The sequence below is a fragment of the Trichogramma pretiosum genome, unplaced genomic scaffold, assembly GCF_000599845.2.
Source record: "Trichogramma pretiosum strain Unisexual culture from Peru unplaced genomic scaffold, Tpre_2.0 scaffold172, whole genome shotgun sequence".
NCBI lineage: Eukaryota > Metazoa > Arthropoda > Insecta > Hymenoptera > Trichogrammatidae > Trichogramma > Trichogramma pretiosum.
Genome location: NW_019640868.1, coordinates 15,851 through 87,939, shown reverse-complemented (window position 1 = coordinate 87,939; position 72,089 = coordinate 15,851). Strand labels below are relative to the sequence as shown.

Genomic DNA, 72,089 nt, shown 5'->3' with positions numbered 1-72,089 from the left:
TATGCAGCAGAATAACATGGCTCTTATGACAAGAAGAAAACAAAATCTTGTTTAGCATCTCATTAGTCATAAATACTCGAGTTTTCCCAAGCAAGACATATACGGTTTTGTAGATCTAAGTCTCTACTTTCTAGTGATATATCTATTAATATGGAAAGCTAGTGAAAATCGAAAGAAAATTGTCGATGAAAAAAAAAACGGGCGTCGGGCGAAGCACTCCGTCGTCGCGAGGTGGGCCGTCATGTTTGTTTACATGTCGGTAAAGTCGTGCGAAATTTGAATTCGCGAGATGATTGAAAGAATAAACTGCGGCGTGCTAATTATTTTTTTATATTTCTATTTATCACACTTAGTTTTTAAGTAATTACAAATTGCATCTATCGTAGTCGATAAAGACGTAATTTTAGCTTTCTTGTTGACGCTTACACGTGCGGACATACACAGGAGCTCAGTCGATAAGCAGGGTGTTTACTTGCACGAGTTGGCTAGCCTACGCGACGGAACCTCCTTAAGATTGATTACAGACAAGGTTACAGGCAGTGGCAACATTCGATCCAACTTGGAGAGAATCAGCGAAGCAGATAGGAGAACACCATATCAATACAAGTAGCCACGTCAATTTTTGATTAGCATAGCAGCAACGTGTCGATTGAACACAGGCTCTTGCAGATAAAGCAGAGCTCATCAGTACGTCACACGTTGTATAGCGCATAAAGACATGTACAGCACTACGTATACAGTGATGCCGAGTGATGCACTTAACACATTGCATAACGCACAACATATATGAGTAAATCTCATGAAATTTCAATATTTTGCCATTAAAAAAAAAATGTTGAAGCTGAAGCTGATGAGCCATATTTTATACCATATTGATGGACATTATTTGCTCCTAAATTTGGTTAAAATTTTAATTTTTTGACATTGTGACACTACAGAATTTCGTGTCAGAGCCGAGCAGTGATTCTGATGAGCGAACCACGCCAGAGCCGNCTTTAATTTGCCGGTTTCAAAAGTTAAATTGCTTCAAAATTGACTGCTGTAGAGCCGTTTGAATATTGTTGGAAATCCACAAAATTAGCTATTTACTTGAATTAAGCTCGAGATGTGGCTATCGTCGAAAACCTCGGGGTCAATTTTTTTTCAAAAAGTACTTTTTCAGACGAAAAAAATGAGCCCAACTACGTCTCTGAAAAGTCAAAACTCCGCTTTGTAGAATTTTTCGAAAATCGACAAAAAACAGCGAAAAAAACCACGTTTTTCGACACTCATTTGTCGCTTGGCACCTCCAAAAATTTTTTTCCGGGCTGAAACTTTAGGAAAAGTCTTTTTTTATGTTGTTTAATAACATATCTTTTTTTCAGATTTTTTTGAAATACCGCCGCGCACACTTTTTTAAAAAAGTAGGAGAATGACCCATATATATATTGTGCCTAAACGAAGGTATGTGCATAGATTTATAATGTGTGTAGTGGCATTGCTAAATATTTCGTGTGAATAAGGAATTTATTTGTGTAAAGTTGACGGTTGTCGATCAATAGGTATGAGAAGGTATTAATTATATTTCATGAAAACTATATACCTCTGAGAGTTTTTGAACTCTAAATGTTCATTAAAAACTCTATTTAGAATTTCATTTGGCTGCAGAGATCTATTCAGCATCATTCTAGCTTATTTTCAACATCTGCCACTTCTATGTGAATTAGAGGGTGAAATCTGTATTTATATAAAAGAAGAAAAATACAGGCGCACATACTATAAATATTGTATTTATCTGTATATATTATTATTTATAAGAAAAGATAGGATGAAAGAGAACGAGTGAGAAAATTATTGCTGCGACATATGTCCTGCGTGTACACGTACGAAAATCACTATTTTGTGTTGAAAAATTAATTCAAAGTGTTAAAATTTCAAGATTAAGAATCCATCGAGTGAAAATTGATGAACATAAACGTATCAAAAAACGTTGCTTTGCTCCTGCGTACAATGACTCTTCGCTCAGATACTAGGAGTATGCCTTATAAGCCACCGAGAGTTGCCGCGCGCCACATTATGCGGGCGTAAAATCACGCTTATTTAAGACGTTTGGACTCATAACTTTTCACCCGATTGTTTTTGTACCTTAATATTTAATTATTCATTAAAACCTGTTAATGATGGCTCCTGCTATCCGATAGAAATCACCAATATTCGGTAGTACGTGTACTTGCGTATGGTGATCCAAATATTTAAATTTTGTTTTTGTGCTATCCCAACTTAAAGTAACATTTTACTTTTGCTGAGCAGAACTAAAATATTACTTTAGGCTGGTGGATTCACAAAAAATTGTATTTGCACCTATGTAGCTAAATAAGAAATACTCAGAGCTCATGATTATCAACCTTGGCTTCGCCTCGGATGATAAATTACACGTGCTCTGAGACTTTCCAGTTTTTAACTCCCTAGGTGCAAAATATACTATTTTATGTGCCCATTTCTTGCCTCAACAATCCACCTAGTCTTGGTAACGATCTATGCTGCATTCGAATCTTCAGTTTAGAGTTGTCGTTCTCCAGGTTGTAACAAAGGAGGCTGTTGTAGTGTGAACTGAGCCTAAAGGCCCAGAGGGCGTTTAGGGGCTACGGCGCGCGGTCACTGTCGCGACACGCCAGATGATCACGGGCCTCCGTGCCAACATAATGTTACGTCATATTAACTAATTATCAATAAAGTACCTATTCACATACAAGTCTTAAATTATTAATAACAAGGACAAACATAACATGGCGCTGCGGCTGTGGTGAACAATATAGTGAATAAAATAAGTGAATGGGTGCGTGGATAAGTGCTCTGCTTGAAACGAAGAGAGAAATAAAAATGGCGCCCACACAAAGCCTGACGGGGTTAAAACCACCAGAGTCGTTGGCTGACCTAACAATGGAGAGCTATACAAGATGGAAACAACGCTTTGAAATATACAGAACTGCATCAGGTGCTGACAAGCAGGAAGACAAAGTACAATTGGCTCTACTCCTACACTGCATGGGTGAGCAGTGCCTGGATATCTATAATACTTTTTCCCTGACAGAAGAGGAGAAAAAATATTCAGAAGTGATTAAGAAATTTGATGATTATTTTGTACCGGCAAAAAATGAAAGTGTTTACTCGCATCTGTTTTTCACACGAAATCAGCATAGTGACGAGAGTTTTGATGCATACGTGACAGAGTTAAGAAAACTGAGTAAAGATTGCAATTTTGGAACTTTACAAGAAAGACTTATTCGAGATAAAATAATCGCAGGCATTTCCGATAAAGTATTGAAGAGTCGTTTGCTGCGTGAAAGTGATCTAGACTTGACGAAAACAATAAAAATATGTAAAACGGCTGAGTTGGCGGAAGCCCAAGTGAAAAAATTTGAAGAAAACGCAGAAGTAGCTTATATGCGAAAAGAGCACAATTCTCAGAAAAAATCAACAAAGAAGCAGTCCAACTACGATAAACAAAAAAATCTCAATCCACGACAACAGGGGGTGGCATTGACCAACCTCAGCAACGCCAGCTCGACGACCTCGGATTCGACAAAATTCAAGAGTGGAAGAACAAATCCGTGTAAGAAATGCGGTTATGTACATGAATGGAATAGATGTCCTGCGTATGGGAAAGCATGTAATAATTGCAGCAAGATGAATCACTTCAGCAAAATGTGCAACGCTCAAAGGATTCAAGTAGTTGATGTGGACGACGAAGAATATGAAACCGGTTCAGAAGGTTATGTAATAGAAAGTATACACGTCGACAGCATCAATACAGAAAAAGATTGGATGCAACAGGTTGAAGTAATTGATTATAAAAATAAGAAATTGATGTTTAAACTCGATACAGGAGCACAATGTAATGTGCTGCCTGTAGACATGTGTATAAAATTGGGTATTAAGACAATTGAAAAAACAAATCTAATATTAAAGAACTACGCTCATGAAAGAATAAAAACCATTGGGAAAGTAAACTTAAAGTGTAAAATTGAAGGGCATATCCAAAATTTAAGGTTTGAAATTTATGATGGAAGAAGCACTCCTATTATAGGATTGCCGACTATTCGAAAATGTAATTTACTAATAAAACCAGAAAATAATGTTGACTTGAAGGTAGAATTAAATGAAGTATGTGAAGTTAAAATACTTGAGAAAATACCCAAATTTTTACACATGTATACAGAGCTATTTACAGGGGTGGACAAAATAAAAGATTTCAAATACAGAATAAAACTGAAAAATAATGTTTGCGGAAAAGTTGAGCCTAGTAGACATGTTCCTTTTAAGTTACAACAAAAATTAAAAATGGAATTAAATAAAATGGAAAAAATGGGCATAATAAAAAAAATAGAGAAGCCCACAGAATTTGTAAGCTCTCTTGTAATGGTAAATAAGCCAGGCGGTAAAATTCGTATTTGTTTAGATCCACAGTACTTAAATAGTTGTATTTTAAGGGAACAACAATTTCCTACAATTGAAGAAATCGCTTCAAAACTCAATGGTGCTAAATACTTCACGACTCTTGATGCCAACAAGGCATTTTGGCAAATAGAACTTTGTGATGAGTCTCAGGAGTACACTACTTTTAACACTCCTTATGGTAGATACTGTTATCAAAGGTTACCTTATGGTTTAAATTCAAGTCCTGAAGTATTTCACCGTGTATATAGTAAAATTTTTGAAAATATTGAGAATGTTGTAATCTATATAGATGACATACTAATATGGGCAGAAACTGTTGAGCAATCGAATGAAATTTTGAAAAAAGTGCTTGAACAAGCCAAAAAGTATAATGTAAGATTTAATAAAGACAAGTGCAAGTTTAATGTGACAGAAGTGAAATACATGGGTCATATTATTAATCAGAGTGGTTTAAATGTAGATCCAGACAAAGTAAAACTAATCTATGAAATGCAAGAGCCTAAAACACAAAAAGAACTATTGAGATTTCTTGGTACTATTAATTATGTAGGAAAGTTCATACCAAACCTGTCACAAATTACTGCCAATCTGAGGCAATTGACCAGAAGTAGAGTTCCATTTCTGTGGAATGAAAATCATAACAAAGAGTATGCGCAACTAAAAGAAATGTTATGTAAGCCTCCTGTTTTGGCATTTTTTGATAAGTCTAAAGAAATAGTATTAAGTGTTGATGCCTCCAGTGAAGGAACAGGGTGTGTGTTATTACAAAATGATAGACCAGTTGCTTATTGATCAAAAGCTCTAAATGACACTGAAAAAACATATAGTCAGATTGAGAAAGAATGTCTCGCTATCCTTGTATGGATGTACCAAATTTTACCAATATCTGTATGGCCAATCTTTCATAGTAGAAACTGATCATAAGCCATTAGTGGCAATATTTAATAAACCTCTAAATAAATGTCCACCTCGACTACATAGAATTAGAATAAGTTTACAACCATATAATTTTACAATTGTTTATAAACCAGGCAAACAAATTGTAATAGCTGATCATCTGAGTAGAACGTATTCAAAGGAAAAGACTGAGTTGGAAACTGAAAAAATTGAAACATTTGTTTGCATGGTAACTAAAAACGCAGACTTTACTGATGAAAGATTAAAAGAGATTGAAATACAGATAAACAATGATCAGGAATTACAAATTGTTAAAAAGTACATTCAGGAGGGTTGGCCAGAAAATAAAAATAATGTCAATGAACTAGCAAAGCCTTATTGGTCATTTAAAGAAGAATTAAGCACATCTAATGGTTTAATTCTAAAAAACTTCTGTATAGTGATACCTAAAAATTGTAGAAAGCATGTACTGCAGCAAATTCATTACCCACATCTGGGAATAGAAAAAACCAAAGCATTTGCTAGACAAGTGATTTTCTGGCCAGATCTCAATAAACACATTGAAGATATGGTATCAAACTGTGACACCTGTTTAAGTTATAGGAATAAGAATTCAAAAGAACCGATGTTGTTAAAAAAAATACCAGATGGTCCTTGGGAGATGGTGTCGACTGATATTTTTAAATTTAAAGAAAATTTCTATTTATTGGTAGTAGATACATACAGTAAATTTGTTGAAGTTGAAAAGCTTGATAATTTAGGAAGCCAACACATTGTCGAGACATTAAAAAAGATTTTTTCGCGGTTGGGAATTCCTAAAGAAGTGTACTCGGACTCAGGGTCACAATTCACTAGTGAGCTTTATAGAAAATTTAGCAAAGAATGGAATTTCAAATGCACAATTACATCTCCCAAGCACCATCAGGCAAATGGTCTCGCTGAACGATATATAGAAACTGTAAAAAAGATGTTTTATAAAATTGTACAAGAAAAGAGAGATATGCACTTGGCTCTGTTGCAATATAGAAATACTCCAATTAATGATATGGGTGTAACACCAACAGAACTACTCTTTGGGCGAAAAACACGAAACTTTATTCCATTTTGTAAAAACAAGCCAATTAGTCGAAGAGAATTCAAAGAAAATCTAATTAATAATCAATTAAAACAAAAAGAATATTTTAATAGAGGTGCTAAAATGTTGAGTCCGTTGAAAGAAGGAGATTATGTAAAAATTCACGATGAAAATAGAGTGTTACCTCATAGAAATGGTGTGATTGTTAGAGAAGGTTTAGAACCACGCTCGTATCAAGTTAAAACGGAGGAAGGGAGAATATTGTGCAGAAATAGAAAAATGTTATCAAAAGGTACAAACTTTAATACAGCAGATAAATATGGAGATGAAATTTCAAATACAGAATTATCAAATACTCTCCCTCCTTCCGAACCACAAGAATCGGAGCTTTTGGCTAGTGCGGGTAAGGAGGTCACACCCAATCAAAGTCAAAATCATGACACTCAGGCGAATGAGCCAATGATGCAGACTAGATCGGGTAGAACTGTAAAGATGCCATCCAAATATAAAGATTTTGTCTTAAATTAATTATAATGTTAAAGTCAACCTGTGTAACTATTTTAACTTAAATTAGTATAAGATAAAGAAAGGGAGATGTTGTAGTGTGAACTGAGCCTAAAGGCCCAGAGGGCGTTTAGGGGCTACGGCGCGCGGTCACTGTCGCGACACGCCAGATGATCACGGGCCTCCGTGCGAACATGATGTTACGTCATATTAACTACTTATCAATAAAGTACCTATTCACATACAAGTCTTAAATTATTAATAACAAGGATAAACATAACAGAGGCATATAACAAACGAATCCTGAATTTTCCAAAAATGGCAAAGTATCTCTATATCCTCAATCAAGAACGAAAATATCTCTCGCTTGAAACCATTGCCTTAAGTTTTCGTTATTTACCCACTCGTTAGCTAACATTGCTGCGTCGTTGTTTTGGGCATCAGAAAAATAAGGCCCATGTATATTAAGAATATAACCGTCAGGAGCTACAACAAGTGCTGGCTTGATCAGATGACCTCCCTTATGACGGTGAAATGTTTGGCGTAAGGCTCGGAAATTGCTACTTTTATGACAATAATTATATGTACCATCAACATATGCTATAGAAACTGGAACATTAGGTTGCCGATTATACAATTCATTAGCAAATTCATGTTACATGGCTTTGTACATACTGTCTTCTTGTGATGGCATTAATCCCAATATTCTCGGGTATGAATCTCATCATCAGTGATTGACGAACTGCGGCGATTGTTAAGCTTACATCTCTACGGCTATTTTGTTAAAATAATAAACATAAAAATTCATCTGAAAGGCCTTAGCGCATTTTACATAAAAAGATTAGCAGATCTTTTCTTCCAATCCTTCGACCTGGGATTTCATCACAGTAGGTAAACAATGTATTGAATTGTTCTTTGGTCAATGACGTCAACGTGTACATTTCATCATCTGAGAAATCTTACACATCGTTTAAACGTTCATTGGCCAAAGAATGATTCCTCATTGCTTCGAGAATCATCTTCATCTGGTCTCATGGGATTACGATGTGCCTTCTTGAACACCATAGACCAATAACACAGGCACACAAAAAAAAAAATGCTCAGTCCCAGAGACCGTATCCAGTAGACTTTATGTTTTTGGGGTCGCTGAATCCGAATCCGTCGTCGGTTTTTTGCCATCAGATCGATTTAAGGTCATTTGAAGGTCATTCAAAGGTCAAATCATGTAAAATAGGTTTTAAAATCTGAAACTATTCCTACCTAGGTTTTTGAGGATGCTGAATTCAAATCTGAAGTCAGATGACCTCTACGACCTTACCTTCAAGGTCATTTGAAGGTCAAACTTAGAAAATGCGATATAAAAATCCGAAAAATATATTTTTTTATGTTTTGAGAGTCGCTGAATTCAAATTCAAGGTCATTTTGACTTAATGTTGACATCTAAAGGTCATTTAAAGGTCATTTGAAGGTCAAATCATAAAAAACAGGTTAAAAAATTGGAAAAAACTCCTTATGGGTTTTTGAGGATGCTGAATTCAAATCTAAAGTCAGATGACCTCTCAGACCTCACCTTCGAGGTCATTTGAAGGTCAAACATAATAAATTCGATATAAAAGTCCGAAAAACATATTTTTTATGTTTCAAGGGTCGGTGAATTTGAATCAAAGTTCATTTCCGCAAATTTTCCACAACATTTTTGAAGCTATGCCATGCAGCTTTCTGAACATCAGTCATCTTAGTTGGAAAATTGTCTTCTTTCAGCATTTTTCTTATTTCTGGTCCATCGAATATTCCTTCTTTTAATTTGGCATCAGATTTATAGGAAAATTTAGATTCTAAATATTTGTAATATTCATCGCTCTCGCTCAAAGCTTTTACAAATTGTTCCATAATGCCCAATTGAATATGTAAAGGAGGTAGTAAAACTTTTTTAGGGTCTACTAATGGACTGTTAATAACATTATGATGTCCAGCTTCTAAAGAATTTCTCTCAGTCCACTTGTGGTCGGTGTAATGGTTTTTACGATCTCTGCTGTCCCACAAGCACTTGAAACATGGGTACTTTGTAAATCCAGATTGCTGTCCCATCAGCATACCAAAAACTTTCAAGCCCTTATTGCAATAATGTTGAAGGTCTAATGACAGAAATTAAATGTAATATTTATAAAACCGACGAATGGAGACTTTTTATTGATTCTTCGAAAAGGAGCTTAAAAGCTGTATTGTTGCATAATACTAATAAGTTTGCGTCTATTCCTATTGCTCACAGTACAACTATGAAAGAAACATATGGAAGTATGAAGATACTATTAGAGAGCATCAACTACCAAGAAAATAAATGGCTAATATGTGGGGACTTGAAAGTTTTAGGTATGCTGATGGGACAGCAATCTGGATTTACAAAGTACCCATGTTTCAAGTGCTTGTGGGATAGCAGAGATCGTAAAAACCATTACACCGACCATAAGTGGACTGAGAGAAATTCTTTAGAAGCTGGACATCATAATGTTATTAACAGTCCATTAGTAGACCCTAAAAAAGTTTTACTACCTCCTTTACATATTAAATTGGGCATTATGAAACAATTTGTAAAAGCTTTGAGCGAGAGCGATGAATGTTACAAATATTTAGAATCTAAATTTTCCTATAAATCTGATGCCAAATTAAAAGAAGGAATATTCGATGGACCAGAAATAAGAAAAATGCTGAAAGATGACAATTTTCCAACTAAGATGACTGAGGTTCAGAAAGCTGCATGGCATAGCTTCAAAAATGTTGTGGAAAATTTTCTAGGTAATCGCAGAAGCGATGATTACAAAGTTTTAATATCAACAATGATAAACAATTTCGGTGAAATGAAATGTAATATGTCTTACAAACTGCATTTCTTGCATAACCATTCAGATGAGTTCCCGAAAAACTGCGGTGATTTTAGCGACGAACAAGGAGAACGATTCCATCAAGATATTAAACATATGGAGCAGCGATATCAAGGTAGATGGGATGTTGCAATGATGGCTGATTACTGCTGGATGTTGAAGAGAGAGAGCCAACGTAGAGGAACTAAACGCAAACGGCAACCTTTACGCCGATCGTTTGAAGAAAAAAAGGTGCGTTATAAAAGAAAAAGGTAAACAGGCATGCAAAATTAACAATATTTTATCAAGTTTTGCCCTCTTTTCATTAATTCAATCTTGAAATAAGCTTAAAATTAGTCAGTATAGTGGAAATGAACTTTGATTCAAATTCACCGACCCTTGAAACATAAAAAATATGTTTTTCGGACTTTTATATCGAATTTATTATGTTTGACCTTCAAATGACCTCGAAGGTGAGGTCTGAGAGGTCATCTGACTTTAGATTTGAATTCAGCATCCTCAAAAACCCATATAGGATTTTTTTCCAATTTTTTAACCTGTTTTTTATGATTTGACCTTCAAATGACCTCTAAATGACCTTTAGATGTCAACATTGAGTCAAAATGACCTTGAATTTGAATTCAGCGACTCTCAAAACATAAAAAAATATATTTTTCGGATTTTTATATCGCATTTTCTAAGTTTGACCTTCAAATGACCTTGAAGGTAAGGTCGTAGAGGTCATCTGACTTCAGATTTGAATTCAGCATCCTCAAAAACCTAGGTAGGAATAGTTTCAGATTTCAAAACCTATTTTACATGATTTGACCTTTGAATGACCTTCAAATGACCTTAAATCGATCTGATGGCGAAAAACCGACGACGGATTCGGATTCAGCGACCCCAAAAACATAAAGTCTACTGTATACGGTCTCTGGGACTGAGCATTTTTTTTTTTGTGTGCCTGTGTAATGGTCTGAGAATAAATCCACGATCATATAGATGTGCATTGCATGGTCTCAAAGTTTTGGGCATGTATATCACCGTTGCTTATGAGTAAAAAACAGTGAAAAACGCTATGAAAAAAACCTTTTTATAAATTGCCATGAAAAAAAAAACACCTTGTCGGATGCAGTGAAGAAAAACACATCTCATTGAAACTTTGAGAAGAAAAACACACCTCATTTAACCGCCGTGAAGAAAAACACATCTCATCGAATCACAATTTAACGAATCACGTCGAAAATATCTTAGTTTTTCATAGAGGTTTGTTTTTCTTCACGGCGTTTGAACAAGGTATGTTTTTCTTGACGGCATCTGACGTGATGTGTTTTTTTTCACAGTATTTTGTTACGGTGAGTTTTTACTCATAAGCAGCGGCGATATATTGCAACGCACAAATATGTCGGTTTTGCAATCGAGCGCCAATCGTGTTCATCATGACGATTGTTGCAAATTAAACACGAGTCGTTCCGCGTCAGTCGCAGTACTTTTAATTTATAACTAGAAGGATGCTGAAACTGTTCAATTTCTCTTAGTGTACTCTGGTAGCAACTAAAGCATACGCGAGTATTTTCTTCGACACTTAAGGGAGCTCGGTCAAATTCTTCTCGCCACTCCATCGCGATTTCCCGGATTTGTTCTCTATCTGCTCTATGAATGCGCATCGTATTTCGTGCATCGAAGCGACCAATACAAATACAGCATGATTTTTAATTACGCCGGTTTCTCCTGTTTCTATCCGCCGTATTATTTAATTAATAAGTCTCTGCGAAATTAATAATTACTTTATTCATGATATACGAACATTTACCGGAATTTGCATTTGCAATTAATAAATCAATTAATGTTTCAACAGGATTCTCGCCAGCATACCTTAATTTCGGCAGAAACTTGCGAACAATCGTAACTATAAGAAATGAACTCAAAAATTCATCAACCTCGTACGAATCATTGACACAAGAAGCGTGGGCGAACAGAGTTGAAAGACTACCGGCAATATACGAAATCGTAAATAGAAATGTAGAACACGCAAAAAAAATCAAGCCAAACATTATAGTAGAAAACATAAAGAAATCAAATTTAATATCGATGACCAAGTACTACGAAGAAATTACACTCTATCGTCAAAAGCCAATAATTATGCATCGAAACTTGGACGGAGGTACAGAGGACCGTATAGAGGGATAAAAGTAATATTGCCAGTAATGTATGAAATATGACACCTAAAATTTAAAAAAACAGCGAAAGTACATGTTTCCTACATTTCCCCGAATATATATAAAGTACGTTGTACTCTCGTCGTACTTTCTTTTCTACGGACTTGGGTCACGTGGGTATAATTGATTCTTTGAAGAGAGGGAATATGAAGAGAGTATGTCATGAATGAATGTGAGATTGAGAGTCGAGTGTTCATTGAGCTGTTAATGTAAACAGAAGGGTAGCGTGAAGAATTGACATTAAATGTCGTTTCTTTTGTTATAGGTAATATAACTGAAAATTATTGTAAATAGTATTTTAATTTTATTCTAAATAAAACTTTTGTTATAGAGAATACACATGTGTCAGTTTGCTAACCAACAAATATTAATACCACCATTATATATATATTTCCCCGAATAAAAAAAAAAAAAGGCAAGCAGATATAAGAGCGCGTATACTAAGTGCAGCCGAAAATAATTTGAATAGACCACCATCCGCAATTATTCGAGGTATATTTTTTTGACAACATACAGCTCTCTCTCTCTCTCTCTTTTTTTCTTTCTCTTCTTCTCTTTTCTTATCGCGTTATAGATCAATTGGCCGGCGCGTCTGGAACAACGCTCAATCATTTACCACTACGCGAGAATCTGAAAAAAGTTATTCGTCGTGAGCGTAGGAAAAATGCCCCGATCAACCCGAAATCTTTAGATGCACTGGTTGAAATTACAGAAGCTTTTCGAAAAACCACGAGCGGCGACAAATTTTTGATCTTTGACTCGAAGGATGCAGAAGAAATATCTGAAGGACGAGTGCTGGTCTTTTCAACGAAGAGGAATTTGGAGATCTTAAGCCGAAGTGAAATGTGGTTTCTTGACGGAACTTTCAAAGCAAAAAAAATTTTAGAAGCTATTCAATAATTTTTTGAAATTTGACTTTTAAACATTTTGATGTCTATGCAGGTTGCATCCATCATTTTCACGCAAGTTTTTACCGTACTCGGCACCTTCAAAACTCGTGAAGGAAAAGCAGATTCAGAAAATGTTTGCTTGCCCCTGGCGTACGCTGTACTTTCATCGAAAGAAGAACAGCAGTATAGGGCTACGTTGAAGGCATTGAAAGATGCAGCTGCAGAGTACAGCATTCAACCCTTCCATGCTCAAGCAATTATGACCGACTTTGAATTAGGAATAATTAATGCTGCCCAGGAAGTATATACGGATGCTGAAATACATTTATGCTTCTTTCACTTGAAGCAGAGTCTGCACAAACAGATTCGAAAACTAAAATTGCAGAAAGAATATAATAACCCTGATGATTCATCTGTACGAGATTATGCAACAATGATAGCGGCTTTATGTTACGTTCCAGCGCAGGATGTCGTTCGCGCATTAAAAGCCCTGAAACCTGAAGTTCCCGCTGCACTTAAACCGTTCGTGCAATACTTCGACTGGACGTATGTCAATGGGAAAAAAGCTTGCGGTCGACAACGCGCTTCACCGCCACGATATCCCGTAGAGCAGTGGAATCAGTACGATTCCGTTATAAGGAACGAGTCAACTACGAATAACGCTAGTGAGGGGTGGCACAATCGTTTTTTTTTTATTAATTGGTAAGAGCCATCCAGATCTCTACTCCCTCATACGCGAATTCCACAAGGAGCAAGGAGATACCGAGATTGGGTTGATCGAATTGAGCAACCAGCAAAGGATAAAATCAGCCCCAAAGAAGAAGTGGGTTGATGCACAACATCGTTTAAGAGCTTTGGTCGAAACTTACGACACATATGGTTTACCACGTGTGCTCGAAAAATTTGGAAATATTTTTTTTGAATTCCTTGACAAATTTCATTAAATTTTGACCATTTCAAAATTCCCATTGAAGCCTCCTAGCTCTATCTAGAGCAGGATAAAGATTAATGCAAACTTCTGAAGACGTTTCTGAAGACACATTAAGAAATGATAAAACTATTTTGATGCTCTAGATTGAGCTAGGAGGCTTCAATCGGAATTTTGAAATGGTCAAAATTTAATGAAATTTGTCAAGGAATTCAAAAAAAATATTTCCAAATTTTTTCATCAGAACCATCAGGTTCTAGGAACCTTTCTTTGCTAAAAATGGCATTTTTCGGCCCTAGAAGCTATCGCCTTCAATTAAAAAATCTGAAAAAATTTGAGGTCATGTATTATGATGAAAAAAACGAGACAAAAATTTTTCCAGATTTTTCGACGCTCTGTACCGTCCTAAAAAAATTATTTTCGATAAAAAAAACGGTTTTTGGCTTCAAAAGGTGCGTTAGGTAATTTGAAAAAATCTGAAAAAAACTGAGGTTATGTTTTTCAAGGAGAAAAAAAACTGAAAAAATTTCCGAGATCTACATCGGCTCATATCGCCGTATCTCGATTTTTAGAATTTTCAATTATTTTATTTGAAGGCCTGAAGCACTCGAATAATCTGAAAAAATTCAAGGTTGTTTGGATTGTTGAAAAGTATTTTTATGAGTTTTTCCAGATTTTTTAATAGCTTCATGACCTTAGAAAAAATATAGATTGAAAATGGACGTTTATATCGGAAATGGGGGGTAGGAAGGGAAAGGGGGTCTGAAAATTTTTTTTTTGGACTTTTTTACCATGTACTATAACAGACCAAAAGCGCGTCAAGATCGGTGACATGCGTACGCACGGTTTTGTAAAAAAATTATTATTTGACCCATACTTATAATAAATTATTTCATATGTGATGCGACCTAGAATAATACATCACACCCCCGATGCGCTGTATGAAGGGGAAAATTTGTGACGGGAGATAAAATTCTCACCGCACAACGATGATCGTTCGATACACATAGGCTCAACCACGCGCGACATACACACTCACAAACACATAGGTTACCAACATTTCATCCTTTACACAACTCATCACGACAATTCATCCCAGACAACTCATCTTGAAGACGATTCTTCCTATGACATTTCATTCTGATGACAAATCCTCCCGAAAAAAAAATCTCACACACACACACATACACACGGAAATATTATAAATCAGATAAATAATCTACTCGGGAGTGAGCTGAGATCACACTATATCACGTATAGTCACTCACACAAACGCCGAAATCAAAGGAATCGAGAGAAAACTTGAATAAAATTTTTAATGATGATGAATAGTCACCCAGGATGAACTGTCACTGATGAGTTGTCGTGGATGAGCTGTCACAGGATGAGTTGTCAAAGGATGAGTAGTCCGGATCCCCAAACACATACACACAACCTCGTTGGCTCAGTGGGTATAGTTCTTGCCTGTTGATACAAGGTGTGCCGTAGGGCGTGGGTTCGATCCCCACTGGGCGAATTTTCGAGGTTCGTTTTTTCGCCTGGTGTGGTCGAGCCCGTGCCCGAGGTGGTGAGGGTACCACTCAAAAAGAAGACCCGGGCTATGTCATCAGCCTCCGAAGCGGTAAAAAAACCCCGATCACTGTACGAGCTGGAAGCGAAAAGGATAAACATAAGTAGGAGCCCGAGGCGAGGACCCACAAGGCTGGCAATAGATGAAGCACAACACTCCCATGATGAAGTCAGAAACGAGAACTACACTCACGAGTCGACAACAGAAAAGGAGTATCAAAAACTCACGGAGACTCACAGGATAGCGCCAGAAGCGAGAACCACACTCACAAGATGTAGCCGACAGAGAAAAGGGGGCGCTTGCCATCGGCAGCAGAAGCGAGAACCACACTCACAAGATGTAGCTGACAGAGAAAAGGGGGCGCTTGCCATCGGCAGCAGAAGCGAGAACCACACTCACAAGATGTAGCCGACAGAGAAAAGGGGGCGCTTGCCATCGGCAGCAGAAGCGAGAACCACACTCACAAGATAGCACTAACAGCGAGTTCTAAAAATACTCAGAAGGAGATGACAGCAATGTGTGACCACGCAGTGGACTGCTCTGAAAAAGGGGATACGACAATCGACAGATGGCATCGCGCAGGATCGGAGGTTCACTAACAAGGAGGCCACATGAGATGCGGGTCACCAAATGTCCTGAAAATTTTTTTCTGGTCTCCTGGTATCTAATAATGAAGCCCACTATGCTTAGGTTGATCCAATGAGCCTCATTGCCCACTATAAAAATCATTTTCTAATTTATTGAGAAATCTTTGTGACAGGACATCTTAAACGAAAAATTGCAAAATGTACAAGTCTTAAAATTAGTCAAAGAATACATTTGAATTTTTTTAGAATTTTCGAAACCTACTATCACTTATTTTCAAAGGTCTCTGAAATTCTTAAGAAAAAAGTAAAAACGCGTTAAATTTGGGCCTATATAGTAACATAGACATATAATAACATAAAAGTAGCAGAAAATGCTCAACTAACTCCGGCCTCGCCGAAGCAATGCGGCGGTTACCGGTGAGTGTCCAAATGGGGTGGAGTAGAAAAAAAAACATACACACACGAAGCAAGAAGACGACACGACAAGTCAGCAACAGCAATGGCAACAATGGCAACACAGGCACAGGACTCGCATGGCAAGGAATGCGAACGACAAGTTGGTTGTACTAACGAATCTTGTCCGAAAGACGAAAAGCTGAAGCTTATCGATGTCGCTCCGCTACGCTTGCACGTGCGATCATCTATGAGGCCCGAGTACTTGAAAGTGCGACTGACAAAGACACTCTCTGTTTCACGCTGGATTCGTAAACCTCGGTCCGGCACATAGACCGGGGAATAGAGATTTTTTGGTAATCAAGAAAATTCCTGCAATATACCCCAGTGGATGTATAAAGTATTGAAAATGTTGCATTGTAGTGAAAATGTACCAACCAATTATTGTTCATAACAAAATGGCGGCCGTAAAACTGGAAAAATAACCAAAAAAAGTGTTTTTTCGGTTTTCAACGAAACGTGGCGGACGAATCGATGTGAGTGCAATGAGCAAGTTTGTGATTCCCTGTGGTCCGCTGTCCCTCGTCTTGGTGGCTGACGAACAAGTGACTCGAATTATTAAATCAAATTCAATAAAAAAAATCAGAAATATTATTTCAATTCTACTTAACTAAATTTACAATACAGTGCAAACTCGACTTCGCGACCTTGTGACACTACGGATCAACGACTAAGAACAGCTGATGTCTTACCATTACAATCAGCTGTTGTACCCCTACCAGGACAGCTAATCAGCTGTTGTATCCCTGCCTTGACAGCCAGTCAGCTGATTGTATCCCTTCTATAACAAATCAGCTGATGGTCGTTTGGGGTAGGAAGATTTTGGCGCGAGATCGGCGCTATAAAAGGGCCAGTCTGGACGATGGCAAGACAGAAGCCTTCGGTCGGCGACTCACGGAGCAACTTATAAATTTCTTACCTGCGTTCGCGCGTATAGCGGTTCACTTGTGCTAGTGTTGCGCAGCCAAATTTGTAAATATTGTATATAGTTTCACTGTAAATAAATTATTATTGTTGAGTTACACAAACTCTACGTGTTGTAAATCACACGACTTTTTCCTCATTTCAGGACGTGAAGTAGAGTTTGATTTGTAAAGTAAATTTAGTTTCAAATATTAAAATAATATTTTCTTATTTTTCGCTTGATTTGATTACAAAGTTCGAGTCACTTGTTCGTACACCAACAAAGAAGAGAGACAGCGGACCACGGAAACTCACAACCTGAAAAGAGGAAATGGTCGTGTAATTTATAACACGAAGAGTTATGTTAAACTCAACAATAAGAATTTATTTAACAATATATATATCTGTACACTATTTACAATTACTGTTATGCAACACTATAACAAGTGAGTCGCTATACGCGCGAAGGCGGGTAATTAATGCCTGCTATGTTCACCAGCTTCGGCGATGATCGCTCGGTATAAATTGCTGATACCTCGCCGAGAGCTGCTTTCTGCGTTATAAGTTGCAGAGCATAGAGCTTTATAAGTTGTTCCGTGAGTCGCCAGCCGAAGGCTACTGTCTGATACGTGCTGACATAGTGCAGCACCTACCACAGGCTAGTTGGCACTATGTAAATACTCCACAGAATCTGGCTGATCTCGCCTCAAGAGGATGTACAGCTTCTGCTCTGCTGTACGATTGACTCTGGTGGCAAGGCCCAGAAATGCTTTCTCTGAAAGCGCAGCCTTGGATTAGCGACGATGCTGATTAATGACCAGGATGCACCGGAGGAGGACAGCTGTGACGCAAAGTGTCGCCACTCCTCAGAATTGCAAATTCTTCGCTCGTTTCGTTGTACACTCGCATGCAGAGAGTATTGGTTTATTATCTTTGCTTCGTGAAGAAATTAACGAGCAGACGAGGAATAGCGGTAAAGTTGCCTTTTGAGCCCAGCTATGACGACGAAATAAATGTTCAAGAACTGGATCAAGCTGAGCTGCAACTTTTCTGGATGGCACAAAGCGCTGCTCTGTCTTCAGAATTGCGATGTATTGAGTCAAACTTACCCTTGAGCAAGAGGCATCATTTAGCCAAGCTTTGTCCTATTTCAGTGGATGGACTTCTCAGGGTGGGTAGTCGACTCTCCAGCTCTTTGATCACAGAAGATCAAAAGCACCCTATCATTTTACCGACTCAGTAGGCTTGTTACGCTTCTGATTTATAAGCTGCATAGAAGACTGTTTCACGGTGGAGTCTCGCTGGTTGTCGCTCATTTGCGACAGCGCTTTTGGATATCGAAGATCAAGATCACAGTCAGCGCTCGATTACGTATGTGACACAATTCAACAGTCCCAGAGTAATGCTTGATTTGAATTCAGAAAATATAAAATATCTGCAAGTGAAAATGTGCACAATGTAAAAACCAGAAAATTTAATACTACAGAAGCTTTAGCTGTTGATATAATGAAATAAAAAACAGAATACGGTAAAAAAGATGAGTATATAGCTAGAAATTTTTACATGCAGTTAAAAAAAAACGTCAATTTGAAGTAAAACAAACAAGCCTTCTCATTTCTCATTCTCAATCATGGCTATGCGGTAGTTTAGATAGTGTTGCAGTTAAAGATGTTTGCATAGAGAAATTAGTTGAATTCAAGTGTCCAAAATCATGTAAAAATAAAAGTATAGTAGACTTTAAGAAAAAAAAGCCAATGCTGACTACTTAGAATTCAAAGGTGAATAGATACAATTAATCGAAACTAAAAAGTACTATACACAGTGCTAAATACAGATGTGCTTTACCGGATTAACTTAAGTAGACTTATTTTGTTATACTCTATTTCCTGGTTGTTCTATAAATGTTTTGGTATTGAGAAATGAATGAAGTATCTTATGCTTGTGAAGGGGTAGGTGTATTGAAAAATCAAAGACTTCACTTACGTTTAACTTAAACACTGTATTTCTTTATTTAAAGTAATTATCAAAATGTTTCTAACTGTTACTTGTCTAACTATACTAACTAATTAATTGATGATAACATTTTATAAACGAAAGAAAGAATTGATACGCTGAGCGCAAGCAAACGTAAAAGAAAGGAGTATCGATCTATCAGTTGTGCACACGGCAACGAACGAACAGAGAATGTGTTGCTCGTGTCGCAACACGTCGGCCGGCGACACGCGGACCGAGCGTCAGTAGCAGCGGAGGGAAGGGGCAACAGGCATGGGTGATGCCACGCTACACCTAACACTCCCTCCCGTAATATCATCCCTTTTGTTAGTTGGAACCTGAAACAAACAAGAAAAATTATTCTAGCTTAAAATTCAAGATCTCCTCAGCTAACTTGTTATGCAGCTTGAGAGATAGCGGTTTTGTAAAAATATCAGCTAACTGATCTTTCGAGCATATAAAACTTATTTTAACTAATTCTTTGGAAACGCACTCTCTAACATAATGGTATCTAATCTCCACTACATGTCTAAGTTTGTTACTACATCCTACCAGAGCGCTGGCCTCGGCAGCTTTATTATCGCAATGCAACACCATCGGGGTAAATTTACGTTCTAACATAAGTTCTATTGATTGATGCAGTCCTATTAATTCTTAAAATGCAAGACTCATCGCTACATACTCAGCCTCACAGGTAGACAATGATACGAAGGGCAATTTCTTGGTTTTCCACGATATTGCGTCGCCAAACAGTTTAACGACATATCCACTTGTAGTCAGAGAGTCCTTGCAATCAGCAAAGCTCGCATCTGAGTAGCCTTCTAGCGAATCGAGCTTTCCCGTGAACATCAGTCCAACATTTTTCGTATGCTTTAAGTATCTGCATACTCGTTGAGCTACCTTCCATTCAGCATCTGTAGGATTTGTTTGATGTCGACTCAAGACATTCACTGCATACGAGATATCAGGACGAACAGTTCCAACTAGATAGAGTAATGAGCCGACAAGAGCACGATATGAACAATTTTCACTGTTCACTTCTCGCAACTCTTTGTTTCCTTCCTCTCGAGCTTTTCTCTCTCGGTTAGCAACTTGATTTTTAATCATTGGTGTTTGCTGGGTATGCATTTCACTATAACCGAACCTATGTAGCAGTTTGACAATATACTCTTCTTGCGTAAGCGATAACGTACGATTTTTACGATCTCTAGCAATTTCTATACCAAGGAAGGTTCGAGGTGTCCCTAAAACGGTCATTTTGAACTCTAACATTAAGGAGGTTTTAGTTGCATGCATTTTCTCACTGTCATTGCTCGCTATGAGCATATCGTCGACATAAAGCAGCAATAACAGAAATTTTTTATTATACTTGTGTGAATTTTTCATTCCATCTTTTCGGACTAACTTTCAAGCCATAAAGTGCTCGCTCCAGCTTACAAATTTTATTTTTTCTAACTTCATCAGAGCAGTTTAAACCCTCGGGAATTTCCATGAAAACCTCACTTTCTAGCGTGCCATTTAAAAATGCTGTTTTCACATCCAGCTGGAAGACTTCCAAGTCCAATTTATTAATAATTGCGAATGTAGCTCGAATGATTTGCATACGAGACACCGGTGCATATGTTTCATCAAGCTCATAATCATTTCGATCTTTGAAACCTCTGCATACGAGTCAAGCTTTGTATTTTATTTCACCATTCACTCCAAGTTTACATTTAAGCACCCACCTGAAGTCAATAATGTTGGGTCGTTTTCCTTTCGAGCTTACTAGTGTGACCTTAGGTCCAATTTAACGAATTGACACGCCTTGTGAGCCTAGGTTTTACCCCAATAGCTCAGAGTTCAATTGTCAAGTGAGAGATTAAGTTTAGTGCGAGATCACTATTTACGGAAGTACTGAAGGACCTCTGTAAATCGTGATGGGTGACAGTTAGTAATTGTAGAAGTGCTGAGGACCTCTACAATACCTTAAAGATCCTATTACAAAAGTGCTGAGGACCTTTGTAATAGGTTGAAAAATAGTTCGTTGTAATGGTACTGAAGGACCTTTACAACGTATTCAGTTTACAGAGGTGCTGAGGACCTTTGCAATGAATGAAAATGAATATTGAAGAAGTGCTGAGGACCTCTGCAATATTCTTAGGTATTGTTACAATGGTGCTGAGGACCTTTGCAACTAGTAGAAGATTATTTCGTTGCAACGGTGCTGAAGGACCTTTGCAATGAAATAGAAACGAAAGATTTTATCGTAATGGTACTGAAGGACCTTTACGATAAATAAAAGTTAGAAAAAATAGATGTTACAAAAGTGCTGAAGACCTTTGTAACGAAAGTAAACTATAAATTTTATCGTAGAAGTACTGAAGGACCTTTACGATAGAATGTTATAGTTTTGGGTTGGATAGCTGGGTCTTAAATAAAAAGAGAGAACTTACTCTTGGACACTATAAAATACCCGAGCTAAACGAGTCCGTCGGCTGTGTTAATTCCAGAGAACTTAGGCAGTTTATGCAATTGGTACTGAAGACCTATTGAAACATGAAACTCTTGCTTTGTTCGATGCTGGGACTGAACTGAACTCTGCCTCTTGGAAGGCCCGTATTTATACGCTTTTGGCAGAGGGCCAAAAGTGGGGACGAAGCCGTCGTGTCGGACCGTTAGCTGAGTGTTTGTAGTAGTGTTGGTTTATTGACAAAAAACTATTACAATTGATAAATTATTAACTTAAGAATAATGTACAATTTTGCGCTGCGAAATTACAAGTGTTTTGATATAAAATTAATGTGGTGAAGTTAACATATAATAGTGTAAAAAAAACGTGAAACTATACAATAAATAAACGAAGTGCTGTTTACAATAATGTTTTTTGATAGAAGTGTTCTAAATGTATTTTGATGTGAAAAAGCTAAATGACATAAAGTGATTCAATTAATATTTTAGGCTGTGACATAGTTATAACTGTTCTTAGAAATAGTGACACATGTATGATGATTCGGCAGTTTCAAGGTTACGCTGAGTCATCATAATTAATACCTTTAATTGTTTATTATAATTACGGTTTAAAGTCTATTTTTTACTTGAATAAATATGAAAACCTTTGCATGCACCATCGCTATATGTCGTAAATGTGTATAATTATTGTTTAATATGTGGATAAAAGTTCGCCATGTGGTAGCACATGGCGGTACATGTATTTAGTTTATTGTTGTTAATATGAATAGCGTCGTGCAATTAATTTGGGGCCAGAGTCTTACTGCTCGGAGATGTAAATGGGACTTCCCATACTAGGTGGACAGGTTGGGGATTAGCGGATTAGTGGTTTGGTGACAGTTTCATATTTCACGAGGTGATTATTATTATTGTGTATTATAATTATTGGTTTTCACTTATATTAATTTTTAGCGCAACTAAACAAGTACATTTTAAATAGTTCACAATAATTTATTTATTTAAATAAATATTACTGGTAATAGAGTAAAATATATGGTAATGATAATATGGTAAAGTAGAACATATGGTAAAGTAGGTCAAGGTTATCGACGCGGGCAGAATTGGTACGATTGGGCCCGTCTTACGCATTGGCGCTTGAAAGAAGGAGAAATGACGTAGCTAGCTGTGTAGGACGTCACACTAGTCGATCCACTATTGTCCAAACTTGATTTTCATTCATTGCATCAAGATCCGACTCAATCGCTTCTAGCCAATGTGCACGTTCTTTGGACGACATATCTTCTCTAAAAGACGCTGGTTCTTTTAGAATTTTCGTGACGAGTGCTCGATATCACTTTCCGATCAATTTCCTTTGAATTCTGTTGGATCAATATCTTTCTCTAGCAAATCATTATGCATCGTCGAGAGGATATCGGGAGGATAACCTGCAAGTTGCTTCTCTCCCTCCGTTTCCATCAGCTCATAATTTATTTTGTCGAACTTTACAAACCAGCTATCTTTATTATTGTCTAACATAGGGTTTCTCCAATCAAGCACTTCCTTGTTATCGTATTTATCACCATACACTAGCTTTTCATTGAATCTAACATCTCGACTTTCATAGCATTTTCCTTCCTCTGGTCTGTACAGTATGTACGCAGTAGGAGTGTATCCAACAAGAATTACTCGCTTACCTATCGGGGAAAACTTAGTACCTTGATGCCTTTGGACTTTCATGTAAGCCAAGCAGCCAAATCTTTTGATCTGGTTGAGATTTAGCTTACAGTCAGGACTGAATTTTTGTAGAGGAGCAATCATTTCATTCGAGCTGTGGGGGGCCATGCCAGGTGCCTCATATTTGCCGGAAGGCATGAATCAAACATAAACGATCTAACTTTCCGTTGAATAGTTTGATTGAAACGTTCGGCAGTACCGTTATGCTCTGGTGTGTCAGGACTAGCTAATTGGAGTTCAGCTCCATATTTTTCTAAGACTGAACGAGTTTTATTTCCCGTAAATTCAGTACCTTGGTCACACCTGAGGTAGCACAATTTCTCGCCGCATCCTAACAAGTTTCTAGCACTGATTATAAATGAATCGAGGCACCCACTCGAATCAGATTTGTTTTTCATAGGGTTTGCAATGGCTAGCCTAGAAAAGTCATCTATGTAGACTGAAATGAAACGATATCTTTTCGGGTGACTGGCAGGACTTATAGGGCCCATGACATCAGCATGTACGATTTCAAGTGGCCTTGAAGCTCGTTTTCTAACAGATTTGAACGGCAATTTGTTCAACTTCGACACCGTATATACCTCACATTCTAGCTGTGCACTATCAAACTTTATCTTTGAAAGATCTTGGAGATCGGGAAATTGTTTTTGAAATTCTTCAAGATATTTCAAAGATGCATGTCCTAGTCTAACATGCCACAAAAGAGCTTTGTTTTCGGACGGAACATTAAGTTTTCTAGCATCACTAATCGTCTCATTCCCTGAGCTGTGGATATCTCGTAAAACAGTGATTTTTCGGTCATTCAAAGTATGTTCGAAGTCGGTCATCGTCAAGCACGGCTCGACGCTGATCGAACTCCGACCAACCTCGGTGGACTCGCATATGTTTGGATCTGATCCACTGGGAAGGGATTCCTTTTCCACATTTTCAATCATTTCAACATCTCGAGCTATCGTGTGATTTTGCAAAGTCTCTGAAGAGTTTGAACTAACAGTAGTTTTCGCGGACTCAGTGTTGTATTCGCGTTTTATCGTGGACAGATAAGTGCGGATCTTATTCTTTCTAGCTAGTCTATTTTGGGATTTGTGGTCAGTTTCGAGCTCAACTATCCAATAGGGTCTTTCATAAATACCGGACATAAATATTTTATTCGATAGCGGGTCAAAAATGTCAATGCGCTCATTGTCTAAAAATATCGTCATTCCCTGATCCACAAATCGTCGGAGCGATAACAAATTTTCCGACAATGAGCTGGCGCATATGACGTCATCTAACATGTAGCTTTTCTCGCATTGTGACGCGGCTACGGTTGCCACTCCCTCCGATCTAAATGAAGTGGCTTCATCCTTATTGGCGCAGGTGATCTTAAAGTCAGCATCGGTATCAAGCGACTTGAAGATCAGTCTAGAATTTGTCATGTGTTCGGTAGCTCCCGAGTCAGCAATGAATCTAGGCAAACTACCACTACTACTACTACGACTACTACCATCTATCTTTGTTGACAAACAAGTAGGTTTATTAATTAAAATTGACGTACTTTGATCTTGGGACGATGACGAATTTGATTTCGAGCTACCGTTTGATTTTTGGGGCTTTTCATTCTTGTCACCTTTTGCCTTTTCAAATCTAGCTCTCTTGTTCTGTTAGGGTTTGTCGTCGTTTCTAGCTTTTCTCTTGTTATTATTTTTGGTAAATTCACCACCTCTATTATCAGATTTTGAGTCATTACCTTTTCTCTTGAAAGCGTTGATTTGTGCATCAGTGTAGGGGCAGTTTGGGGATACATGTCCTCCGTATTTCTACAGCGATAACACATGGGGCCTTCGCGGGTACAATCCTTTGACAGATGACCCTTGTTGCCACAGGTAAAGCAAGCTACGGCGAATGGCGCAGACGTGCTAGCTCGTAAGTCAACTCTCTTTTACCCGTCTTGCCTGCAATTCGCGTTATCGTGATTAAAACAAACATTGATACAGTACAGTGCATGCAATGCTCTTGCAAAAAAAATTAGATTTTCACACGAAAATTGGCACGCTCTCCGTTTGTCCAAAGGATTTTCCTTCTCACAGAGTTGAAAACGGCAATTTTTTCGTGTTAGAAAACGAGCAAATCAAGCACTTGTACCCTTTTTCACAAACACGCGTAATGTCAGCCGTGTGTCCTGGTTGTTGTAATCATCGTGTCGTGCTGTGATCGTCCAAAGGCTTTCCACCTTCTCACGATACAGGCCAACATGACCTTTGAGAGCTGCAATTAGGCATGCAGGTTTGCACTCCTTGTCTCCTGTCAATCATTAAAAAAAAGCGAAAGCATTCGCGCATTTTGTTCTGGACATTCTCGCGATATTCATCGCGGCATATTTTCCGCGAACTCGAGTCAACGGGCATCGACACGCGCGTTTGATATAATTCGAACTTGTACACACGTGCTGCTCAGCAACGTGCTCAAATTCTCGGTATCCTGCGCGAATTCCATGAATCGCGTGTACAAGCCCGCGCAGCCAACATCACCCGTCAGTGCTCGCTAACAGTCGTTGTGGTGCCATCGGTCGGTTCGTGAACGCATCACTTCGGCCTGGTCCCGACGTCTTCCCAGCGCGACACTTGTCTCTCGCTACGCACACAAGACGCTGTCGTCTGCACACGCAATCTATATGACACACATCATGGCCGTCGGCAATAGCGCGAACGGGCAAGACAACGCCACGTCGAACGAAAATACGCAACAATCTTCCGCTGCACAGCAGCAAAACGAAGCTGCGGCTTTCGCGACACATTTTCAGCTGCAACGATCGCCGATTGCAACTCGCACACGTATGCGTAGACAGCTTAACGACGAGCTCGAATCGCAAAAAACGGCCGATACAGAGTCGCATGACGCCACTGGGCCACACCATACAGACAAAAATTCGGATCAGTTCCTTGTTTCAAGTACGCTTTCGAACTCGACCCCCAACATGCACGACTAAACCAAAGTGGACAGCACAAACAACCTCTTTCTCAGTCTGTCCAGCCAACTCGAAGGTGCCGAGCTCGAACTGCATCAATTGCGCGAACAGTTGCGTAATATACAGGCTGAATTACAGGAAGCTCGCAGTGTTTCTGCTGCACAGCAGCAAATATTAATCCCTCCACCGACCACTAATGAAAACTGTGGCTTAGATAAAAAGGTGCCTGATTCCAATCGCGCATTAATACAACAGTCTATCATCGATGCAGGTTTTTCTCCACTCGGAGAGAGCGATGACAGGAGACCCCGTAATGCTACTGCTGCTTTTTCATGCAGTACTGCTTCTGCTCCAACTCTTCGTGAGCATGTGCAGTCACAAACTTCCACTGCAAGCAAACAAATTTTAAATTTCCCACCTGTCTCGTAAAGTTCTTCTGCGAACTTCTACCCGACATAGTGCACTTTGGCACCTCGTCAATCAAACCCTCAATGTATTCCTACATGGTCACAGTCAAGAGTGCAGTATACAACAGCACCAATGCAGCAGTTTGCACAGCCACGCGTGCAGTATCAACAACACCGGTGCAGCAGTTCATGCAGTCATGTATGCAACCTACACCAATCGCATCACAGCCCACTGTACAGCCTCAGTCGTAGTTCACATCGTCGGCAATGCAACCGATCTCTCAAGCAACTTTCGCTCAACAGATGCAATCGACTGCAGTCACTCCTCCCACACAAAGCAGTCCTGCCACTCAGACTGATGCTCAAAGAAAATTAGATAAATTTCCAGATTTTTACAAACACAGTCCTCAGCTATGGATCAACTTACTTGAACCTCAATTCACAGCGGCCAATATCACTAATGAACAAGACAAGTACTATCATCTCATTACCAAATTGGGTCACGACGTGACCACTGAGTTAAAACATTCGCTGATAACGCTCCCCAGAAATAATGAGTGCAACTCATTAAAGGCTATTCTTTTATGCAAATACGTAGAGAACGACATCATGAAAATAAAACGACTCAGCGAAAATCTCAACGGGATGCAAGATAATACCCCCTCAGAATATCTTAATCTTTTGGCATCGGCTTCGGATCAATGGATATCACGTGAATCAATCTTGGCATCATGGAAGAAAAATTTACCTCCTACTATCTCAAGCGGTTTAAGTTCAGTACTTACACTAGAAAATGAAGCTGAGAATGTTTCCAAAGCAGATGAGCTTTTCGACTCATACAATCTCAAAGCACAACAGCAGCCGCGTTTCAATTTCTGCATCGCACCTCTACAAACACCTGCAACAATTGCGGACGGCACTTTTGATTTTGATAAGATCACGCAAGCGTTGTCCAAGCTCGAGAATAAGATGAATGCCGTTGAGAAAAAGTTGACCAAACCTCGTTACAACAACAACAATAATAACAATAGAAGTGACAAGACTGAGACAAAGCAGTCGTACAAGAAAAATTCACAAGACACAGCCGACAACGATGACTTGTGCTATTATCACTCTCGGTTTGGTTACGACGCAGAAAAATGTGCAGATCCTTGTCGCCAAAGTGGTGAAAAACGAGTCAAGAGAAGCAATAAAAAAAACTAAGGCAGTCCGCTACTGCTTTGGAGACTGCAGCAAGTGGACTTTCCGTAAGTCTTCACGTATACGATCATCGTAGTAAATATTTTTTTCTGGCTGACTCTGGTGCAGAAATCTCAGTCTTACCTGTCTCGTTTTTTCCTCAAGCTCAACTTGCCAAAGCTAAGCTCGAAGCAGCGAATAAGTCAATAATGAACACATACGGCTAACATACTTTACAATCACAGTTCAATTGCAAAAGTCCATTAACATGGAATTTCGTTGTCACTGATGTACCAAACCCAATCTTGGCTGCTGACTTTATTCATTATTTTGACTTACTTATCGATCTCGGCCAAGCCGCATTGCGGACTCGCCAAAATACCGTCTTCGCAGCCGGAAAAAGCTTACTATCTCCGATTTATAACATATCACTGTTATCTCAATCTCACACCTTTTATGACATTTTGTCACAATTTCCTATCACTTACGACTCTCAATTCAGAAAAGCTATCAGCGAAAGCTCAGTTTGTCACTACCTTCATACAGAGGGACATCCTGTGTCTGAGAAAGCACGACGACTTTCTCCTGAAAAACTTAAAAATGCTAAAGCTTATTTCGCTGATATACAATCAAAAGGATTGATAACACCTTCCAACAGTCCTTGGGCATCGCTTATTTACATGGTTCAAAAGAAGACGGAACGTGACGCATATGTGGTGATTATCGAAGATTAAACACCGTCACAATCTCCGATAAATACCCGGTTAAAAGACTGCAAGACTTCACCGCGATCCTCGCTGACACCAAAATTTTTTCTACTCTCGACATGCAAAAAGCTTACATGCAGATCCCTCTAGCCTCTGAACACAGAGCTAAGTCGGCAGTTATCACACCTTTCGGACTGTTCGAGTTCAACGTTATGACATTCGGAATGAGAAACGAGGCTCAAACCTTTCAATGATACGCTGACTCCGCTTTAGGTGATTTACCTTACGTATTTGTATACCTTGATGATATTCTAATCGCTTCTTCATCGCTCGATGAACACAGACGGCACCTGAGAGTAGTGTTAGAAAGACTGAGACACGTTGGTTTACAATTGAATCTAGATAAGTGTCATTTTGGTCAACATAATGTAGAGTTTCTCGGCTTTCTAATTAATAAATCAGGCTACAAGCCATTACCTGCAAAAATCGACAAAATAAACAATTTTCCTCGTCCTCAGACAGTGGACGAACTACGTCATTTTCTCGGCATGATCAATTTCTATCACGAATGCATACCACATTTCGCTCATTTACAAATCCCCTTACACAAACACACTATGGGTAATAAGAAAAAAGATAAATCACCTATTGTATGGGACGATGAAAGTCTTTCTGCTTTCGAAGCTTGCAAGCAACGTTTAGCTGACGCAGCTTTACTTGCCTTCCCGGTAGATACTGCACCTATCCGCATTTGCTCCGATACCTCGAGCACAGCCATGGGGGGCGTGCTTGAACAGCAAAACTCCTCAGGGCAATGGTTTCCTTTAGCTTTCTTTTCACGAAAATTCAATAATGCACAAAGAAATTACTCAACATACGATCGTGAATTAACTGCAGCGGTAGAATCTATCAAGCATTTTCAATATTATGTCGAGTCTAGGAAATTTATCCTCGGCACCGATCATAAACCTCTTTTGCAAGCTCTGTCCCAAAAGCACGTGAAAGCCATCCCTCGTCGCGCTAGACAACTCGAATATCTTTCTCTTTTCGATATTAAAATGGTTTATTTACCAGGCATACACAACAACGTTGCTGATGCACTCTCTTGCATAGAATCTCTGTATGAAATTTTTGTAATTGACCAAGATACCTATGCAATGTTAAATTGCATAAATGCATTCAAGCTCCCTACAGCCATTGATATGGGAGAGTTTTGCGATAAACAAGCCGAAGGTGAGGAGCTGTCAGAAATTTTAAAGGACCCTTTACATCCTTTGAAACTCGTCAAATTCTCCTGGCCTATAAATAAACAGTTTTTTTACGCAAACGTACAAGACAATAAAATCAGACCATATTTGCCTAAGTCTCTTCGAATGGTAATTTTCAACTACTATCATGGTTTATCACATCCGAGTGGCAGAGTCACTGATCGTTTAATTCGTCGCAGTATGGCCAAACATGACTCGTGACATTACCAATTGGTGCAAATGTTGCTTGGATTGTCAGCAATCTAAAATTTCAAGGTACAACAAACTGAGTCCTGCTCAATTTACCGCACCTGACGCTCGTTTCCAACATATACACGTCGATCTCGTGGGCCCTCTTCCACCAAGAGACGGTTACAGGTTTATATTATCCATCATTGACAGATTTTTCCGTTGTCCTGAAGCCATTCCTCTGCGTGACAGTACTGCGCACACTGTCGCACAGGCGATATTCGACCACTGGATATCTCGCTTCGGCGTCCCATCGATTTTAACTTCCGATCAAGGCAGGCAATTGGAATATGACGTGTTTAAAGAATTTATGTTGCGTTGGCACAGAGATCTCAAAGCCGCCTTGATGTGCAGGACACATACCCAAGATTGGGTAACTTCACTCTCCACTGTCCTTCTCGGACTTCGCACTAGAATTATTTTACCTGAAGACATAAGTCCAGCAGAAATGCTTTATGGCACAGCTCTGTGCATACCCGGCGACTTTATCGGTTAAATTAATCGCGACGACAACGAACTTAAATCGTTCAAAACTACCTTTGTGCGACACATGCAGAACTTGAAGCCAACCGAGGCAACTGCAAAATCTAAAGTAAAACAGTTTTACTTCAAAGACTTAGAATCTTGCACTCATGTCTTCAAAGCAATTAAAGCTGTGAAACCACCTCTTACTAGACCTTTCACAGGTCCTCATAAAGTCCACCATAAACATGACTCTCGTAGACACTTCAATATCATCATAGGTAATAAAGTGAAAACAGTTTCGATGGAGCACTTAAAACCAGCACATCTCGCTTTTGGTGCAAACAAAACACATTTACCTCCTCCTCCTCCAGAGCCAAAAGTCGATAAGACTATTTCAAACGAGCTTAATCAAGCGAACGAGCAAAACTCCGTCATCAGCGAGTCGCTCACCACAGAGCAACCTGTTCTCTCACCTCCGCTTAGCACGGATCAACAAGATCCTCCTCTCTCAATCGATCAACACGATCACTCCTTTCGCACTACCGATCAATACGATCAATCATGTAGCAACGCTGCAAATCAACTCGATCCTCCGGCAACTGTTGCCGCAGATCTTCCCAGTGTACACAGGGAGGTTCGCAATCAGACCGCGAGAGACGACGGACGTGTGGCCGAGTGAGAAGTCGCGAGAGAGGCAGGGTTGGCCTTGGACGTTGTCCGTGAAAAGCTGTGTGGCAGCGGTTGAGTGAGATCGTGGAGAAGCTGTGTACGCAGCAGAAGTTCGTGTGTCGTGTCCAAGGAGAAGCTGTGTTCAAGCTTGGAGTTAAGTGCGGCGAGAGAAGTCGCGACGTGACGAGGCGATTCGCGACGCTCGGAAGGATCTGCTGTACAGCGACCTTCTCATAAATCGTCCGAGGCATCTCCGAGGCGAGGCAAGCACCCTTGGACCAGACAGACCACGAGGACGGAGCAGCAGGGGAACAGCGGAAGACGACATCGAGAACAAAGGCCGAGGCAACGGAGCGACGAAGAAGGTTGTAAATTGGATTAGACTTGGTCGGCCGCACGGATGTGTGAGGGTGTTTGTATGATTGCGTAGTGTGAATGTAGGAGAAAAAATCAGAAGTGTTTCACCGTAGAATCGTTGTGTAGTAAGAGTCGTGGAAATCGGAGTAATTGTAGCGAGTACCTTGGACATTCGAGACGTGGTTCGAGTCCATGTGTCGCGTTTCAGGCCGGCGCGTGGCCATTTTTGCGAAGCGGTACTTCCGCCTCGGACGCTCCTGTGAGAGCAAGCGAGATAGCGCGTTTCGTCTTGGTCGTGTGTGACCAAATCGCGCGTCTGCTAGCGCGAGCAGAGCGAAGGCGTCGACCGTATTTTGAAGAAACGAGCCGATTGCGCGCATTGCAAGTACGTGGCACTTGACTGGGACTCGCGTCGGACTAGCGTTGTAATCCGCGCGTTTTTCCCTTGGACTCGCATATGACCAACTATGTCCGAGGCATGATACGATGGTAGCGAGGAAATGAGATACGAGATAGCGAGACGAAGCGCGAATGAAGTCATGGTTGTATTGATGAGAGTTGAGAGTTGAATTAAATAAAGAAACGAGTCTTTGTGTGCAAAAGTACATTTTGCCTAGTTTTTTCGCGAACCCTTCTCACTTATTTTCAGCTTGGACTGCCGACGCTCGCGGCGCACTTGGTGGCGGCTCGACCCCTTCTGAGGTAAGACTCAAAGATAGGTCACAATGTTAAATGAATATTACTAATTTAAGCATTGTAAATAATCCAAAATTTAGGGGAGAGTGCCTCCAGAACGAGCACCTGCAGCAAGTAACAATAACGAACTGCGCTAATCTCCGACTCTGTTTATTGAGCAAAGCTCTCATCAATAATTATACGATAAATAATCTAAAAATAATTAACATGTTTGCGACTGATTTTCATGAAGGTTCGGTGCAGCTCTTTGAGCAACTGTTCAGCGATCGAAACGCGCTCGAGCGGATCACTGTAAAGTTTGAGAAGCCAAATGTTAGATTACTTAATCCTGATTTCAATCCACAAATACACATGGCACCTAAAATTAAGTACTTAGATCTAAGCAACGCTGTGTTTGTTGATTCCATTATCGATCAAATCATACCGCGCATACCAAATGTTACGATTCTAAAACTAGAGAACATACAGCTCAACGATAATGTGGATTTCTCGCGATTGAACAATTTACGTTTTTTAACAATTAAATTTAGTGTAAACAAACCGCAGATCTTAGACAGATTGCCTCAAAGTCTCGTTTCCTTAACTTTAAGCTACGCCAAAGCAGATCCACGACAGTTTAATTTTGAGACAATTAGAAAATTAATAGATAAAAAAATACAAGTCTGCTGTCGGGGTTTTAATATAATCGAACCAAAATAGATGCTAGAACTGTATAAAAAGGCCCTTTGTTCCACAGTACGTGCGGCGAAAATTATTTTGTAAGGAAGATTACTGTCAAATCCTCCACTTAAACACCGTTGTGTTCAGCTTAAAATGTAATATATAATGTAAGCTTCCATATAATACGCAAAATTATTTTTTTATTGTAATTCATTAAGATATTCTACTTTTATACATTATAGTTAATAAGAATAAGATTACTGTTGTTAAAAAAAAAAAAAAAACAAAGATTTACAATATCCTTCCTTCACTCATAATGATAATTCAACAAATGTAATGTTTTTTTTCGTTTTTGTTTAAAAATAAAAAAAAAGAAGTAAGGGAGGAGTACTGTGGCGACTGCCACTCACCGACGCGCACTTTAACGCCACGCACGCAAGCGCTTCGCCTTCGTAAGCGACGCCTGTCGCCTCGCACGCTGCGTCGTGCTACTCACTCTCGCTCCGACTGTTGAGCTGTACGTCTCGTGAGCAATAAACGACTCTCTGCCTCTTAACCTCAATTTGTGTCAGTGTCTCTGTCTCTCTCTCTCTTTCTGGGTACGTAGCTACACACACGTTTCACGCTTGCTCCTCTGTAAAGCTATTTTTCTGCTGCTTTCTGCCCTCGTGGCGCTTTTGGTTACAGGTCTTGCACGCTCAATATTGCAAGGTTTCGGATGCATCCAATGTTTTGTTGCATCTTTAAACTTACAATTAATACTTCATCAGTTTTCCAACGGCCTCGACATTGGAGGTTAGTTTTTCAGAAACCCCAAAAATCCGAAGAAATCTCAAGAGCGCAGTCGCTGAATATTCGCAAGTGTCCAGTGCTGCCAAAGTGTCTTGTTTACATTTGAGTTGTCTTCTGCTTCTTCGTCTTTGTTTTTTGTGTTGGCCTTGGGGTTGTCTTCTGCTGGTGTTTGGAATTGTGCTTATTTCTGTTTCATCATGTCTCAGTTGGACACGTCACACCCTGCAATTTTTCAGGCCGAAATCGAACGCGTCCTAAAATACGTCGACATGACAAATGACAAAATGCTTGAAAAGACGTTCGAACTGAAGAATCGTCTTATGAACAAGGTTGAAGGCTTGTGTACATCGGTCAAAGAACTCGAGCTTCGCGTTTCTGAACAAGAGGCCAAGTCATCCGCTTCATCTGTATCGCCAATCAAGGAAGATTTAGAGAATGTAAAAATCTCTACTGAAAAATGCTCGGAATTTATAGGCAGAATTCCTAGCATCAGTGCACCCTACTCAGCGACCGACCAGTGCGAGTTGCTATTGTCTGGCGTGCTATCTGGCCTAGAGCTTTCTGATAACCAGGTCCTTAAAAAGACCTTTTCTGCCATAGGCATGGAACACCACGAGCGGTTCATAACGAGGACTCGAAGTTGGAAACCGCAGAATTCACGCTCTGTCAAAGAACACACTCGTGCCATCGTTCTCCAGTGCTCTTCACCAATTGTGCGAGATGGTCTAATGTCTCAGTCCCATAAGCTGGCAAAATTTGAAAACAAGACTCTGTTTGATACCGGCGGCGAATCTCGGCTCTCTTTGAGTTCTCTGTGGCCCAAAACCGTCTATCAGTTGTTTCTTGAAACAAAATCGCTATCTCATCGTCTCCATTACGCCAGCCCAATCGTCCGAAATTTGACTGTTTTAATGCGCAAATCACCTCAGTCGGAGTTTATTCCAATACGTACTAAAGAAGATCTGAACTTGATGGCTTCGAGACTATGACTCTGTCTACGTACCCAGCGGTCTCTTTCATGCAGTTCTCTGCTTTCAATTGTTTTCAATTTCGCTAAATATTTGCAATTTGTTTTCATTCGGTCTTAATCTAACTTCTTTCTTGTGCTATCTTATAATTTTGAATATTGTTATTGATCATTGCTTTATAATTGCATCGATTCTACATCATATTATATTGACTCTTGTAAATTGCCATCGGGCCCCATGTGGTTATACCTCAGGGCCCCAATAAATATATTAATCAATCAATCAATCTCTACCCCTTTACCTTCACGCGGGTACGAAGCAACCCCTTCTGATTCAACAATTAGCCGTCAACCTGGCGACGACTAACGCTTCACGTACTTTCTATATTTTCCACAAACAGCTCGATATCTTGAAAATTGACGGAGATATGAGTGAAAATCTTGTTTCATAACCTCAAAATAAAGGCGCTTGACCTCTCATATCTTACTGACTACTTGATGAAATCAGACGAAACTCAGCTTAAAAGATTCTATTTTTCCCATCTATATCTTGAAAATTGATATTAATTGATTCTTGTGAGTGTAGTTCTCGCTTCTGCCGCCGATGGCAAGTGGCCCAATAGCTCTGTCGGCGCGATCTTGTGAGTGTGGTTCTCGCATTTGACTTTATCATGGGAGTGTTGTGCTCCCTGTTTATCGCCAGCCTTGTGACTCCTCGCCTCGGGCTCCTACTTATGGTTATCCTCTTCGTTTCCAGCTTGCACAGTGATCGAGGTTTTTTACCGCTTTGGAGGCTGATGACGTTGCCCGGGTCTTCTTTTAGAGTGGTACCCGCCCCACCTCAGGCACGGGCTTGACCACACCAGGTGAAAAAAATCTGCTTGAAAATTCGCCCAGTGGGGATCGAACCCACGCCCTACGTGTCTGGCCGCCCGCGAGCGCCGCTAATCACGCGAAAACCACGTTTTTTCTTCTTTCTCTCGCTATATCTCGCTAAAAACGCCTCTCTGAAAAATGTCTATATCGATAAGAATTTTCCTAATCTTTCGATCTAGACTATTTGAAAAAATCTTAAAAATGAAGTTTTTGAGATAATCGACTTTAAAGTTTTCCCAGCGATTTTCCCGGGTAAAGCGGAAAATTTCGGAAAATCTGACCGAACTATCGGAAAGCTGACGCAATTTTCTATCGAAATCATGTGTTTGTTTTTTTCTCTAGGTCCATTTTAGTACATTTACAGCGATTTACAAATTAAGTGATTTGACTTAATTCTGCCGCGCTGCGCGGCACTGGGAGAGTTGACGTGAAATTCCACATACATGTATATGGGTCAGATTCAGAATTTTTCAAATAAACCTGCGGACAAGGTTCACGGATTTTCCTGAAATTTTGGTATATTATAGTACATGATAAAAAGTGCCAAAACCAAAATTTTGGACCCCCTCCCCTCTCCTACCCCCCTCCTCCCCTATAAACGTCCATTTTCTATCTATATTTTTTCTGAAGGCCTAAAGCTATTAAAAAATCTGAAAAAATTCATGAAAGTACCTTTTAACAATCCAAACAATCTTGAATTTGTTCAGATTTTTCGAGTGCTTCAGGCCTTCAGAAAAAATCATTGAAAATTTGAATTATTTTATTTTCGGTGAAATGGTTCGATATACCAGACCGGAGTATTTCTTTCTTAATTCTGACATCAAAAAACGATTTCTCAAATTTTTTCAGATTTTTTAATTGAAGGCGATGCACAGTGGTCTGAAAAGTTAAAAAAGTGATCAAAATTATTTTTAAGCTGGAAAATTAAGTTTAAAATGTCATTGCAGGTTTTTTGTAAAGGTTTTGCATTATATTTTGAGAATCCGTTTCCCTCGATGGGTTTGAAGAGTGGTACATAAGTCTAGTCATCATCCGAAAGATGAAATTCGAATTGCATTTAAAGTCACAATAACCTAAGTCATCGAATAACTTTGCACTTACTTCAAGTAATCATATTCCTCATTCTGAAGGAATTTTAATCGCATAAAAACTTAATTTGACTCATTTTGGCCGAAGATCATGCAATACTTTTGAAAAAAAGTCCCCCATATGTGAAAAAAATCAGGCAATTTTCGTTCTATTCTAAAAATAATGAAATTAGACATTTTAACTATTAAACCATACTATTAACTATACATTTTTATTATTAAACTAGCTTTTAATATAGCGTTTCAATGATTATTACGAACTTTACAAGATGACAAAAAAAGCTGCAGATAAGTAAGTCTTTTATAAATACTACGTGACTTAATGATTTATGTATTATTTATTTATTAGGTATTATTTATGTATTAAGATATTTCTTATTTCTCAACCATCCCATTGGACATCTTAAATCACTCGTATATCATCAGATATTATACCCAAAATATTAAAAAGCCCAAATAGACAGGTGCAACCTGTACAAAATTTCGTAAAAACCCGAATTCAATTAATTCATTTAAAATTAATTTAACTTGTACTTTAAACTTATTTTAAACTTATTTTGATTTTCCAATCATGATTATTTTATTTTAAATTGATTCATGCTTAAACTTGATTTAAATCGTTCGTGCTTCGAATCAAATGTCATATTTCCATTTCATCTCAATGATTCATGCTCCAGGTAATAAAAATTGCCTAGAGTGAACTCCTCCAGTAAATTGTTTTTTATTTGGGTTTTCTTGAATCATGAAAGAAATAAATAAAGTTTAGTTCGCAAATCAATTAGATTCGCGAAATAAAATATATATAAATGAAAAATCGAATTGATTCGGGGATGAAAATAAGTTTAATTGATAAATTTAAAAAATCAACAAATCTTCAAAAAATCAATGGGATTAAATAAAATAAAATTTAAAAAATCAACAAATCTTCAAAAAATCAATCGGATTTAATTTTTCACAACTGTACCACTACTTTGTTGAAGCAAAATATCGTGATTTGTACATTGTACATCCAACATTATACACTATTATCAATATACCGATTTTTAAACATTTTCTTATTAATGAGTTGATGTGCACTGTAAGTGAAGTCACAATGAAAAAGAAAAACTGTACTTGTTTACGAACTGTGAACACGAAGAAAAAATGTGAGCGTAGCATACAACGTAAAATCAAAACATCATTTATACCATCAATACATACTACGCTCAAATTTTTTCTTTGTCTTGTTTGTTTACATGCGTTCGGGCATATGAGGATGCGTGTTGCGAAAAACTGAAGTTCATAGTTCGTCAACAAAGTACAGTGCTTGGATCCATTGTGATTTTACTCTCAGACAGAGCACAACTACTCACTGATTAAAATATTCATATACGGTGTGCTGAAAATTGTTTATCATGTTGAGTTTGAAATGTGCAAATCGCGATATTGTGATTCTTTATAATAGTGTTAAATCTTATAAGCGCGTTGAAAAAATCAAATTCATTTCAAACAAGCTATTGAGTGACAATAACTATGTTGGCTGTGATATGAGAGTGAATGAACGATTACAGCAAGCTGTTTCTAATGCAATCGGTAATTATGTGTTGAAATTACAAACATTGCCAAAAAATAAAAAAAGTTTTGTTCACTTTGAACAAAAATTTTATAGCTGGTTAGATAAGGATTTTAAGTTTGAATTTGACTGCAGTTCTCTTCCGGAAACGTCTGCGAAAAACCCAGGTAAGTTTGCATTTTTGTTTGTGGTTACTCAGTGAATGGTTTTGCCGATGAAATTTGCGATTCTAATTTATTAGATTTTGAATTTTGCGTTATTTATTTAGGCGAAAATTCTTACACAAAATCTTAGAGATTTTTGAGTCTCGTGTGCGAAAATTATACTTTTCTAGACATCTCTTTGATTATTTGGAGTTTCGCATAAGAAAATGAAAAATTTTATGTACGAATTTTCTCCTGAATAGCCAAGCTCTCGTTGAGACGTAGACAAATTCTAGTAATAAAAACTCTCGTGTACTTTTTCGTTCGAGTCATTCTTCTACTAAGCTGGGAATTATTTCAATATTTGCCTATAATTTTCTATTCTTTTTGAGTTCATGAAATGATCGTTTTTCTACATAGTTGGTCGACCACCAGTTACGTATGATAATGCTTCCGCATCTACTAAGAGAAGAAAGTCATTAGCTCTAAGTAATAATATCAGTCGTGAACAAGCTGTTGATGTTTTAACAAAAATATTTAGACATCAAAACGATTCTCGTGGAGTAGAAATTGTGAAATCAATCCCTAATAATTTAGAACAAATTGATGGAAACGACGAGAATAATAACGGGAGGCCACTTTTCGTTGAAGAAGCTTTGTCCCTGATAGTTAATAGCAATCTTACTAAGGAAGCGTACAATTCAATTAGATCTATGTCATTAAAATCTGGACACAAATTATTTCCTTCGTATGAACAGGTAATGTTAATTTTATAGAATTTTCATGCATGTATTAACAAGAAAGTCAAGCAAAGATAAATACTTATGGGAGTAGTTCGTTGGAAAAATATTTATTTACTTTTCATGAGCACACTTCAGTACCAAAGCATATCAAAAGAACCTGTGTAAAATTTTTAATTAATTCTCTCTTTTTTTAATTAAACTAAATCAATTTTCACTTTCAAGTACTTGCAGCAGAATTTGTTCCTTGTCTTCTCATTTTATAACGGGCTCCCAGTTTCGCTATGCGAAAAAAAAATTTGCCAGAAAAGTTGTAACAAATATTTTACAACGTTAACCAAAATTGAGCGCATCTTCAGATCCACCATTAAAAATAAGAGCTTCCGATTTTTAAAAATATATATCTGTCACATTTTTTAACGTCAAGTAATACAGTCTCGAACAGAGTCATTTTGCTACGCTTTGAGCTGAAATCTGTTGAACAATAAAAGATTGGAACTGAATAATTTCAATGCAGGTATTGGCTGGTAAAAAAGCGGCATATCCAGAAGGAATTTCAATTTCTGAAACCAAATGTCAGGTCTCCCTACAAAATTTATTGGATCACACTATTTCTAGACTGCTCAAGCATTTAGATTTTAAATTTGAAGAGATGCCTGGTGCGCATTTACAGTTATTGGCTAAATATGGGTTTGATGGTACAAATGCTCCATGTTACAAACAAGGAGCTGTTGACAGTGCAGCTTTTTGTACCAATATTTTTGGCGTGTCTATGGTGCCTCTTAGTTTAATTAACGTGGATACTCAGGAAACTGTATGGACTAACAAATCTCCGTGCTCGACTCGATCTTGTCGAATACTGGAGATTTCGTTCGAAAAAGAAACGAGCTCCTTATGCAAAAACACAGCGACCTATTATAGACAACAAATAGAAAATCTACAAGACATAGAAATTTCTGGTTGTACTATCAGCACAAAAATGTTTCTGACCATGGTTGATGGCAAGGTTAGTTTTTGATATTATCAATTACTATAATTTCAAGTGTTAAATTTGCAACTTAATTATTAATAATATATTTTTTTATCAAAATTTTATGATGATTTTGCAGGTGTTATGTGCTTTAACAAAAACTTCCAGCCAATCTTGTTGGGTCTGTGAAGCTACACCTTCACAATTTAAAGATATCGATGCCGTTCTTCGTCGCCCAGTAAAAGAAGAGTCACTGAAGTATGGTTTTCCAGTTCTCCACGCTAAGATTCGTTTCATGGAATGTGTTTTACACGTTGCATATCGCCTAGTGTTTAAAGAACCCCACTGGAGAGTGAGTAATGAATATTTAATATGCATACTCCAACGAAATTTTTTTTCAGATTAAGCACATAATAATGTTGTGATCTGGGATAAAAAGTATAAGAAAATATACGATTGCTAACGATTTCGAACATGTCATACGTTGTTCTGCACTTTTTACTTTATATCACAGTTTATTTCATTTTTTTACCGTTACAAAATTAATCAATTTTGTAATAATCAATTAATAACTTTGAATGCTTAGCTTTTTACTCATGAGTTTGTCGTATCGAACGCAGTAAGTAATTATGGTGAAAAAGAGAAAAGATTAAAATTTTATGCATTACGTTTAATTGTAAGTGTGCAGAATAGTGTCCGTTTACTCACTTCAAAGCAACAGAGAGAATTGTGACATCATCACAGACTGTACTGTACAGACATGTACTCAGGAGTACAGAAGTGACTGAATTTGGTTTATATACATATCTTTCATACATCAGTTTTTATTTATTCATAAAAATTAATAAATTATAAACAATTTATAACAACAATTATTCACTGCAATCGATGCGATTATGTGTGGGCTTGAAAAAAATATGAAAATAATGTAAAGAAGTTTTTAAAAATTTAATGCACTGACTGTTCGAAATCGATAGTAATTTTACTTCTTTTACGTGATATTACATTTTGTAATTTAATATGATAGTTTTGAATTTCATTTTCAATCTTTCTTGTAAGTTTTTTTCGTCGGGATAGATAAAAATTATACTTTTTTATATGCATCAAAGTATTTTTTAAGGTTGAGCAAAAAAATCAGGGCATAATGAACGAACATAAAAAATATATTCAAGATGGGCTTTTTGGAACGCTAAATGTGAAAGTCGATCATCCCACTCCGGGATCGGGGAATACCAATAATGGTAATACCGCTAGAAAGTTTTTTGAAAATATCACGAAAGTAGCTGAAGTGACAGGTAAATTCATACACTATAATAAGGGTTGTAAAAAGTTCAATTTAAAAAATCTATAAATTCCAAATAATTGTGATCTGTGAATTACAATTATTTAAGTTCACAAATCAATAAAATTTTTTGATTAAATTGATTTTAATTCACAAATCAAATTGATTTGAAAATTATACTAGATTTAATTCAAATTTCATGTCTCCAGTTTCTCTGAGTTGTTCATACTCCGAGTAGTAACAATGGCCAAAAGTGAACTTCTACAGTGCATTATTCTGCAGTTCTCCAGTTCATATGCAGATTCACATGGATTATAGTCCTTTGAGACCTAAAGAGACCAAAAGAACTATTACGTACACGAGAAGTTGACTTCAAATTTAAATTGATTTGTGAACTAAAATAATTTTAATTCAAAAATCTAATTGATTCGTGCATTTTACTGAATTTGAATGAAAAATTGATTTAAACTTTTACAACTCTGACTATGACTAATGAATAGAAACATTTTAATGATTTACGATAAAATTGTGATTTTTTTCTCACGACAGGTTTTAATGAAGAGCTGCTTCAACGTTTCAAAACAATTTTAGCGGTCATTTCTGTTAAGCGTGCGATCAACATTGAATCGTTCCAAAATTATTGTCTGGATACAGCTAAATTATTCATAAAAACGTATAATTGGTATAAAATGCCTTCATCTGTGCATGTTATACTTATTCATGGTTACAGAATAATAGCCGAACTGCCTTTGCCGATCGCTTACTTTTCAGAGGAGGCTCAAGAATCCAATCATAAAATAATAAAGAGATATAAAGAACAATTTACCAGAAAAACTTCTAGGTATGTAAATTTTTAGTATGACTAGTTTTTAATTTGAAATAACATTGTTATATGGTCAACCATCCAGTGAATAAATGGTTTTAAAAAATGTGACATAAATCGCATCCAAAAAACCACAATAATAAAAGGTTAAACATAAATTAAACTACATATTTTTAAACTACTATCCATTACATGATTAATATTACTTTTTAGTTATTGAATGCCCTGAAGTAATGAATGTATGCTGCTAAACCAGTAAAAGAACGTGTGATATAGTCAATTATATAATTGCATATGATGTAATCATCCATAAAATAACCGGGTTACATTGAGAATTTATAATAACTTTTAAGTAGTTATAACTTTAAGTAGTTATTACTTGTAGTTATTTAACTCATTAATGATTGTAAAAATATTTCAAAAACAGTCAATTCTTGTCGCTTAGATTCAATTTCATAACCTCTGCAATCAAGAAATCGTTACATGTTTCTATCACTGAGTAAAACATTGATTAAGCTTTTTTTACTCAGTGATTAAATAATTGTGTGCACTAGCGAGTAATATAAATAGATTTATTGATAAAAAAATGGTTTTAATTGAAATGAAACTGTTGATGTTGAATGTTTTGTAACCCAAGAAAACAAGAATAGTTGTTGCAATTATCCCAAAACTCATCAATTAATTAATTTAACAATTAATATACTTGTCATTCAATTACTAGTGGTCGTTGATTTACTGGTTAGTTGACTCTATTTCTAAAAAACTAACATAAGTTCATGCAAATTTTATGAGACTTGATAACTCATTTGTATTTTAACATTTCAGAATTAATACCAACACGGACTTATTTAATAGATTGTTACTGGTGTCAGACCCGATTATATCCTCTTTTAGAAATGTGAAAAAAAGAACCTCTCAATTGACAACAGATATGGAAAGTTTGCTCTTAAATACAAACATTGATATTATTGAGGATGAAGATTCAGCAGATAATAATTTAGATTTTGTATTTGAAAATTTAGAAAATTAAACACACACACACACTCTATTATGTATATATAATATAAATAATATATAATAATATGAACATACATCCTTGAATTTTCCCAGTACTCTTAATTTTAATCTTCCTTCCTAAACATGATGTAATTTGACTCTTTCTATTATTTAGTTAGTTTACTGCAAAAAGTTCATAATAATCATTGAAACACTAGTTGAAAAGCTGGTTTAATAATAAAAATGTCTCATTTCATTATTTTTAGAATAGAACGAAAATTGCCTGATTTTTTTCACATATGGGGGACTTTTTTTCAAAAGTATTGCATGATCTTCGGCCAAAATGAGTCAAATTAAGTTTTTATGCGATTAAAATTCCTTCAGAATGAGGAATATGATTACTTGAAGTAAGTGCAAAGTTATTCGATGACTTAGGTTATTGTGACTTTAAATGCAATTCGAATTTCATCTTTCGGATGATGACTAGACTTATGTACCACTCTTCAAACCCATCGAGGGAAACGGATTCTCAAAATATAATGCAAAACCTTTACAAAAAACCTGCAATGACATTTTAAACTTAATTTTCCAGCTTAAAAATAATTTTGATCACTTTTTTAACTTTTCAGACCACTGTGCGATGGGCTCCCCGATATCTTGTATGTATGCGGACCTCGTGCTCGCTGACTTGGAATCGAGATATTGGAATAGACTTGAGAAAGAGTTTGGGATTGTACCGCTGTTTTCCTATAGATATGTCGACGATGGTTTCGCGTGTGTTAATGTGGAGCACGTGAATACGATTCTCGATGTTTTTAACAGCCATAACGCACATATAAAATTCACTCATGAAATAGAAACCAACAAATCCTTGAACTTTCTTGATATTACTTTCACAAGGACTGAATCACATATTGTTACCAACTGGTACAGAAAGGAGATTGCCTCACAAAGAACTATTAACTTCAAATCCAACCATCCTGTCAAACTCAAGATTAATAACATCTATAATTTAGTTGATAGAGCTATCTTACTCTCGGACAACAAGCGCCATAGACGGAATATCCGGATCGTTCACAATATCCTCCGGCAAAATAATTACCCGTTGCGTTTCTGCCAAAAATACATTGACAAAAGATTACATCACATTTTTCATAAACCATCGGTTGCACATGACGACAGGGCGCTTGATATTGACGTCAATAGAGCTACCTTATGTGTCCCACAGATTCACAACCTAGTGAATTTCACGTCTTTACTGTTAAAAAATCATCATGTTAAACTTTTGCCGACAATTTGTAACAAAATTGACAATATTATCAGACTAGGTAAAGACAAAACAGCAGCTCTAGATCAAGTCAATTCTGTTTACAAGTTCGATTGTAAATCGTGTGATGCCACTTACATCGGGCAGACTAAGAGAGCTCTTGAAAAGCGCATCATTGAACATAGAAAAAACAAGAATTCAAAGTCGGTCGTTTACGCACACGCGCTGGAGAATAAGCATGAATTTGACTTTGAGGGTGTAAAAATATTACATACTGAAAATAATCTTCACAAAAGATTAATAGCTGAGATGATCTTCATTAAAAAACATAAAACGTCGATCAACAAGCAAGAGGACACAAGGGGACTTAGCTCGATGTATAGAAATATATTGAATAATTTAAAATTGTAATCATATTACTGTCACTGTCTTCCTTGCTTTGTGTTCGATAGGTTTTATTATTATTGTCCGGATTGTATAACTTTCGCTCCTATTTACCTAATGTATTAGTTTTACTCGCTATTCCATCGCAATAAGGTGTGTAACTGAATATTTCTGTTTGATCTTAAAATAATTTTTATATATTGATTTGTCATTTATTATTAATATCATAATTTTCTAAACAGCCTGATGAGGTCGTTAAAAATACGACGAAACGTTGCTAATAAATGACTTCGGCAGTCTTTGCCGAAAAACGGAAATATAATGTGTTTTTTAACTCATTTTATTTTCCCATACTGCCTAAACGGATCATTTGGCGAATGCTAAAAAATCCCTAATTTAAATCATAAGTAAGTGGCAGCATTGCGAATGCGATGAGACATTTTTCCAATACTACCGGCCATAGATCAGACATTTTTCCAATCTGATTCCTGACCACCAGTTTGGTTTCAGACACAGACACACGACGGTGGAACAGGTAAACAGAATAACGAGAATGATCCGTGACTCGTTCGAGTCCAAAAAATACGTCTCCGCTGTCTTTTTGAATGTCGCCCAGGCTTTTGACAGAGTCTGGCATGAGGGGCTGCTATATAAAATCAAAAAAATCCTTCCGGATCAGCATTACAGGCTCATCAAATCCTACCTCTATCAGAGAACCTTCAGAGTGAAAGTAAACCACGAAATCACTGAGCTATTCAACATCAACGCCGGCGTGCCTCAAGGCAGTATACTCGCGCCTACCCTATATTTGTTGTTTACAGCAGACCTACCTTCTGCCACAGGTGTTCTCACAGCCACTTATGCAGATGATACCGCCCTCCTAGCGGCCCACTCGGAGACTTCAATGGCCTCCCAAAAAATCCAAAACCACCTTGAAATGTCCAAGAGTGGCTTAGCAAATGGCGTGTTAACGCAGATAAATCTGCACACGTCACTTTCACCCTCAGAAGAGAGACTTGCCTTCAGGTGTTTCTCTATGGTAGCCCGATCCCGGTGAGCGACCAGGTAAAATACCTGGGGCTGCACCTTGACCGCCGCCTGACGTGGAAGGCGCATATATGGTCAAAAAGGAAGCAACTGGGCCTCAAGCTGCGCTCGCTGTATTGGCTGATTGGCCGCAACTCAGCCCTTTCTCTGGAAAACAAGGTGCTGATATACAAGGCAATACTGAAGCCGATTTGGACGTACGGTTGTCAGCTCTGGGGCAGGGCGGCAAGCTCAAATATTCAAATTATCGAGCGATTTCAGGCCAAGGTGCTTCGATGTTTGGTGGACGCACCTTGGTATGTGCCAAACGAGGTGATTCGGGGAGACCTCAGGATCCCGACGACACTAGAGGAGATCGACGAGTGTCGCAAAAAACACGGGTGTAGGCTGGAAATACACTCCAACCGTCTGGCGTCGATGTTGGCCCGACCTCCCACACGGTCGAGACTCAAGAAAGCACAAAGGCTGTAAATCAGCAAAACTCGGTCCAGCCATTATAGGACAAACCCACAAATAAATTTCGCTAAAAACTGTCCGGTGCACAGTGGCGCACCCTACAGACTCACCTATCCACTCAATGTACGCTAAATGTATTTAATTATTGTCCTGTACAGACAGATTTTAAATAAAAAGATTACAGTTAAAAAAAAAATAAAAAATAATCAGGCATTGACGCCAAAGAACGGCCCTAGGCCAATTGAGATTCCAAATATGATTTAGTTAATAGTTGTTTAAGAATCAGGCATTGACGCCAAAGAACGGCCCCAGGCCAATTGAGATTCCAAATCTGATTTATTTAATAGTTGTTTAAGAATCAGGCACTGACGCCAAAGAACGGCCCTAGGCCGACAGAGATTCCAAATGTGATCGATCCAGTATTTTTGCCACGTGTTTGCTACGTAGAGTCGAGACGGCTCTGTGAGGTAATTTTGGTTTTTTTCTTTTGTTAGATCGTCGTTCTCGACGGTGTCCGCACCGTGTATCGCGGTTTCAATCTTTTGCTTTTTTTTTGATGATCACTGATTTCGTAAGCCGATAGGGTGAAAGGCTAAGTCAAAATCAAAGTTGAACGCGTTATTTGCACTTTACACTTAACTTTATTTTAAAACACAAAAATATTCAAAATTGATTGTTAAAACTTTAATAAACTGTGTGAAAATAATGTATTGTGCGACTTTGGCGGGGTACTCTTAGTGGTAATTACTCGGGTCAGTGCTCCGTGTGCGAGAAAAACTCGTGACTGACGCGACTCCGATTTTCGCAAAGATGAGTGCGTGGGCCTACGCTTCCCCCTCCAGTCCGCTCGATGGAGCGAGGCGGCCGAGAGGAGAAAACGGAGCGTTGCCAGCCGCGACAGACGGAGTCCCGCGGACTTAAAGGCCAACTAGGCCAAATCATTAATAAAGTATTAGTTTTGTTTATTTAATTTTCTTTTCGACTAAACCAAGTCCAATAAAAGACTCGTTTATTTTCTACGTTAACCAAGGCCAATAGTGTCATTTATTTACCCGCAACCTATCCTACACCCAATCCAGGATGAAATTCAGCCATAGGTAGGTCTAGTAAGTTAAGTTCGAAAAATACCGATCGGTAGTTTCGCGTAAGGGAGGGGTATTGTGACGAAGCACACGTTCGTGAACTCAAACGTCGCGCCTGACCGAGGGCAGCCCGAACACTGGCACCACGCGAGGATATACTTCATCGCGAGAATGCACGAAGGAATGATTTCGCGTATTGTTCTCGTAGCCTAGGTTTCAGGCCAAGAAAAAGATGAGCATAGCAGACCGAGAACACAACATCGACGCCAAGACAACGAACGGCATCTCGAGATTCGACGAGCCTAGGCCGAGCAGAAGCAGGCAGGCCGCCCAAGAACAGCAGCCGTCACGTGACTGCTGTGCAATCTACTGCGTGGCAGACAAAGCCACGCGAGGCAGATTACCACGAGCCGAGCAAGTGTGTGCACGTGCAAAAGAGGCGAATAGAAACTTAGTTGTTTTCTTTGTTTATAACAAAGAACCAAGCAGCAGTTCGCGACAGTGGCAGTCTTGTGTAGACAGCTAGCTGACGACAAGGAAAACGTGTCGGAGTGCGAGTGTTGTGTGAGAAGCACAGCCTGTGTGAGTGCCAAGGACGACCGCTAAGAAAAGTGAGGCTAGGTTCTTCCTCGAGAAACGCGGCTCCGATCCGAATCCGGTAATCACCTCGGCCAAGTAACGAGAGTCGGCCTACGGACTGCAGTCAACGAAGACCACGAGAGCAGAGAAATCAGCCAAGGACATCGTCTACGGAAGAGCCGGCGAAGAGGTTAGCTTATAAGTTATTTAGGTAGTCGGTCGCTTGGCCGTGCGCACGATTGCGTCATCGTGCTTGGCGTGCATAGAGATTGTGTGTGCGTGTGAGTGTCACCGCAGCGGCGGCAAGCTCAGTGTGTGTGTGTGCGAATCGAACGGCACACTGCCGTGTTGCATTGTTCGGATAACACGCAGGTGTACGGCGCGACGTAGACGCGGTCTCGTAAAGTTAGCCATGTGGCTACAGGTACAGGTAGGAGCAGAGCACGCGCGCGTCGGCCGAGCTCGTTCGACCACACGTACGTAGTGACGGCCATTTTGGCCAAGCAGTAGAAGAAAGTCACGAACGTAACCTATTGCCGCGGAGCAAAGGTTCGGCCACGGAAGGCAAACAAGAACGCCACCAGCGCACCTGGTGGCTAATGTTGAAAGTTATATAAAGTGACTAGATTTTGAAATTGAATATCGCGAGTTATAGTTAATTCACCATCGTGCTGTAAATTTCCCAGGTTCCTTTTTCTTCAGAGAGTAGAGTAATTTTGCAGAATTATACTGATTTTCGCGGAGTTCGCGACAAATCGAGATTTCCTCGGCCAAAATCGAAAGGTGAGTCACTGGGGCCAACAGCTCGGCCCTAAACTCGGCGGAAGGCCCAGAACCTACTCGGAGAAGTCAGCGTGAGTACAAGAGGTCCCAATAATAAAATTCTTGTCGACGGCATTTAAGCTGGGCCTTACCCGATAAGGCCAATTTGCACCGTCGCAATATATATATTGCTATACAGGTAGTGCACAGCACCCGCGATTGACTCGTGTCCGTCGGGCCGGCCCAACTAACGGCGAGGTGGTGCACAGCCCGCGCGATTGACTCGACGTATTATATAATGAGTAAAAACGCGAGTAATGTCCCAGAGCCACGCGCGGGCAGCGAAAATGGCCGGATTGCTCAGTTTTCGACTCGCTCGCAAGGGTTCAAATGAAATTCAAAAAAATAAATCAACATAGGGACGCGCCCTCCTCAGCCGATTTTTAGCGTTGAACAGTGTATTGCGTGAACCCGTTAGGTCTGAGATCGTGTTCAGACCCTTCTGGGGAAGAGCGTCTGGTGTTTGGTTCACGACACTTGAGGAGAAGTTCGCGGCTAGGGGCATTACTAATGAAAATGAAAAATATCTCAATACAATCGCTAGTCTCCACGAGGATATTATAAGAGGCATTTCGGTCGCGGTTGGGGCTTTACCTGTAGATGAGCGTTATTCTAAACTCAAACAGATTTTGCTTGATAAATTTTCGCTCAGTGAATCTGATAAACTTCGAAGCTTATTCGGTGCTGAGTATGGGTTCGCGTTCTCCGTCTGAACATTAGGAATTTCTTGTCGCAAACGGTGCAAAATCTCTCGGTAGAGAAACAGTATTGCGAATGTAGCGTGAAACGATTCTGTCTAATATTTGCATTATCTTAGATAAGGATATTAACTCGAATAACGAGGAGAGCATGATTAAAAATGCTGACGAGATTTATGCATCTCTTAGAAGTGAAGAAAATAGTAATATTAGTTACGGCTTGAGTGCGATTGACAATAGACGCGTACTCGATGATAACTCATGCATTGAGATTTTAGAAAAGAAACTGGATCAGGTATTGGACGATATTGAGCAGCGTAGGCGCGACCGAAATGCAAATTTTAGTGGTCGTAATTATTATGGTTATAATGGTAATAAATATGTATAGCTGATGATAAGGCCTTCGCCTCTGATATTATTCGTGCCAAAATAGAGTTTTCACGTCTTAGATGAAATGGCATACTTGATCCTTCAAATAGTCGTGAGATGAGGGGCAAGTAGAGATTCGTACAATGTCTAGGTTTTTGTGATATAAAATACAGGAAAGCTAAAGATTACAAATGATGTGCGATAATTGTTCGCTCGGCACGAAACATTCACCCGTACAATTCGTTAACGGCATCGGGCCACCGCGGCTATTTCGGTAGATACGACGGTCGTGAGTTTAGGCTAGGCGGGGACGAAACCGAGAGAGGTCAAGCGTGTTGAAAGATACAATAATATGGCGCATATGCAGGAGAGAATCGAGCGACTTACATTCATTGACTAAACGGTTTATTGGTGGTTGCTTGGCCATATGTAGACTGCAAAAATAGCGAGGGCAGACGAGAAGGCAGCCAGATGTTGATGCTCTCCAGCATGGCAGACTCACTCTCACACACGCTGGCCATTGCAGGCCACACACGAGAGGGCTAGGTAGCTCGGGACTACCTCACGCGAGGTCCAACACAGAGTGTTCGCTTCTTCAACTCCTCGTCGGCTCGTCAGTCAGCATAGGCCTCCCTTTCCACTTGACAGGTTTTCGTCTGCTCATAAGGCAGCACGCGCAAGACCCGTACACTAGACCGGGTCGTTTTTGAAAAAATTTTTTGTATCACCTGGGCTCATGGCTGAGCTGAAAGTTCAAGGTTTCAGATGAAAAAAGCCGGGCTGCAGAAGTCAAAAAAGTGACCGGAACCGGTGTCGATAGGCTTTTGAAGTTTAAAAACGTGCTTCGGAAATTTAGCAAAATCGCTCTGAAAATGGCAATCATACAATAGATTGCTAACATTGCTCAGAAGGTAAAATTTATATCGACAAGACGTTTTCTTGCGTATTTTTGTGTGTAGAATCGAATTCCGTAGTCAGTTTTGACCTAGGAGGACGATTTCATTGAAAAAAATGCCCTTTTTCGATATTTTTATTCTGCGTAAAAAACAAAAAATCGTCTTGTAAACGTTTAAAAATGAACAGAAAAAATTTAGAAAATTTTTTGACACTGCTAAAGTTTAGGATTTTTCATGACGAATCCAATGGTATAAATTAGTATATACTTTGAAATTATTTTAATGCAGAAAAATACATCTTTATCCCAAAAAACGACATTACGAAAAATTGAAAAATCGAAAAGTGTATTAGTTTCTTCCAAGAAATGGCTAAGTAGAATCAACTATGGAAAAAATTGCATGAAACTATCTGATAGGTTTTTTTCTTACCTTTCCAACGCCGGTTTCAGAAGTTAAAAATTCGCAAGATTCGCTGAGATACAGCTATTTTTGTACGATACATTTTTTAAGCTTAAATTCTACTTCGCTAGTTTTTTAATGAATAGAGCTGGCTCAGAATTATTGAATTTTAAGCTTAAAAAATGTATCGTACAAAAATAGCTGTATCTCAGCGAATCTTGCGAATTTTTAACTTCTGAAACCGGCGTTGGAAAGGTAAGAAAAAAACCTATCAGATAGTTTCATGCAATTTTTTCCATAGTTGATTCTACTTAGCCATTTCTTGGAAGAAACTAATACACTTTTCGATTTTTCAATTTTTCGTAATGTCGTTTTTTGGGATAAAGATGTATTTTTCTGCATTAAAATAATTTCAAAGTATATACTAATTTATACCATTGGATTCGTCATGAAAAATCCTAAACTTTAGCAGTGTCAAAAAATTTTCTAAATTTTTTCTGTTCATTTTTAAACGTTTACAAGACGATTTTTTGTTTTTTACGCAGAATAAAAATATCGAAAAAGGGCATTTTTTTCAATGAAATCGTCCTCCTAGGTCAAAACTGACTACGGAATTCGATTCTACACACAAAAATACGCAAGAAAACGTCTTGTCGATATAAATTTTACCTTCTGAGCAATGTTAGCAATCTATTGTATGATTGCCATTTTCAGAGCGATTTTGCTAAATTTCCGAAGCACGTTTTTAAACTTCAAAAGCCTATCGACACCGGTTCCGGTCACTTTTTTGACTTCTGCAGCCCGGCTTTTTTCATCTGAAACCTTGAACTTTCAGCTCAGCCATGAGCCCAGGTGATACAAAAAATTTTTTCAAAAACGACCCGGTCTACCGTACACGCACGCAGCGTTGATCGCGCCTCTCTCTGTAAATTCGGCGCTTATCGCAAATTGGCGCTGATCCGCATTACCATGAGGCTCGCTTATTTCAGATCTTTCTCTCGGGCGGAAGGAATTTTAGGATATAATACAAAGGAAGGAGTACCGCCAGACCCTGTGCTGCACTACTTCCTTATAAAGTACATAAAACTTTGATTACACTTATGTTACAAGCGAAAATAGACAGTTGCACTGTGAGCGTACTCCAAGATACAGTAAGCCTGACCACTAACTACGTTTCGAAAAGTACGACAAAACAAATAATTGCATTCAGCAATTAAAATATGGTATTTTACCATTATTCAGTTCAAACATTTATTATGTAATTAACTAAGTAATCGTCGAGAAAGTATTCTACGTTAAAGGATGGTAAATGAATAAAACTTATAATTTTTATATTTTTTACAAGAAAGCATCCAGTACGAAATATAAATGCTGTAATTTATTAATGAAATTATTATATGTAATATATTATAAGCGATACAAGAAGAATAGTATGTTTACACATGTTATGTAAATTTCAAAAAAGAGAAAATGATGTATATTTCGTCTATGTTGCGTAGCAATCATGTATTTATTAAGTGCGTCCTACATATGTTTTTTTTATCCGTGTTTCCACGCTCCCTTGCAAAACACTGAGGGGGAGTAATATGTAGCGACGCAGTCACAGTACGTCAGTGACCCAACATATACGTACGCGCCTATAGTCACGGCGTTTTTACACGTTATTAGACGTATTTTGATGCGCTGAATCGATTTTTCGAGGTTGATTTTCTCGAATCAGGCGCGTTTAAAAGTTATAAACAAATTAATTGTTTAAACGGCCATATCTTGTAAAATATTGAAGATAGATTAAAACAATTGGCGTCTACTTGATCGATTACCTTTTGGAACGTCTTAAAATTTTCGTTTTTGACGTACTTTCATTTGTATTAAGTTGCTACGTTATTATAATAATTTATCCCATCGAAAAACGCGTATAAACAAATGAAAAGTACGTGACAGTCAGAACAGCTAATAATTGCTTTATAAACAATCATACTGGGATAAAAGCTATACAGAATTGTTGTGTAGGTTATTACCTTTAAAATGAGACGTCGATGAGCTCGATCGCACTTATACGAGCCAAGTTACGGGGGTTGAAAGATAAAAAAGGACGTATTTCTAGTAATTTTGCACTAAATATTGCATAACTTTTTTTCTACTGGACGGATTTTCAATTAACTTAATGGAAATTCTTCGTCTTTTAAAGACAAATAAAATAAAAAACAATTGTTTTAATCTATCTTCAATATTTTACAAGATATGGCCGTTTAAACAATTAATTTGTTTATAACTTGTAAATGCACCTGATTCGAGAAAATCAACCTCGAAAAATCGATTCAGCGCATCATAATACGTCTGATAACGTGTAAAAACGCCGTGGAGTCGGAAATTTTTACGAAAACCGAGCCAGCGTCAGGAGTATAAATAAAGGTTTTTGGATAAAAATAGAAAAATACGTATAACTTTTGAACAGGATCAGCTAGGATTTTGGTTCGAACGGGGTTTTCATCTGTAATTGACCGACTAAACAGTGGTGCAATCAGTTTTGGTGGCCATTTTGATGAAACCTATCGCGGCTTCAGGCCCACCGTGAAGTGGGCGAACAGAGCAAAAGAAAAAGATGATACTACCACTGAAGTCAGTCTCACTGACAGTATTAATACTAGCACAACTAAATCTCTTCTTCAAGGTGAAGTTACTAATAATTTTGAGGCATATTGTGATAGTGATAAAAACGGTGATTCAATATCGATAATTGAAGCAAATCAACCTAATCCATCAGATCGAGGACATTATATTCTAAGCCAAGAATCCAAGATGACGGAGAGCAAGCGGGCTCACGAGATGGTCCGAGCCAAGTACTGACCGCCTTCCATTTCGTTGAAAGGGACCTCCTGAAGGTTATCTGACCTCGGATTTGGATTCAGCACCTTCACAAACCCAGGTATGAATTTTTTCAGATTTTTTTACCTTTTTCTTACTATTTGACCTTTAAATGACATCTAAAATAAGCCAACCTTGAAAAACTGACTCCGGATTCGGATTCAGCGACCCCAAAAACATAAAGTCCACTAGGTCCGGTCGGTGGAGTTGAAAATTCTTTTTTTTTTGGAGGGCTGTGTAATTATAGCTACATCGTGGTATAGTTTGTTCAAGCAATATAGCTTTAAACATTATTCATCAGAACTACATGTAAAAAAGATCGAGATTGTTCTATGTATAACTCTGGTTTTATTGCTAAACACATGGCCGGTGAAATGTGTGAGAAGCAATAAAACTCCCAAAATATAAACATAACGGTCGCTCGGCGCATGAATAACATGGTTCAACTACAAGTTACAGCTATGTACAAGTAAAAAGGAAGAAGCGAGTAATATTTTGAGTAAAATTAAGTTTTTCTAAATATTTCGACAAATTAACTTGTCGGCAAGAGCGCGCGGTCGGACCGTACGGCTGGCGGGCTGCCGTAGCGCAGGCTAACTCGATAGTCGACGCGCGGCGTTGCCGGGTCGTCGTAGTGCAGGCTGACTTGATAGTCGGCGCGTGAGTCTGGAAGGCTGCCTTAGTGTAGGCTTTGAACCACGGGACGTTACACCAATTTCACCTCAAAATAGTCATTATTGACGGAGATATGAGGGAAAATAACTTTTCATGTACATTATTTGTAATATCTCGCTAACTGTTTGACCAAATCGGATGAAATTAAGCTTTAAAGATTCGTATCGTTGCGTACTTTCTATATTTTCCACAAGCAGCTCGATATCTTGACGAATTGGTGGAGATATGAGTGAAAATCTTGTTTCATAACCTCAAAATAGAGGCTCTTGACCTCTTATATCTTACTTACTACTTGATGAAATCAGACGAAACTGAGCTTAAAAGATCCATACTGACTTTCTATTTTTCCCAACGATATCTTGAAAATTGACGGAGATATCAGTCGAAATGACCTTAAACGAGGTCGAAAAAGCGGCCTTCAAGCACCGCCGATACTTGCCAATTTCACCTTAAAATAGTCAATATTTAGGGAGATATGAGGGAAAATAACTTTTCATGAACATTATTTGTCATATCTCGCTAACTACTTGACCAAATCGGATGAAATTGAGCTTAAAAGATTCGTAATGATGCGGACGTTCTATATTTTCCACAAATTGCTCAATATCTTGAAGAATTGACGGAGCTCTGCGCCTCCGCGTGCACGTTTCCCAACATCTGTCTGAGTACGGAAGCCTGTGAGTACGGAAGCTTGTAAGTGCCATTCGTCGCCACGCGCAGAGGGTGAGCGCCGCGATCGCTTGCGGCGCTCGCGCGCAGTGCGCGCGCGCGTTATCCTTTCTGTTTATTTGTTTCAAGACTCGGAACTGTTGACTTTGATTATTACGTGTCGAATCTCTGATTATTAAGTTGCTCTAACGTTTAGTGTCGAAGTCAAGATGGAAATTCAAGTATCCGATGAAGCCAATAGTGTTTTCTTTAAACTGGAGAATAATTATTTAAACTTTGAGACCTTTCAATTTTATTTTTCTGGTGCTCGTGGTCTAGTATTTGGCGGTAATCCAAAAATTTGCGTGCCGATTATTAATGATCAATTTCAGTTACGTCACGATGTACTAGAATACAATGTATTATATAAAACTCGAAAAATAACGGATGAAAGTCGTGATCAATTAATAATGAACTATTTCCAAAGTTTATATACATACAAGGAAATTCGTCATTTGCTAGCAGTTAAACATAATTATCATATATCGGAGCGTTCATTGAAAAGAATTTTAAAAGGACTAGGAGTTAGAAGAAAAAATATTGTGGAGAGTGAAACTGAACTTATCGTAAAAGCTCTCATTGAAATTCATAGCACTTCCGGTTTTAATTTAGGATATAGATCTTTGTGGCAACGACTAAAAACAGAATGTAAATTAACAATGAAGAGAGATACTATTCTCAAATATTTAAGAATCATCGACCCAGAAGGAATAGAAGCTCGCTCCAGGTACCGACTAAAGCGTCGACAATATTCATTGTCCGGGCCCAATCATTTGTGGCACGTGGATGGTCACGACAAATTAAAAAAATTTGGTTTTGCCATACATGGTTGCGTAGATGGTTACTCCAGAAAAGTTATTTGGTTAAATGTAGCTACAATTAACAACAAACCCGAAGTGATAGCGTACTATTATCTGCAATCGTCAATTTCCCATAATTGTGTACCCTGTGTTATAAGAAGTGATAAAGGTACAGAAAATTTTTAGTATATAAATTTTTCAGAAAATAAAAAGAAAAGTGATAAAGGTACAGAACGATCGGTGTATGGAAAATTTAACGCGACAATCGCTGTTCAAACTGAGCCTTAAAAGTTTTCGTAAAAGAGAAAAAAAAAAGAAGAAAGTTGTAACGCGAGCAGTCGTCGTCAAAATGTGAATACCCGAATCGGACGATAGGTGTATGGAAAATTTAACGCAACAATCGTTGTTCCAACTGGTCCTTAAAGGTCTTCGTAAAAGAAAAAAAAAAGAAGAAAGTTGTAACGTGACAATCGCCGTTCTTTATTGAGTAAATACTAGACTTAAAGTCGTCGCTCGAAACACTTAACGTGATAGTCGTCGTTTCTTAATTGTAAACGCGGAATACTCGGTCTTGAAACTCCTGTTCCTAAAAAGTTTTATTAAAACGCGGAATATGGCTTTACGCCCTTGTTCCTAAAAAAAATTGTTTATTTAAACGCGGAATACTCTGTTCCTAAAAATTGTTTATATAACTGCGGAAAACTTGATTTTAAAACTTTTGTTCCAAAAAAAATTTATATAAACGCGGAATACTTTGTTCCTAAAAATTGTTTATATAACTGCGGAAAACTTGATTTTAAAACTCTTGTTCCAAAAAAAATTTATATAAACGCGGAATACTTTGTTCCTAAAAATTGTTTATATAACTGCGGAAAACTTGATTTTAAACTCTTGTTCCAAAAAATTTTATATAAACGTGGAATACTTTGTTCCTAAAAATTGTTTATATAACTGCGGAAAACTTGATCTTAAACTCTTGTTCCAAAAAAAAAAAGTTTTATACAAACAAAAAAAATCTAAAGTGATTTTAAAAAAAAAATTGGCAACTTTTGCCGCCCAAAAAAAAATATAAAAAAAAAATGAATTTCGAACACTTAACGTAATCCTCCCTAAACAATTAGCATCTCCCCGGAGCCTCCAAAATTTGACCTTAGGTCCAATTTAAATGATTGATACGCCTTCTGAACCTAGGTTTTACCCCAATAGCTCAGAGTTCAATTGTTCGGAGAAAGATTAAGTTAAATGCGAAACCATTTATTACAAAAGTGCTGAAGGACCTTTACGATAAGGAAAAGAATTTATTGCGAAAGTGCTGAGGGACCTTGGCAATTTGTTGAAAGTAGATTTTATTGTAGAAGTACTGAGGGACCTCTACAATATTTTATAGATCTTGTTACAAAAGTGCCGAAGGACCTTTGTAACAAGTAGAAAAAGATTTTGTTGTAATGGTACTGAAGGACCTTCACAATATTTTATTACAAAAGTGCTGAAGGAACTTTGTAACAAATGTGTTCTATTGCAATAGTACTGAAAGACCTTTGCAACGAACGAAAGCAGTGAATAGTAGTTAGTAAATTTAGGATAACTCGGGTAAAAATGATTGTATAGGCTTTAAATAATGTTCAAATCTCAGCAGCCTACGCAACGCCCGAGTCAAACGAGTCTGTGTAAGTTACTTTAGTAACTAGATCAAGTAAGTAACTAAATCTAGCAAACTTTACTCAAAACTAGGCAGTGAGACCATTGGTACTGAGGACCTATGCTGCTCGTTAGTCTGCCTTGGTTTGACTGAGTATTGAGACTGATTCTTGCCTCCGAGGTGGCCCGTATTTATACGCTTTGTGCGGTGTGCCCAAAAGTGGGGACGAGCAACCGTCGTGTTGGACCGTTCGGCGAGCATTCGTGGCAAACCGACTTTATTTACTTTTCTTAAAAACTATTACAATGCAAAATATTAACTTGAAATTATGATACAAAATTGTGCTATGGTGTTACAATTGTTTTATGTTATACAGTGCAGTAGTGAACGACTTGTGTAAAAAGTGACGTTATCCAATAAATAAATAAAGTGCTGTTTACAATAATGTTTTTTTGATAGAAGTGTTCTAAATGTATTTTGATGTGAATAAATTAAATGAAATAAAATGATTTAATTAATATTTTAGGCTGTAACATAGTTGTAACTGTTCATAGAAATAGTGGCACATGTTGTATGATGACTCGGCAGTTTCGAGGTTACGCCGAGTCATGCATAATTAATACACTCAATATGTATATTATAACTTATGATTTAAAGTCTGTACCAATTTAACATAAAAATACAAGTATCCGAATAAAACATCGCTAGGTGTTATAATTGTTTTGTTCATTATTTGAATAAAATAAAAGTTCGCCATGTGAATGCACATGATGATATTTAAGTTCCAAATTTAATTATTAATATAAATGTTAGTGGTTTTATTTTTATATTTTCTGATAGCTTGTTTTATTTAGCGTTGTTTAATTTTATTGTTATGTAATTATTATTAATTTTAATATTATTGGTAAAAGAGTAAAACCGATGGTAATTATGGTAAGGTAGATTATGATAATGTAGTATGGTAAGGAATGGTAAAGAATGGTAAGACAACGGTACCGGCGCAGGCATAGCTGTTATGATTGGGACGGTGCGTTGCCGCCTTATTTAAAAAGTAGACGTAGGCTAGCTGTGTAGGACGTCACAATAGTAAACAAAGCGCGCCGGCAAATAATAATAAACCGTGGCAGGCGTCGAAATCGGGCTTTAATAAATATCAGCAAAAACGCGTGGATGTATTCGCAATACGCGTAGAGAAAAATAAAACAGTAAAAGAAAAAGTCGATAAGGAGCCTCCAAAAAACGAGGACCAGCTGCAGCACCAGCTCCGTAGCTGGTGATGTAGCTGGGACCGTTTGCTCAGTGTTGGCTGACCCGCGAAATTTGACGAAAGAAATAAAAGAGCCGAATGTGGAGAATGCGCGTGGTGTTTATGTACAATGTCCGGAAATAACAATTCACATACGCGAATTAACGATAAGTGCTTTAATACACAGGGAGTCAAGTTACATGTGTATCGGAAGATTTATTTAAGCATAATGTAACAACATTCAGCGAGTTTCCAATATTACCCGTCGTAGGCACAATAGTAAAAGGCGCGACAGGATTAAAGTCCACGCGGATTGATAAACAGATCATGTGTGCGATAAAAGTAGGAGAGACAAATAGCGACGTTATCTTTCTCGTGATACCTAAACTCATTAGAGATTGCATTTTTGGAATGGATATAATAAAAGAATTGGGCTTTATAATAAATACAATAAATGATACTATAGTTTTCGGTAATCAGTCATTAAAATATAATTCAATAAAGGTAGATGAGAGTCGGCTCGATCACAGGCATATTCGAATAATAGAACATGACTGTGAAAGAATCACACCAATATGTGCGGGCGTTTTTGTCGAGAACATAGATGCACCGATCCCGGTGGTGAGTGCGTTATTACAGAACGATAAGAATATCGGTGATCCGTATGAGATCTCACTCCAGGAGATTGAACAAAAATTGGCAATCTGCGAAGTGAGAAACGAGCAAACGACTAAGAAGCTACGCGAGATAATTCTAAATAACCGTGATGTGTTTTATAAAAAGCCCGGTCGGCTAAGAAATTTCGAATATGAATTAAAACTAAAAGATAATAAGCCATTTTTTGTACAACCATATCCAGTACCTTTAAATTATAAAGAAAAAGTACGCGATGAATTAAACGTGTTATTGGAATGGGGTGTGATACGGGGTTCGAGGAGTTGCTATGTCTCACCACTGGTCGTCGTGATAAAAAAGGATAAGTCGATTCGGTTATGTATGGACGCGCGACGTTTGAATGAAAAACTCGTGGAAGATTATGTATCTCCATGCGGCGTGGAGGAGATCCTGCAGCAGTGCTATGGTATTACGACAATGTCAAGTCTTGACCTTACTAGTTCGTTCTACCAAGTGGCGCTTGCGGAGGACTCTAAAAAGTATTGTGCATTTATGTTTGATGGCAAAGTATATGAATTCAATGTCGTTCCGTTCGGGCTCAAAGTGGCCAGTGTCGCTCTTATCAGGGGCTTTGATGGAGTGATAAAGGGGGCAGGAAGTCACCTGTTAAATTTTGAGGATGATATGCTAATAATATCGAATAGCGAGCAAGAACATTTGGTTCATCTCGATAAATTACTTAAGTTATTAAAAGAAAATAACATAACGTTAAAATTTGCAAAGTCTGAATTCTTTAAAAAAGAAGTAGAGTTTCTTGGATTCACGTTGACTGTCGAACAAAGTCGATTTGATAAAATCGTTTCCTCCTCCCAAGAATATTAAGCAATTAAAGAGCTTTATGATAGTGATAAATTTCTATAGTAAATTTGCAAAAAATCACGCCTCACTGTTGTTCCCACTTTTAAAACTAGTAAAAAAGTCTTCTAAATGGGGGTGGGGGGACAGTGAAAATAGGTGTTTTGAAAAGATAAAAGAGTTATTTGCACAGGAAATATGCTTGGCATATCCTGACCCAGCGAAACCCTATTACTTGCAGACAGATGCATCAGATTATGCACTGGGTGCAACATTATCACAAGTTGATGATGAAAAGAATGAGCGACCAATTACCTTTATAAGCAGAACGCTTAAAGGCGCCGAGTTGGCGTATAACACAACAGAGAAAGAGTTACTCGCGGTTGTGTGGTCTCTTCATAAGTTAAATACTTATGTACGAGCAGCTGAAGTATATATAAGAACTGACCACCACGCTTTGATTTTTATGTTTAAATCGAGATTTGTTGGTCAGAGGATTCAGAGATAGATCCTAAGCATCCAAGATTTTAATTTAAAATTTGAACACGTTAAAGGAGTACATAACACAGTAGCTGATTTGCTCAGCGGCCAACCGCTATATAATCCGAGCGATTACAATAAGCCAGGCGAGCTAGAGATATTCTTGACTAAAATCCAAAATTTTTCGAAAGAACTATTATTAAAATTACGAACTTTAGCAAATGAGCAGAGAATAGATACACGTTTAAAATACTTAATTGATTCAATAGAAAGCGATGATGCAAAGATAAAAAGTAAATTTTTGTTGATAAATGGATTGTTATGTAAACGGCACTTAGATTCAAGTAGAATCGTTGTACCGCATTCGTGTTTAGAAAGATTAATAAAAGAAACGCACGAAGCGTATGGCCACTTGGGCGCTAAAAAATTGACAAAGTTATTGAATGAAAGATTTTTCATTAAAAACATAAAGCACAGGTTGTCACAGATTGTGGCAAGCTGTGACTTGTGCCAATTAAATAAACACTGTACTCGTCCAAACCTCGCCAAGCAGCAGATTATACTTGTAAACAAACCGAACGAGCTGTTATGTATCGATTTCCTCGGGCCGTTGACTCCGTCGAGATTTGGCATGAGGAATGTATTGGTTACGATAGACGCGTTCTCAAAATTCGTTGTTTTATATCCGTGTCGGAAACAGACGACGTCGTTCGTCGTAAAAATGTTAAGAAATAATTATTTTCAGCAGTATGGGAAACCTTAGGTTGTGTGCTGCGATCATGGTAGCCAATTTACCTCAGACAAGTTCAAAAAAGCAATGTCTGAGGAGGGGATAAAGATAACTTTTTCATCTATTAAGCATCCAGAGTCAAATGGAATTTGCGAAAGAGTTAACAAAACTCTTGTAACTTTTCTAAGAATGTTTATAAAGAATAAGCACACAAGCTGGGAACCATACATTAAAACTGTCCAAGACATAATGAACGAAACCCACCACGAGACAACCGAATTCACTCCTCTAGAGCTGCATCTGAACTTGGTCCTGACTCGCATATGGGACAAAGTATTAAATATTCCACCGATAGATAACAAATTGGATATTGAAAGAAAATACGAATTAGCCTACGACCGGATCAAGAACAAACGATCAAGGCGAGCCGATAAAGCAAATATAAATAGAAAAAATGTGACGAATTTGCAACCGGAGATAAAGTACTAATAAAGTGCAAGAATACATCCGACCAGGAAAATAAAGTCTTCAATTCATGCAGATTTGTGAAGGTCCATTTTTTGTCAAAGAAAAGCGAAGCGAAAACACGTATATTCTCACGGATACACCGGAGAGAGTGAAAGGGCAATTTCATGTCAACGACCTGATAAGATACAGGGAGAGGGCACAAACAAATGAGAGGCCTATATAAGCAGAGAAAAGTGCGAAGCAAGTCTCAGTAGATATCGAGTAATCAATATTGTCAAAGCAAGATGCCGAGCATCGCAACTAATACGGTGACGCACGAGGTGGCGATTCAGGCCCAAGGCCTGCCCGAACTGGCACAAAACGCAGTGTGCGTAAGGAGTATCCCGCAAGTTCCGAGAGAACCTCAAGGTGTCATTGCAACAGCAAGGGCTCGATCCATTGCCAAGGGTTGTAGGAACAAGAGAATGCCGTGCGGTAGAGCTTGCCAAACAGCTCCGCCAGAGCAGAGGCCTGTGGCGATTCAAGTCAAGACGGAGTTGTTCCCGCTGATGCTCCAACAAACATGCCCAAGCCCGATCGAGTCTTCTGATGACGACGAATTGGCCTACGGCTTGCCGGAGGACCGCATCAAGCCAGGAATTGGTGTGAAGTCTGCCAAGTTCAGACAGCAGCTCGCGCAGGAGTTTATAGAAGTGTGGTGAGGAGAAGGAATCCTGCAGATGAAGTTGCAAGTTTTTTTTCTTTCTTTTGTAAACTTTTATTTTTCATTTTACAGGCGTGAGTTGGGTATAGAGATGCGCGGCGTTGGTTAGACGTGTCAATAAGTCAGCACAGATTATTATTATTACTATTATTTAAATTCAAAATGCGTCGTTTAAAGATTTGAGTTAAATTTATCTAAAGTTTATTGTTAATTATTATTCGTTAATTGATTAGCTGTTAATTATAAATTTTTTTTCTCTCTTTTCTTTTTTTTTTTGGTATTGTATAGAGTCATTTTGCTAAAAAGTTTATTTTGATTCTGTATATTTCTTGGGGGTTTAATATTTTCTTTTCTTTAAAATTTTTTTTTTCTCTTGTGAATTTTTCTAGTGCTGTAGTCTCGATAAAGAGAGAATGTAATTATTTGGAAAAGAAAAGGAAAGAAAATATTAGGGGACAATGTGACGCTACCCAATTGTACGATCAGCTGATCAGTGTGGATCAGCTGATCACCCCTCTATTGTTAATAACAATAGTGTAATGTTACCCGGTAGGAGTATTTGGCGCGAATTTCGGCCTATATAAACGAGGCCCCAAGAGGAACAGGCAACAGTTGCCAAGCAACGGTTCACGTTGCAACTAATAAACGCTCTAAGCCTCGCAATTCATAAAGCGGGTAGTAATCTTCTTCGAGGAGTCAGCAGCTTATTTCTAGAGCGACTCTCGTAGAAGATCAATTACTTACAAGCCGTATTAAATACCAGCGACATCATAGCATATATAATTTTTTTCATGATTGACAAGCCTCTCCTCATTTCAGAGCGCGGAGTAGAGTCTGCATTAAATATACATATTAAAGTAAATATAAGTCCACTATCGGACATTTCTCTTCCTTTTCGATTTTCGAGTCAATTGTTCGACGCCAGCAGAAAAGAGGAACTCGGACCAACCGAGGAATCTCACAGTTCATAACCTCAAAATAGAGGCGCTTGACCTCCTATATCTTACTCACTACTTGATTAAATCAGACGAAACTCAGCTTGAAAGATTTATACTAACTCTCTATTTTCCAACATTATCTTGAAAATTGACGAAGGTATAAGTCGAAATGACCCTAAACAAGGTAAAAAAAGCGGCCTTCAAGCACCGCCGATACTTGCCAATTTCACCTTAAAATAGTCAATATTTAGGGAGATATGAGGGAAAATAACTTTTCATGAACATTATTTGTCATATCCCGCTAACTACTTGACCAAATCGGATGAAATTAAGCTTAAAAGATTCGTATTGGTGCGTAATTTCTATATTTTCCACAAACAGCTCGATATCTTGACGAAATAATGGAGATATGAGTGAAAATCTTATTTCATAACCGCAAAATACAGGCGCTTGACCTCTCATATCTTACTCACTACTTGATGAAATCAGACGAAACTCAGCTTCGCTACACAGACTACAGTTTCGCCACACAGACCTTATAAATGTGTCACACAGACTTTATTGTTTCATTACGCAGACTTTATGTTTTGTCACGCAGACCTTATTAATTTGTCATATTGACTTTATTATTTTATCACACAGACTTTATGTTTAGTCACACAGACCTTATTAATTTTATCCTGCAAACTTAATGTTTTGTCACGCAGACCTTATCAATTTGTCACACAGACTTTATTATTTTATCACACAGACTCTATGCTTTGTCACGCAGACCTCATTAATTTGTCACACAGGGCTTATTATTTTATCACGCAGACTTTATGTTTTGTCACACAGACCTTATTAATTTTATCCCGTAGACTTTATGTTTTGTCACGCAGACCTTATTAATTTGTGTCGTCGATGCATAAGTCGACGATTTGGGTGCGAGCCGTATGTGCGTGTATGTGATGGGGGCAGCAGTGGACGAGGCGACCGCGTGAGGCATTTCGCACAACTCTCTCTCCCCCTTCCATGCGCGTACGTGCGAGCGAGCCTCACTCGTGAGCGATCCTTACTGCTACGCAGATCTCAACAAGAGACCCACAAATTTTCACGTTAAAGATATTTCTTTGCTTTTTCTCTTAATTTATTTCTCGTTTATTGTGTTCGGACATTTTGTCCTTTGGTTTGTTTTCTCTTTGTTCTGTGTGTGAGAGGTGCAGTGTGCACAGTGGTGTGTAATAAAGTTTTGCCACAGTTCAAAGTGAACTTAAGGTGTAATCATTTAACCATCCTGTCCTTATCACGCCGATATCAACGATCAACTCCAACAATTTGTCACATAGACTTTATTATTTTATCACACAGACTTTATGTTTAGTAACATAGACCTTATTAATTTTATCCTGCAGACTTAATATTTTGTCACGCAGACCTTATTAATTTTTCACACAGACTTTATGTTTTATCACGCAAACCTTATTAATTTTTCACACAGACTTTATTATTTTATCCCACAGACTTTTGTGACGGGGCACAAGGCACATAAGCGTCGCGCCGTGAATTTTAGAATAAGTCGCGCGAGCATGTGTGTGTGCGTGTATGTTTTCGCGACTTACAGGTCGAGAAGAACAGCGGCAGCAGCAGGCAACGACGTTTCGGCACTTGCGGCGGCGTACGCGTGAGAGAGAGATAGACTGCTGCGCGTGAGCAGACGTGCCGACGCGCAATAGATCGCGGCAGAATAGCTCGAGCAAGCAACACGGAGACACGTGAGCAGCGTGCCCGATCGTGACAGAATTCAATATGGCCGCCGCGCGCGGAATTCAAAATACTGTATACACGATAATTTCAAATTTATTGATAGAACAATTTTAAAAATTAATAAAATCTGAATACGAAATGTTTAAAATATTTATTATAAAGGATTAAGTGAAAATATTATTTTTATCTCATACTTAACATGTTTGTAGATGTGAGAATGTGTAATAATGAGGCAATAAATAATATATAAACATAAAATGAGGAAAACAAATTTAGCATTTATTTATTTTTTCTGGCGTAACATTTATGAAACATTTTTCGTCACAATGGTTGAAATATTTGAAATTATAAGATTTTATTTTTGTAGAAATAACACGTTGCGATCATGCCTTCGATTTATTGTGGTCCTAAAACAATAAATGCAGTAAAAAATTTTATAATTTATTCTATTTTCAAGAAAAACATTTTTATCATTCTTACTTTTCGTGGTCTTTTACTAGGAGTTTGAATAGAAGTCGATAAAGCTCTCTCACTGTCGCAGTCGTATTTGACTGAATAAGTCTCAGAAACTCGCTGAAAAGACCGAGTGATATTTGGTGCATTTGACACAAACGAGCTCATCACAAAGAAATCGTCAGGAGTGTTTATATGTTGATCTTCAGTTACCATTTTATTGCTATTATCAAAAGGATTTGTCCTTAGATATCCTTTTGAATATAATTCATGGATTGCTTCTTTCTCGTGGATCGATTCTGGAGAAAACTTTGCGTCATCTTGAGACATAATTGAATTTTTCTTCTAATGATTAAACAAAAAAATTATGTAGAAAATGTGTTGGCCGTTAAGTAGCGTAAATGTATTGTTTTAGCCACGGACTATTAAACTGAATTTTTATTTTTTATTAAATACATGATACTGAATAATATATTTTGTAGTAATAGAAAAACACTAAAATCAATTTATATGACTTTTACGAAGAAATCATGTTTATGTAATTCATAATTTACTAATTATTACACAGCATCTTTACTCAGATAAAGTTTAGAAACAGAATGCATTTAGAAAATTCAGCTTTAACTTAAGCCATACACTATCAATGATGCGAAATCGATACTACTGCTTTGTCGTACTGTATACAATAAAGTGCAGGGAACTGCAATATAAAATTGATAAATATTTATGAAACAATTTATTACTTACCTTACGTGCTCCAAGTACGAGATAAGTCCTTCGACATATAGATGTATCTTACTTTTATATTTATATATATGCGTGTTTGTGTGCACACTGAAGAACAATGCGTCGGATACTGCGTCTGATACTGTCGATCTGTCAGTATTACAGACGATGTGTTTGTTTCTTTTTACTACATATAATGCAGGGCGTTCACCCTGCCTCGATTTTTTCGCGAAAATTGTCGTACGATCTCAGGTCTAATACCGAGAATTTGAACGAGCGCACTTTCAGCGGCCGCATCTTCGCGCGCGGCCTTTGCGTTCGATCTGCATTGATCTTTTCGCGAAAATTGTTGACCGATCTCGCGTCTTATCCCGAGAATTTTATTGGCCATAGTCTCACACTTTTTTTACGGATGCCGACGAGATTACAATTTTTTCATTTGCTTTTCAAACGTCACTCAAAGCACAGCTGCTGCTGCAAAATATACGCATTTTGAATTGAATAATTCGAATTGATAGTTATCATGGATTATAGTGAAGATAGCGATTATGAAGATGTACAATATTTAGACGAGAGTATTGAATTTGACGACGTCGAATACTTAGATGAAGCTATGTTGGTTAGTAAGATAATTTAGTTTAAAATGTTAACATAATCTATATTTGTGAAATACTATTAGCATATTTATCTTGCCAGAGTAAATATGACATCGAGGGTGAAATACAACAGTCCAATGATGATATAGAAGGCACGGTGAGTACCATATTATTATATACCATATTACTATGAAAAATGTTTAAGTTATGAAACTGTTGATAAATCATAAGATATGAACAATTTAATTTACCGATGACAAAATTATTTTGGACTTTTTTCATCTCTGATTTGCCATCTCATTTTCTGCTTATTTGCTCGATCATTTTTACTTTCATGCACTTTAAATGGATACTGATTAACTTATTCTTTCGCTGATTTCTACGTCGGTGCATTCTTATTCTCTCTCTCGTTGATTTCGGCTATATACCGTGCCGGAAAAAGGACACGTACTTGTATAAAAGCTTGCCATTATTGAACGCGGCGTTGCATTAAAATTTTTTTTCGGACGATCGTACGTGAAAATCTTTATACGAATCAAATACTTTGTTTCTTTTTAAACCCGGAAGGTGTAACAAATCAACGCGACAAAAAATACATTGTAATCGTAATTACAATCAAAAATTCTTGCAATTAGTTATAAAAATGAAAATAACAAGATTTATTGTACATATAATGTAGATGAGGACACTTGGTGCAACTGAGTGAAGCTTCATGTATATAGGGTCTATATTTTGAGAGTTTATTACTTCTTTTTAAATTTCTTTTCGCATATATCACACGCATGTGTAACACTCTCACTCTCTCTCTCTCTCTCTCTCTCTCTCTCTCTCTCTTCTCTTACCCATGCAAACTTTTGTTTGCTCGCGTGTAATACACTTTTTCGAAATATTGATAAAAAATTAAAATTGTTAAACTGGACGTTAAAAATTTTATTAAATTTTTTTTCATGTATAGACTATTTATGATACCGATCATTCCCCGAATAACAAAGTTTCGGTAATTGATAAAAAGGTTAAGCCAGTCAAATTGAGAGAATATAAATACCAGAATTGTTGGGAAAATGTACCTGCCTTTAAACCATGGATACAATTAGATCCTAAGAATAGAGAAAAAGTTTGGTGCAAAGCATGTAAAAAAGATTATGTAGCCAGTTTTAACAGCCTTGTTTGCCATGCTCAAAGTCCAATACACTATAAGAAGCTTGGACTTAAGGAACCCCCATCGGACGAGGAATGTACAATCCCATCCAATGTACAAGAGGAAAGAGCGAAGGCAGCTTTAAAAATCCGAATCATGGCATCGATGGTGGAGTTAGACATTCCTTTGAGAAAAACTAAAAGATTTGTTGAAATTTTAAAAAGTTTTGGAAAAGAGAATGAATTGCTCCAAGAAATTGACTTGAGTTACACGCAAGGTCAAGCAATTATTTCAGGATCTATTGGTAATTATAAAACCTTTAAAGATCACAGTATTTTTGATGTTTGGTATTCATAGAAAAATTGCACTGTATTTATTAGGGCGAGCTAATCAGGAAGAGATTGCAAGGAAATTGGATAAACCATTTTCGATATTAGTAGATGAATCGACCGATGTGCCTGAAAAAAAAATATTAAGTATTAGTGTTCGCTACCCTGATTTCGCTAACGGGACCGTTAAAACGATGCTGTGGGACATGGTTCCTATATTCAGAGATGGATTTAAAGGCAGTACATCTGCCCAAACTTTATTCGATAGGACCATAGAATCTTTCGAAAAAATGGAAATCAACTTGACGAAGATTTGTGCTGTTTCACTCGACACATGTAACACAATGATTGGTAGGCATGACTATTTTATATGATTGAATGTATCACTATGAATAACTGAATTGATTTCACTCGCGTACCTTTTTTTATTTTACAAACGAATATTACGCGGTGAACGGCGAGAATTACGCGGTGAACAGCGAGAATTACGCGGTGAACAGCGAGAATTACGCGGTGAACGGCGAGAATTACGCGGTGAACGGCAAGAATTACGCGGTGAACGGCGAAAATTAGGCGGTGAACGGCGAGAATTACGCGGTGAACGGCGAGAATTACGCGGTGAACGGCAAGAATTACGCGGTGAACGGCAAGAATTACGCGGTGAACGGCAAGAATTACGCGGTGAACGGCGAAAATTACGCGGTGAACGGCGAGAATTACGCGGCGAACGTCGAAAATTACGCGGTGAAGACGATAATTACGCGGCGAACGTCGAAAATTAGGTGGTGACGACGAAAATTACGCGGTGATCGACTCAATACTCATTGGTAAATGATAATTCGGCTTCATAATGTAATTTTCGTAGCCTGTGAAAAAGTAATTTTTAAAAAGTAAATGTTAAATGAAATAATTACTCGAGCTTAGTTATTTCTTATTTTTTCTACATCTATAAAGTACGCTTGATTTTTAAAATTAGAGAATTAAGTAACTTACTATCTAAACAGGTGTAAATAATAGTTACATGACAAGACTGCAGTCGATTCAACCAGATATCATTGCTGTGCATTGTCCGGCGCATTTAATGAGCCTTTGTGTGCAATACGCTATCAAAGAAATACCAGCAGATGTTTTCAGTCTTGTAACGGATGTGTATAACTTATTTAAAAGTGGAAACAAAAAGCACGATTTCAAACAAGTTCAAGATGAATGTAGAGTACCAAACCACAAAATTCTTCGTTACCACAAGACTCGTTGGTCATCATTATACCATTGCACGGAACGAATACTTGAGCAGTGGCCTGCTCTATGTCAATTTTCTGAAAAGTTAGCGAAAAATAGCAAGGAAACTCTTGCAATTAAAGTATTCAATGCCATGTCTAAACCTGATTGCAAATGCTATTTTCATTTAATCAGCGCAGTACTGGCCGAGTTCAATGCATTCATCGTTTTTGTGCAGACAGATGCATGTGCCGTGGCTGACGTTTATAGAAAACTTACAAAATGTTACAAAGGCATCGCTTCAATAATTTTAAATAAAAGTTATGTATTGGAAAACGATTTGGAAGACATAGACTTATTCGACAGTAGCCATTATTTAACGTTCGATGCATTTACATTAAATCCACATGTGAAACATGATGTGAAACATGATGTTGATGGTACACAAATCTGAAATGTACAAATTTTGTAAGACATCTTTTAATTTCGTTATAAAAGCGCTTTTGCAACTTTTGGATCGATTCCATGGCTTCGAACTCTCTTTTTTGAAATTAGCACAGTGTTTAAAGCCATGCAATGCCATGTCTTCGGATTATGTTGCTAACAACATGCATGTGTTGCAAATGTTGCTAGAAAATGGAAGAGTATTTATTCCAAATGAAGATTATTCTAGGGAAATCATAAATGAATGGCACCAATTATCAATTTTACATAATAATGTACAACATTTGGATGTGCGCACTAATGATCCCATACATTTTTGGATAATGGTTGGATCGTTACGGATACAAGAAAGTAATGGTTATTTATTCAAATTTTTACCGGAATTTGCAGTAAATATACTTTCAATTCCATCGTCCAATGCTGACCCTGAGCGTCGTTTTAGCCACATGAATTATTTAAAAAATAAATTTAAAAATAGAATGGAGATTGAAACAATGGTTGGGACTTTAAGATCGAAGCAGGCCATTTCCATGCAACAAGGGCAGCTGTTCGTACCAACTGAAAGCATGATTAATTATGTGCACAATCATTCAATTTGGAAAAGAAAAAACAATGTCAAAGATGCTGTATTACAAAATATTTTTGAGGGGCAAAATGACATAATTGGAAAAGCTCACGGTGTCAATATCATAGAGGTAATAATCATAGAGATACAATAAATGCATAGATGTATAATCTTTCACTAAAGTATCAACTGATAACATTAGACCATCATTATTTACAGGAGCTAACTGTCGAAAATGTGCAGGATACTGAATACCAAGAAGAAACAGTCGACAATAAAATCAATGAAAATATTGAGCGTCAATACACGTACGTTTTTTCTAAATTTTACTCCTTTGACTTATGTATGATAGTCTAGGTGCTGAGGGGATTTTATACAAATTGCATCATTATTTTATGTAAAGGATGAATAAAATAATAATATTCTAGTAAATAAATACATTATTTTATTTAAATTGTTTTGTTCTTGTTTTATTTATTATAAATTTGATAAACATGCCTCTATTTTGATTAACGAACGAGTATTCGTTTATACGATATTTTGAATTCCGCGCGCGGCGGCCATATTGAATTCTGTCACGATCGGGCACGCTGCACGTGAGATACACGGCAGCCATAACGAGTTTCGAGGTTATCGCCAAGTCAGAAGTGCGAGAGCAGATAAGTAAAAAGTCGCCGCGGATTGTGCTCGTGGAAGACGACACGTACAAAAGCCGACGCAAAGATACGTGTGTGATTTCGCCCAGGAGGGCTAGTTATTGTGTGTGTTCGCGAAGCAGTCGGCCGCAGTAAGGCAAATCTCGCCCAGCCGGGCCCGTACCAGCCAGTGCATCGGGGTGAGTGTCGCCCAGTGGGGCTCGTACAA

The 72,089-nt window shown here is 37.9% G+C and overlaps 4 protein-coding genes across 4 annotated transcripts; all 4 read left to right on the top strand.

Moving 5' to 3' along the window:
• Positions 1–30,175: 30,175 nt before the first annotated feature.
• Positions 30,176–30,709, top strand: LOC106659199 (protein NYNRIN-like). The gene has a single exon (XM_014381615.1). It carries the CDS (start codon positions 30,176–30,178, stop codon positions 30,707–30,709), a length of 534 nt encoding a protein of 177 aa, XP_014237101.1.
• Positions 30,710–40,146: 9,437 nt separating this feature from the next.
• LOC111693276 lies at positions 40,147–41,636 on the top strand. The gene is made up of 3 exons (XM_023457621.1): positions 40,147–40,224; positions 40,328–40,540; positions 41,309–41,636. Exons 1-3 carry the CDS (start codon positions 40,198–40,200, stop codon positions 41,537–41,539), a joined length of 471 nt encoding a protein of 156 aa, XP_023313389.1. The 5' UTR covers positions 40,147–40,197; the 3' UTR covers positions 41,540–41,636.
• Positions 41,637–55,706: 14,070 nt separating this feature from the next.
• Positions 55,707–56,522, top strand: LOC106659200. Its single transcript, XM_014381616.1, has one exon. It carries the CDS (start codon positions 55,707–55,709, stop codon positions 56,520–56,522), a length of 816 nt encoding a protein of 271 aa, XP_014237102.1.
• A 5,466-nt stretch (positions 56,523–61,988) lies between these two features.
• Positions 61,989–62,390, top strand: LOC106659201. Its single transcript, XM_014381617.1, has one exon. The coding sequence runs from the start codon at positions 61,989–61,991 to the stop codon at positions 62,388–62,390; it is 402 nt and encodes a 133-aa protein (XP_014237103.1).
• Positions 62,391–72,089: the final 9,699 nt, after the last annotated feature.

Bases quoted from the DNA above. Each gene is read 5' to 3' on its own strand.
- LOC106659200 (XM_014381616.1), top strand. From the start codon at position 55,707: ATGGAAATTCAAGTATCCGATGAAGCCAATAGTGTTTTCTTTAAACTG.
- LOC106659199 (XM_014381615.1), top strand. From the start codon at position 30,176: ATGACTCGTGACATTACCAATTGGTGCAAATGTTGCTTGGATTGTCAG.
- LOC106659201 (XM_014381617.1), top strand. From the start codon at position 61,989: ATGTCTGAGGAGGGGATAAAGATAACTTTTTCATCTATTAAGCATCCA.
- LOC111693276 (XM_023457621.1), top strand. From the start codon at position 40,198: ATGTTTCTGACCATGGTTGATGGCAAG. The intron at 40,225-40,327 runs GTTAGTTTTTGA...ATGATTTTGCAG, and splicing joins TGACCATGGTTGATGGCAAG to GTGTTATGTGCTTTAACAAA. The intron at 40,541-41,308 runs GTGAGTAATGAA...GTATTTTTTAAG, and splicing joins TTAAAGAACCCCACTGGAGA to GTTGAGCAAAAAAATCAGGG.